General features: G+C 44.2%; 2 protein-coding genes across 3 annotated transcripts in view; both read left to right on the forward strand.

Annotated features, from left to right (window-relative positions):
• The first annotated feature begins 9,115 nt into the window (after positions 1–9,115).
• TRIM16 (tripartite motif containing 16) lies at positions 9,116–30,928 on the forward strand. Its single transcript, XM_012472099.3, has 6 exons — positions 9,116–9,971; positions 17,606–17,701; positions 22,758–22,991; positions 25,908–26,073; positions 26,929–27,024; positions 29,694–30,928. Exons 1-6 carry the CDS (start codon positions 9,450–9,452, stop codon positions 30,275–30,277), a joined length of 1,698 nt encoding a protein of 565 aa, XP_012327522.2. The 5' UTR covers positions 9,116–9,449; the 3' UTR covers positions 30,278–30,928.
• Positions 30,929–38,634: 7,706 nt separating this feature from the next.
• The window catches only part of FBXW10B (F-box and WD repeat domain containing 10B), a 35,554-nt gene continuing 2,959 nt past the window's right edge, over positions 38,635–71,229 (forward strand). Inside the window, exons 1-13 of one of the 2 annotated variants that reach the window (XM_021674771.2) lie at positions 38,635–39,331; positions 41,844–42,011; positions 43,304–43,504; positions 43,596–43,723; positions 44,508–44,630; positions 48,475–48,584; positions 51,098–51,298; positions 55,435–55,556; positions 57,089–57,237; positions 58,263–58,405; positions 66,279–66,437; positions 68,400–68,671; positions 70,542–70,598. In XM_021674771.2, coding sequence (XP_021530446.2) covers positions 38,827–39,331; positions 41,844–42,011; positions 43,304–43,504; positions 43,596–43,723; positions 44,508–44,630; positions 48,475–48,584; positions 51,098–51,298; positions 55,435–55,556; positions 57,089–57,237; positions 58,263–58,405; positions 66,279–66,437; positions 68,400–68,671; positions 70,542–70,598 — 2,338 coding nt within the window. In that variant the 5' untranslated portion in view covers positions 38,635–38,826. The remainder of the gene's footprint in view (positions 39,332–41,843; positions 42,012–43,303; positions 43,505–43,595; positions 43,724–44,507; positions 44,631–48,474; positions 48,585–51,097; positions 51,299–55,434; positions 55,557–57,088; positions 57,238–58,262; positions 58,406–66,278; positions 66,438–68,399; positions 68,672–70,541; positions 70,599–71,229) is intronic. The other variant, XM_021674772.2, reaches the window with a different exon arrangement.

A 71,229-nucleotide genomic window follows, 5' to 3' on the forward strand; every position in this document is an offset into this window, starting at 1 on the left:
AGGTTTCAAAGGCAGATCTGCTCTCAAGCTTGAGACAGACAACACGTGAAAGAAAATCACAACTTTGTGCTAGAAATGCTCTTGATTGGGAGTTGAGTCTGGGATGTTCTGAGGGTCCAACTACAGGAAAGATGAAATTTAAGGACTGAGAACCAAGAGATTCAAAATAGAATGTGTGCAATGTGTGTAAATAGTAGAAGAAACAAGGGTGAGTATCAACTAAGAAGTTTAAAGAAAGCCCAGTGGAGTCGTGGTAAGGAATCTGGGACTCATGAAAACTGGAGTGACTCAGGAGCAGCCACTTCCTATCCCAGGATCCACGGGAAGGTTCCCACACAGTACCTTTTTTAGCTTTGGAGTCACAAGTGTGCATTTAAATTCTGACTTCATCATTTGGAGTCAAATGGGAGTCCCATTTCTGATTCTTCATGGGGAAAGAGGCTGGTTTTCCAAATATCTCTTTTAAGAGCCAAGGAAACTCCAGCAATGTTCTTCTTATATACCTTCAGCTTAAATTTGCAAAGACTTCTTTATCCCTGAAGCAGTCACCACTGGCCAACAGGCTGCAGTAAGCAAGTCTGGTGCAGATAAACAGAGCCCATCCTGGAGCTGGAGCGCATGGATGTTGGAGGGTCGTGTTTTCCAAACTGTAGAAGTAAAAACAAAAAGCTATGTTTTTCCAGGAGGTATTTAGAATGGCGGCTGAATTTGGGAATCAGTTGCCTGGGTCTGTGTAGTGCACTTGTGGGGCATCCCACCAGGATTCTCCTAATAGAAAATGCATCCTGAGAGAAGGAGTTAATTATAAGCTTAGCTACACCTCAGAATTTCAGGGTCAGAGTGGGAAAGTGGTTCTAAGTAGGCCAGAATCTGTCACTAGGATCCCCTCTTCAGCCAGGTTCCATGGCGTCTTGGAGCTTAAGGGAGAAAAGGAGCTCTGAGTAAAGAGGATGAGCAGTTTCAGTTAATATTAGAGGGACATACTGTACTAAGCATCCTTGCTTTGGGCTTCATCTAACAAACAGAATATAATATGCTTCATTACCAGGCATCCTGGGCACCGTCTGGACTGCAGGGCATCAGAGGCAGCAATGGTAGGAGAAGAAGGTGCCCAGTGGATGCAACAGTGCCCCAGGGACTCCAAGAAACGCTGAGAGGAGCGGTTGGGCAGGTCCAGGACCCTTGCTTAGGGAAAGGAGCTGCGGAATATGAATGTTGCCTATAAATGTAACAGGCTTCTGGGGAAGTTGGGGTTTCTTACATTTTAGAGAGAGGAGGGTGATCTTTAGCCAGCTCCTTGTCTCACAGCTGAAGAGAACTCACTGGAAGGAGCCTTCAGCTCCTCAAATCCTGCTGTGTTTGTGCCCATAATATGATTGGCATACAAGTTCCTTTGCATTTCCATGATGTGTTCACTTTCATTTTCTCACAAACCACTTATAAGGTTGTTGGAGCAGATACTACATCCCCATTTGAGAGGAGGAAACTGAGATTCTGAGAGGTAAGTTACTTACCAAGGTCATACAGCTAAAAGGTGCTAGGATCAGGACTCTGACCACTTGACACTTCTAACTCCAGATTTTCTTTCTGACCATATCAGGAACCCTCCATAACGTATACCACGTATCAGGGTCTCCCGATTAATATGCTTGTTTCCTGCCTACTAAAATACTCTTGACAGGGCAGTGGTTATTTCGCTCTCAGGGAGGTGATAGCCCCTCAGTGTTCTTTTGAGCATTCTTGTTGCTTTATTTGCTTTCTGAGTCTATGCAACATGCTTGGAGGAGGGCTGCCTCTCATCCCGGGAAACCCATGTACAGATGTTAGGCTTCCTCCACCCAGACAGGCAGGGGTATAGAAATACAGAGTGTTTAACCATTTGGTTTTCAGCAATGAGGTGGAAATCAAAACCATTTGAGCAAACGGGTGTCCCAGGGGAAGTGGAACTAAGAATCGAGCTTCAGTGGCTGCTGAGACATAAGGCCTTCCTAGAAGACTTTGCTGAGACAGAGTATGTTGTTTATAGAGAAACTGGCTCATTGTCCTCTGGCCCTGGCCACAGCAATCAAGGGAGGGACGCATTTTTTGGCCCTTGAATGAACAATGTTTTTTCCTTCCTTCGTTGAGGGATCTAGGTCAGGGGTCCTTATTTATTGTTTAAAAAAAGAAAAAAAAAAGCTCTGAGTAAATATTAGGAAGGTGAAGGGTGGAGGGAATGGTTTTTGAGATTCCTTCTACCACTGAAGGGCTATATCTCACTAGTAAAAAAAAGAGGTCCCTCACCCTCACCCTGTAACTTGTTGCTACCTGGAGGCATCTGTCTGCACGCCCACCTGTGTGTTCCTGCCCAGCAAGCCGGGCCTGCCCTGCCTTGCCCTGGCCATTGGCCTTGCTGAGCTGCTGAGCTGCTTCTCTCAGCACCCTGGGGTGTTCACACCTGGCCTGAGATAAGTCTGCCCTTTCTGAAGGTGAGTATGGCTGCCTGGAATGTGTGGTATCCGAGCAAAAAAGCAAGATTAGAGGTGCCCATTTTGACTGGGAGCTGGACAGCTGCCCAAGTCACAGAAAACCAGCAGTGCTGAAACAGCAGTTGGCCCAGGGCCTCGGGGGAGCCGGCCAGGGAAACCATCTCCTTTCCCAGGGCAAGAGAACATTTGTTACAGATTTTAAAAGATTTACTTCATTTATTATGTGTCGGTTGTTTTGACATTTGAGGCATAACCTATAAAAGTAACGAGAGTTAGATTTGTCTGATTATTTGGGTTTTATACCAACGTTAGAGTTACTGTATTACAGAGGTTGACATGGAGATCCAACAAAGCATAGTTCAGATGTGCTATGTGCCACATAAAATGTCACGCCCTCGTGTCTGGAATTTACTGAGGGTCATTTGAGATGTGGTCAAATTCTTGAGCTCTCCATTTCCAGGGCATTGCGGACTCCCCCAAGTAGATGTCTAGGTGGTCCAGCTGCTAATTCTGGCCCCTTAAGCTTGGGTGGTCTGAGAAGTGGTGATCAAAGCGGTGCCTGTGCACCACACCACACCTCACTGGAAGACAAAAGAGAAGCCTAGAACAGCCCAGACTAGACCTTCGGAGACTTAGGGAGGAAATGACTGTGGTGCACCTCCTTAGCTGGCACATGTCTGTCACTAAAGGCGCAGTTGAAGCTGACTTCAGTGTTTTCTTCATCCAATAGTGGGGTCCTTCAGGCTGTGTGCCAGCTGCTGTGCTGGCAGTCTCGTCTTCTGCAGCAACAGGTGTGTCCTCCTGTCTTTGTGAAGCGAAGGCATGTGCAGTGCCCTGGGACAGCCCTTCCTTCCTGGGGAGAAGCCGTCATTCCAACGATCGATCGTGTTCTGAGACTAGGAGCAATGGCCCTTTGTGTCTGTAATCCTCTGTTCTCCTCCCCTTTATTTTGTTCCTTTGTTAGTGGTGATTAACTACCACAGTGATCCAAGAGGCCATCTTTTAATGTTAGGAGAAACGCAGGGCTGGAGACCAGTTTGCTGATAGTGATCCCAAGCCAGAAGGTTCACTGGGCCCGCAGCTCCAGGTAAGCCAGGAATATTCTGAGCTGGTTTCCAGAGGAGTGATGTGACTTTCAGCTCAGTGGTTCTCAGATTTTGAGATTTTGCCAGAAAAATTGCAAAGTGAATTTGGAGGACTGACTTAGCTGTCACTCTTCCAGACATTCCCAAAATACACTCATTACTATTATTTTATGAAAGATAAGACCTTTAATTCCAGAAAAGAGGGAAGGACACAATCTCAATAAAGTACAATCCTGTAATTCAATCAAATTCAGGGTTTATTATTTTTATTTTTCTCAGTTTGATGGACTGATTTTTCTTGAAGTCTGGTGGATAAATATTAGCTTATGTTTGTGAATCATAGCTCTGTGTGACTCAGCAGAGACACAAATGAAGAAAAAAATTCAGTGAGATTTTTTGAAGAGACAAATGGAAGGGTGTTTTTGTTTAGCAAAAAAGCTTGGATAGCTTCTTTAGCCAGAAACTGCTAGAGAGTGTTTGGGTTAAGAAAGCTCTTTTTACCTGAGTTAACCTCGATTCCTGAGAGTAATGATCTTAAACCCCGAAACCAGGAGGGGCCCTGTTGGCAGGCATTGCTTATGTCCTTTCAGAGGCCTTGACTTTCAGAGCTCGTCCATTGGTTGGATTATTTGTCACAGACTCAATGGGATGAAAGAAGAATAATTACCTACCTAGTACCGATTGCCTACCACATATCTTGGTAGCATTTGAGTCATCAAAATTCTAGGTGGGGATTCCTCCCTCAATTCTGGGAAGGAATCCCGAACCACACCTTGGCTTCACATTCCTGGTTGCAGGTTTGATTTAGAAAAAAAGAATATCTAGGTGAAATTACATTTGTTGTGCGAAGACAAGAAAGACCCTTCGTTTTATGCAAGAGATACTTCATTTTAGCCCCTGAATGCCTGGGGTTAGGAGGAAGCCAGTCGTGTCCATTCAACACCTGGTGAACCTGAGGCATTTTTTCCACGGGGCATTAAGCAAGCTGTAGGCATAGTCAGAGAGTAGGATTCTCAGTTTGGAGGTCGGGATTTCTGTTGAATGCAAACTCCAGGTATGAAGAAGGAAATTCAGACGCATGCTATGATATGAATGAACCTTGAGGACATTACGCCAAGTGAAATAAGCCAGTCACAGAAAGACAAACACTGTATTATTTCACTCCTGTAAAGTGCCTAGAGTAGTCAAATTTATAGAAACAGAAAGTAGAATGGTAACTTCCAGAGGCTGGAGGGAGACGGGAAATGAGGAGTTATTGGTTAATGGCTACAGTTTCAGTATTGCAAGATGAAAAGAGTTGTGGAGATAGATGGTGGTGATGATTGTATAACACCGTGAATGTACTTAAAGTCACTAAACTGTACACTTAAAAATGGTTATAATGAGCCAGGCTTAGTGGTGTGCACCTGTAATCCCAGATACTTGGGAGGCTGAGACAAGAGGATCACTTGAGCCCAGGAGTTCAAGGCTGCCATGAGCTATGATCGCACCACTGTGCTCTAGCCTGAGCAACAGAGGGAGACCCTGTCTCAAAAACAAACAACCCAGCCTGAGCAACATAACAAGATCCTGTCTTTTAATTAAAAAAAAAAGTTAAGATGGTAAATTTTATGTCCTTTATATTTTATGTTATATTTATCTGTATTTTATCACAATTAAAAATAAAAAGAAATCCAGGTGTGGGTGGTAACCATAGGGCAATAAGGATTCAGAGGCTAGATGCAGTGGCTCACACTTGTAATCCCAGCACTTTGGGAGGTTGTGGAGGGAGGATTGCTTGAGCCTGGGTGTTTGAGGCTGCTATGAGCCGTGATTGCACCACTACATTACAGCCTGGGAGACAGAGTTTTGAGACCCCATTTCAAAAATCAAAAACAAAACCAATCAAACAAAAACCAAAAAGCATTCAGAGGTAGTAAGTTGAGAATAACAGAGTTGGGGTAGAGGGGGAGGCTGTGAGCCAGAAGCTTAAATCTGTCACTAAGGGGAATGACCGGGAGGCTGTAGAAGACAGCCAGGAGGAGAGGAGGGGTGGTATTTTGGGGCACTTAAGGGGAGCAGGTTTTGCAAGGGGGCTGGGGAGGAGTGATGGTCTGGGTGCTGTGATGGGGGCTGAGGGGGGACTCCCATCCCACCTAGGAGATGAGAGAATGAGCTGCACCGGTTGAGAGGTGGCGGGAAAAATTGTCTTTAGGGGACATTCAAGTTTTGGTTAAGACAAGGGGCAAAGCAGAATCCAAGGAGAGACAGAATATCAAGATGCCCCAGGGCCCAGTGGGAACAAAGTAGGGTGGCAGCTGTAGAGGCTTTGAAGCAATAGGGAATTCGAGTTCAAAAGAATTGTGTGACTTTCTAGCCTCAATGTTTGGGTGCCGAGGGTTTGAGCCTGGACATTTGAGGCTTGATGAGATGTGCCACAGTCCCTGGAAGCAGGATTAGAACTTGGGCTTAGTGGTGTTCTGCTTCGAGGGTTGGCAGTAGAGGGGACTTAGAAGTTGTGGTGAATTCTGTGGTCCCAGAGGGTTGGAGACAAGCCTCCAGAGGGGCCACCACTCCCAATCCCGTGCCCCTGCCAGATACCACAACCTGAACATGATGCCATCTCCCAGTAAGTTCAGAAATGCACTTAGACCCTGCTGCAACATAATTCCTCAGTAGGCCAAACTAGAAATCGATTTACTGGCCCTGACTTAGGCTAGCATACTCATTTCATGGACAAGGAAAGTCAGTTTAAGAGAGGTCAAATGATTGGGCCAGGCCAGGCCAGAGCCCACATTCACTTTCCTGTTTTCCACACCACTGTGGAATGTTTGCTAGCTCAGGGCTTCAGTGCGGGCATTGATGAAGGGCTGAGCACACCCATGAACTGCTCTAAAAGGGTTAGCCATAGAGAAGGGGCAGGCATGAAACAATGCATGAGAGAAGAAAAGGTGGGAATGAGATAGGGAGGGAAGAAGTGAGCCACGTGGAAACTCAAGCAGGCTCTGTGCCTTCTAATTTCTACTGAAGCTGTAGAAAGGGCCAGACAGGGCAACCACCTTTTCTTCCCCCTTCTCAGATCAGAGGCCCTGTGGCATGTGGGTAGACCAGTTCAGCCTCCAGTACCAGGTCACTCTGAAAAAGGGATTAAAAGGAAAGCATACCTGTCCGTTAATACTGGAGAAAGCACTGAGAATGGTCTGGACTGGGAGAAGCCAGTCCTCCTGGCTGGAGACACGAAAACCATGAAATTAAATTCCAGAGCTCTCATAGAAGCCTGTATGGCTCTGTGTGGTCTGACAAGCTACATTTTTTTTTTTTCAATTTTTAAAAAGGACCCAAAATATAAGGACTTCAATGACGGGACAGCCATTCTTCCTTTCCTTCCCCATCCATAGAACTGGACCTGAGGCAGCTAGGAATAGGATGCATGTTTCTGACCCTAGCCAGGATCAGAAAGAAGGAAACCTCTCCTGAGGTTCTTCAGCAGTGGAAGAGGGCAGTCAGGACAGGGACACTGAGGAAGTGTTACATTGCTAAAAAAGGCTACTTATGCATATACTATGCATGGCTGAAAATAAACAGGACTGCGTCTGGGATGAATTTGTAAAGTCTTCTTTGTCTTCCAACTCTGAGTAGTCACTGGGTTTCTTGGATTTCTGAAAAGTCCTGCTCAGTGACAAGAAACATCCCTGTGTTTATCTAGTTTCATCCAAATCCTGTAGAGCTCACCCCAGGGTTGCAGAGCCATAGGGAGTGTAATATCTTAGAACCATCCTAATGCCTGATCCCTGGGGCTAGCTGGATCTGACCTCTCCCTCTACACCCGATCTCTCTCTGTTCCAGTCACCTTCCAAATCCTTTTGAGTTCACTTCAAATGTATCTGATTCAATAATCCTGGGAAAGCTGTAGAAGGCTCTAGGATACAGAATTTGGGGTCCAGATACCCTGGAATAATCCTGGATTCCTTTGTATCCATCTGCAAATGGGGTACAAATGCAAATGTGTACCCCCATCTAGGGGTCATGTCTAGCAGCTTCTTCTAAGGAACTAGAGGCTTCCAGTCTCATCCCCTAACCATGTGTGATGGGCTGAATTGTGTCTACTTCTTCTCCAAATGTCTGTGTTGGAATCCTTACCCTTAGTACCTCAGATGTGACTGTATTTGGAGATAGAGTCTTTAAATAGGCAGTAGAGAGTGGGCCCTAATCTAGGCTCACTGGTGTCCTTATAAGAAGAGGAGATTAGGACACAGATATGTACAGAGGGAAGAGCATGTGAAGACACAGGAGAAGCCACCTGTGAGCCAAGGAGAGAGGCCTCAGAAGAAAGCAGCCCTGCCAATAACTTGATCCAGCTTCTAGAAGTATGAGGAAATGAATTTCTGTTGTTGAAGCCAACCAGTGTATGGTTCTTTGCTATGGCAGCCCTAGCGAACTCCTACACTGTGTGGCTTAGTGTGTTTGTGTTGCTGTAAAGGAATACCTGAGGAGGTGGGGGTAACGTATAAAGAAAAGAGGTCTTTTGGCTCTTGGTTTTGCAAGCTGTATAAGAAGCATGGTGCTGGCCTCTATTTCTGGTGAGGGCCTCAGGCTGCTTCTATCCACAGTGGAAGGGGCAGGGGAGCCAGCATGGGCAGGGTTACATGAAGAGAGAGGAAGCAAGAGAGGGAGTGGTTCCAGGCTCTTTTTAACAATCAGATCTCATGGCAGCTAATGGTAATAGAACGAGAACTCACTCATCACCGTGGGGATGGCACCAAGCCATTCATGAGGGATCCACCCCCATTACCCAAACACCTCCCACCAGGCCCCTCCTCTAGTACTGGGGATCAAATCTCAACATGAGGTTTGTGGGAACAAATGTCTCAACTATAACACCATGTCTAGGAATGTTTTGTCAAGTGGGCAAAAGGACTGTTAACCTGAAGGGACTGAATGGAGCATTCTGTGGAAGGAGACAAAGTCTTCCCTGACCCTCCTGATCTCCACCAAGTACCCATGTGACGTTCATCTCCTAGAGTATGACAGATATTACTCGAATGTTCAGGAAGATGATATGGAAAGGTCAGTATCAGAAGCATGCATCCTGGCTGGGTGCAGTGGCTCATGCCTGTCATCCCAGCACTTTGAGAGGTCAAGGTGGGTGGATCACCTGAGGTCAGGAGCTCGAGACCAGCTTGGCCAACATGGTGAAACACTGTCTCTACTAGTAATACAAAAATGAGCCAGGCGTGGTAGCAGGCACCTGTAATCCCAGCTACTCAGGAGGCTGAGGCAGGAGAATCACTTTAACCCAGGAGGCAGAGGTTGCAGTGAGCCAATTAGCACCACTGCACTCCAGCCTGGGGGACAGAGCGAGACTCTGTCTCAAAAAAAAAAAAAAAAAAAAAAAGAGCAGGCATCCTATTCTAGCTGCCCATGTCCAGTTCTATGAGATAGGAGTGGATTAATGACTGTCCTGTTGTTGAAGTCCTTACATTTTACATCTCTTTAAAAAAAGAAAACAAAATTGTACTTTGTCAGATCACACAAAGCCACACAGGCTTATAACAGAGCTCAGGAATCTCCAGTCCTTTCCAGATCAGGCACAGAGACACGTGGTCTTCAGCAGAGCCTATGGGGTACAGATGATTCATATAAGAATAGAAGTCTCAGGGCTGGACCTGAGAGACAGCCTGAGCCTGAGCCGGCCACCCTAAGCCTGAGTAATCTAGCTGCCTTGTCGTCATCGCATCTGGCTGCCATCCAACCCCAGGACACAGTAATGAGAGACTGAGCTTCCTCTGGGAGGAAGGAAACAGTTAAAATCTTGTGGCAGCTGCAGTCATCTAGGCGTGGTCTTGTCTGACTTGGGACTGCACAGATCCTGGGCCAAGGGACGGAAGAAAGACAGCCTAGGAGCAGAGCCTCCCAGATGGCTGAGTTGGATTTGATGGCTCCAGGGCCACTGCCCAGGGCCACCACTCAGCCCCCAGGCCCTCTCAGCCCAGACTCTGGGTCACCCAGCCCAGATTCTGGGTCAGCCAGCCCAGCGGAAGAAGAGGACATGGGCTTCTCGGAGAAGCTTGTCAGGGAGCCAGAGGAACAGGACAGTGACTCTGCAGAGCAGGGGGATCCTGCTGGTGAGGGGAAGGAAGAGGTCCTGTGTGACTTCTGCCTTGATGACACCAGAAGAGTGAAGGCGGCGAAGTCCTGTCTGACCTGCATGGTGAATTACTGTGAAGAGCACTTGCAGCCGCATCAGGTGAACATCAAACTGCAAAGCCACCTGCTGACCGAGCCAGTGAAGGACCACAACTGGAGATACTGCCTTGCCCACCACAGCCCACTGTCTGCCTTCTGTTGCCCTGATCAGCAGTGCATCTGCCAGGACTGTTGCCAGGAGCACAGTGGCCATACCATACTCTCCCTGGATGCAGCCCGTAGGGACAAAGAGGTGAGTGCTTGGGGTCCATTCTTCCATTTGGGAGAGGGTGCTGGGGGATGGTGTGCCCTGCTGGCTGCAGCTACTGGGTCCACTGACGCCACTGCTATTCTCTGAGTGTACGTGAAAAGGACTTTAGCCTCAGTGTCTGCCTGCTGGGTCAGTGTAAATATACATTGCACTTGATTTTGGAAACTGTGTGGAGTAGGTTGCTCTGTCCCCATCTCTGTCTCACTGTCTCGGTGCGATCTCTGTCTGTGTCTGTCTCTCCTCCTGCTTGCTAGTTTCCTTCTGTGTCTTATACAGCTTTTGGTGATGTGTGTTTGGGTGGAAGGTGCGGAAGTTGTGGGGCTTAGGGCGGTGATATGTCCCTCTGGCTAGATCCACATGGTACAACCATTGTCAATTAATGAAACAAAACCTTGGCAGAAATTCAAGAGAAAAGAACAACTCTTTCTCTTAGTTTCTCCTTTTCTCTTTACCCCAAACAAGAGACCAGTAGAATGAGCCCCTCTGGAGATAACAGGAAATCTAAGAGCTTGAAAAGTGCTAAGATAGCAGAGAATTTGAAACTTAGGTTCAGGTAGAATGTCACAGGAGGCTTAGGGAAAACAGAAGTTCCTCACCAGATAGAGGTTTCAGGAGAGACCAAGAAACATCATGCTCATAGCCTGTTGTTTCATTTCCATCAGATAAAGAAACTGTTTCTAGAACAACTTGTTTTTCTTTGCCCTAAAGCTAGATCCTGGAGAAGTTCCTTGAAATGGATTTGGCACTTTTATGCTTTTTTTCTTCTACTCTGACTTTCGGTGAACACTTTTAGTTTTCCGTAGGGAAGTGTAGTTGACTTTCGTCCCATATTTCTTACATTCATAATCAAGGAAGTTCCCTGTTTACACTTCGTGCAGACGGCAGACCTATGGCCATTTCCTGGCAAATGTTCCCTGGCATCAAAGGAAAGGGGTTTCTGGGAAAGGGGGTCTACTTGCCAGGGCCCCTCCTCTCTGTCAATCCCTAGACATAGATTTTAGCTGGTGCTAGTGGGATTGTTCTGGAAACCTCTGTATTCCATATGCCAATGAGTCACCATTTCTGGCCCGGGAAGCCACTTGCCAAACTGTTTCCAGGGTAGGGAATGTCCCATCAGGAGGACAGGTAGATCAAGAAGTAGATCAAAGGAAAAAGCTCCTGAAAGTTGAGGAAAATAGCCTTCATTGAGTGTTGCCATGTGCTAAATGGTTTTTGTGGATTTTCTCACCCCGTCTTCAAATAATTGTGAAGTTATCTCTTATCCTCATTATCTCCACCACACTTGTCCAAGCTCAGAGTCAACTAAGTCACAGAGTGAGGAATGGAAGCCTCTGGAAAGCCGTCCTCTTTTTTTTGCACCAAATTGCACAATATTATCCCCCCTTTTTTTTTTTGCACCAAAACCTGCCACACATATACAAGAATTGTATTATTTGTAACTGGAAAAGTGATACATGAAGATGTTAAAAAATAATCTCCACCAGCTGGGTGCGGTGGCTCATGCCTGTAATCCCAGCCCTTTGGGAGGCTGAGGTGGGTAGATCACGAGGTCAGGAGATTGAGACCATCCTGGCTAACATGGTGAAACCCGGTCTCTCTTAAAAATACAAAAAATTAGCTGGACATGGTGGCACACACCTGTAGTCCCATCTACTCAGGAGACTGAGGCAGGAGAATCTCTTGAACCCGGGAAGCAGAGGTTGGAGTGAGCCCAGATCGCACCACTGCACTCCAGCCTGAGTGACCTAGAGTGAGATTCTGTCTCAATAATAATAATAATCATCATCATCATCATCTGCACCAAACAGTGCAACTGATTTTACTAGTAAAGGAGGGTCCCCAGCCCATCCCGGATCACCACACCTCCCTTTTCTCCTCAAAGGCTAATATGGTCTATACTTTCTTGTTTCCTTGCAGAAATGTTCTATGCCTGGTACTACCAATAGAGATACAATATAAATTGTACATATAGGGCACCTAATGTATTACAGAGACGTGGGGTAATTGCAATTTCAAGCAGGAGGAGTTGTGTAGAGCACATGCCAAACTCTGAATTCAAACATCCTAGGAGAGAAGTGTGTAAGGTAAATGAAGACAACTGGGGAATGGGCTCTAGGGAAGTTTGGGGCTGAAAAGCAACATGGCTTTAGGTACACTGCGAAAACCCCACTTCCCAGGCCCCTCTGCTTTCTGGTCTGCTTAAAAGAGCTCTTGTCCTTCCCGTCCTGTGTCCTTGTTTTCAGCTCGGAGAGCAAGTTTACTCTGTAAGTGTAGCCACCGTCTCGGTGGCTCCCCCAAATCTTAGAAGCCAAAAGGTTTCTTGCAAGGAGCCCAGGAGATCAGCCTAGAAGACACAGTACCTTGACAAGCCTGCAGCCTCCACCAAGATGATTTTGAAAGTCATCAGAGGGCCGGGCACAGTGGCTCACACCTGTAATCCCAGCACTTTGGGAGGCCGAGGCAGATGGATCACAAGGTCCAGAGATCGAGACCATCCTGGCCAACATGGTGAAACCCCGTCTCTACTAAAAATACAAAAAATTAGCTGGGCATGGTGGCGCGTGCCTGTAATCCCAGCTACTCGGGAGGCTGAGGCAGGAGAATTGCCTGAACCCAGGAGGCGGAGGTTGCGGTGAGCCGAGATCGCGCCATTGCACTCCAGCCTGGGTAACGAGAGTGAAACTCCGTCTCATAAAAAAAAAAAAAAAAAAAAAAAGTCATCAGATATAACTAAGGCTTCTAAAGCCCAGTACTCCCTGCTGGAGTTTCTCGCTGAAGGTCACTTTGGGGCGTGTGAAGGGCTAATTACTCAGGCAGGCATGCTGTGTATAGGAAACTGCAAATGTCAGGGTCAGCCATGAGGACACAAAGCGGTGAGATCCTACTTAGGGTCCACAGAACGACTCTTTTCTCCGTTAACCAAGTGAGCCCTTTCTGAAGCTCCTATGGTTTCTAGCCATGTTGGTGGGGAGACACTGGGTGCTTTGAGAGGCAGTGTTCCTTGACTATCTTTTCTCTCCTGCTGAGCTTTCAGAGCCTAGCTGTTTTTCATGGTGATCCCAGCACTTCCTTTTGCATCTCCAGGCCCTTTAGTTTTAAGAGCAGCTGGTCTTGCCTGCTGGCTGCGAAGTCTTCTCACCTTCTCTGAATCTCAGGTTTGCTATGTGGAAATGAGACTCTGTGTGTGTGTGTGTGTGTGTGTGTGTGTGTGTGTGTGTCTGTGTCTGTGTGTGTGTGTGTGTGTGTTTGTATGAAATTTGGACTCCTTCTATGACCTCCTTTCCTGTTTGTTCTGATCCATGGAGCAGGTATGGTTCATTCCTGTTGCTCAGGTGTATCAAATGTTACTGAGTGCTTCCTACAGGCTAAGTGCTGGGCTATACTCTCTAGCCTCCAGGAGCTTGGACTCTAATTAGGAAGCACATACCCTAACTCCATGGAGTGCCAAAAGACTGGCATAGTGCAACTACTGCACCTTTGGAGCCAACCCTGGGAGTGAGGGAGTGAGGCCCAGGCAGGTTCCTAGAGACAGCAAGACCTAACTGAGCCTTATCCTAGATCTTTGGAGAGCATTAATGGCAGGCCACGACATTGAATCTCAGCATGGTCCCAGAAAGTTCAGGACTGGATGCTGACTGCAGACACAGTCTCCACGGTGAGCAGGAGCCAAGTATCTAGAGCCAAAAGTATCCACGCTCATCTGGAGAGCAATTAACTGGCATCACTCACAGCCTGTTTGCTGGTAGCCCAAAGGTGGACAATATGTATATGTGGCTACTTGGGAAAAGAAATTCTTGGTCTGGGTGCAGTGGCTCACGCCTGTAATTCCAGCACTTTGGGAGGCTGAGGTGGGTGGATCACCTGAGGTCAGGAGTTCGAGACCAGCCTCACCAACATGGTGAAACCCCGTCTCTACTAAAAACATATGAAAATTAGCCAGGAGTGGTGGTAGGCACCTATAATCCCAGCTACTCGGGAGGCTGAGGCAGGAGAATCACTTAAACCTGGGTGGCAGAGGTTTCAGTGAGCTGAGATCACACCATTTCACTTCAGCCTGAGTGATAGAGCAAGACTGTCTCAAAAAATAATAATAATAATAATTTCTTTCAGCCATTTTGAGGAATGCCCTGGACTCAGTATTACATGCCTTGTTTTTTCTTATTCTCCCAGGCTGTAAGTATTTCGAGAGAGGGAGCGTGTGTCTTAAGTGACTGAGCTGGCACGTACTGTTGTGAATTTTGACCAGCTGACTGAGGAATGCAGTCAGCGTCCAGGTGACTCTAGTGCTGCCTTCTCTAGAAGGGCTAACCTTGTGTGCTTGGAATACAAAGGAACTGGCACAGTCTGGGAATTTTTTTCTCTCTTCCCAATCCCTCTGTTTGTTTTTTTCATCTCTGACATGACCTGGCCGCCACTCTCTGTGTGCCACCTTTGCCCTGTAGCAGAAGGAACCATTCTGTTAGCATATGTGTGTAGTCTTGCACCAGATGAGAAGCTAAGTGACTTGAATGACTGACAAAGTCCATATGGCCAGCAAGTGGCAGGCCCCAAAATATTTCGGACCCCTAATAGTGTGCCTTTGACACATTTGTTATTATCTTGCTCAAGCAGGCAGGACTCTCTGTGCCCTTCCCTCCAGGGCTCCCTGTGCTCATGGGCACCACAGTCCCACTTTGGTGCAGGGTCCACCTTGACCTGAAATGTGTGATGGCTGACTTCTTGGGAAACCCTCAGAGTCTGAGGCACCCCATCATTTTCTAGGAACAGGAATAACTGGAGAAACAAGTCTTTCAAAGTGACTCCACCTTTTGAGGTAATTGGGAGTGTTTTTTCTTGGGGTGACTCACTCAGGAAGTCCCCATTAGGTACTCAAGAGTCCTTTTCTCTCCTTTTATGGCAGTCTGCAAACAGCAGAGAGAAGCCCCTGACTCTGGATGCTCCCTGGGTGCCTCCCTTTGGCCCTGCTGCTGCCAACTGCTTTTAACACATTCTTCTGTCCCTGCTGTTTAGATGCCACCTTATAGGAGCCTGTTGCTAGGGTATGTTCTGTTGTGTCTTCCACGGCCTTTAAACAAGCAGCTCATGTTCCTTTTCTCTCTCCTAGAATGGGTCACTGTGTAAGCCTTTTTCGTAGGTCAATTCCAGGATTTCCCCTAAATAGGCCAGACTCACCCCCATTCCCCACTGCCAGGTATCAGGTCTCAGGTATCAAGGATGAGAGGTCACTGGAGCTCCCTCAGCTCCACTCTCAGTCACCTGGAGCCTAAGCAAACATTACCTGCCTTCTGCAGAGTGTCCTGGAGAGGCAAGTCCTCTGCCTGCAGTGGCTTCCCTCCCAGGGGACCTGGAATTCCCTCCGTCTTCAGTGGAGAATGGAAAGAGACAATTTATTTCCTCTGAGTTCTATTAGGGTGTAATGTCTCACAGCTTGAAATGCAGACAGAAGCTATTAAAAGCAGTGAAAGTTATTTATTCTTTTTTTTTTTTTCTTTTTCTGTATTGTCTTGTGGAAGAAGGAAAGTGACAGGGTCTTTGAAGTTTGCAAAGGCTTACGTGAGCCTTGGTACACCTCTTGGCGAAAGGTGTTTAGTGGATCCCTGGAGGCAAGGTTGAAGGTGGGGCCAAAGCAGGCAAACCCAAGGTTCTTGGTCAGGCACTTGCCTGGGCTGGGAGGGCTGGCTCTGGCTTTGAATACAGAACATGAATGGAAAGCAGCCAGCCATGGTAGCAGGAGTAATGATGATGATGATGACTTTGCTGGCAATCACTGACATTTATGGAGCTCATTAATAACGTCCCTGGTACTATACAAAGTTCTTATTGACATACATTATCTGATTAGTCCATTCTTTCTTAATCCCGTAAAGCAGACAGTTTATTGATCCCCATCTCAAAAGTGATGAAATGGAAGTTTAGAGATATTAAGTTGTGAAATAAGAAACTTAGGTTTGGTCTCTGCCCCCATTTCCTGGCACCCGACAGCTCTTAGAACCCTCAGACTCTCTGAAGTGACGTCTCTTTTTGAATGCCAATGAGATGACTGGGTGCCTGAGGGGGCTCCCGAGAGTCTGAGGATGGGGGCTAGTTGCCATGGGAGCCAACCCTATGATTAAGGTGTTTGACTTTCAGCCCCATCTCCCCAACCTCCTCCGGGGAGGGAAGTGAGGCTGAAGGTTGAAAGGATCACCAGTGGCCAATGATGTAATCAATCATGCCCACATGATGAAGCCTCCATATAAACCCAAAAGGCTGGGCTTCCAGGAGCTTCTGGATTGCTGAAGGGGTGCAAGTCCCTGGAGCGTGCCAACCCTGCACCTAGAGAGGGCGTGGAGCCACCACTTCCCTCCCACATCCCTTGCCCTGTGCATCTGTTCCATCTCCAAGCAGGGAGTGTCAGAATTGAGTTATGTTTTAGGACACCCTGCTGATGTTGGAGAATGGCTTCATGTGGGAAAAAACCCCACGTTTCAGTTATGAAAGTGTTCTGTGTTGTGTGAATATAAGACAAAGAAAGTTTGTTTTTCAAATACATAAGTAAATTTGCCCAAAGTCTCAACTGCTAAGTAAAAAAAATGTAGATTTCCCACCTGGCCATCTGGCTTCAAGCCTACACTCTCTGTTAGGCTCTTGTGGGGTCAGCCTAGGCTCAACTCCATCGATGAACTTGGAAGCATGGCTTGATTTTATCACCTGTATATTTGAAATAATAATCATTTTTACCTATGTTGACAAAAGGAGGAAAACTCTGTAAAATATTTGAAGATATTTATTCTGAGCCAAATATGAGTGACCAGTGGTCTGTGACACAGTTCTCGAGAGATCCTGAGAATGTGTGCCCAAGGTGGTTGGCGCACAGCCTACTATACATTTTAAGGAGATGTGAGACATCAATCAAATACATGTAAGATATATATTGATTTGGTCCAGAAAGGTGGGACAACTGAAAGCCAGGGCTTCCAGGTCATAGGTAGATACAAAGATTTTCTGATAGGCAGTTGGCTGAAATAGTCAAGTTATTGTCTAAAGACTTAGAAATGTCTGAGTTAAGATAAGAAGTGGTGGAAACCAAGGTTTTATCATGTGGGTAAAACTTCCAGGTAGGAGGTTTTGGAGAGAACAGACAGTAAATGTTTCTTATCAGACTTAAAGAGTGTGCTCTATCAGTAATTCCAAAAGGGAGGAGGGTGTAATGAGGCATGTCTGACCCCCACTTCTCATCATGGCCTGAACTAGTTTTTCAGGTTAACTTTGGAATGCCCTTTGCTGCGAGGAGGGGTCCATTCGGATGGTTGGTGGGCTTAGAATTTTACTTTTGGTTTACAGCTAATATAGGTATGGCAAGGATGGTGTGGGGTAATTTATAAAATGCTTGAAATGGTGAGCACCACAGAGTATGTGCTAACTGCGTTTTCACTGACTCATGCTGACTGCAGCTGCAGGAGGGCACGGGCTCACTGCCCATGCTTTGTGCCTCCTGGCTGACTTCTGAGATCAGTTGCAGAGGTTAGACTTCTTTCCAGGGAAGAAGGGTGGGGATGTCAGGGGTGGAGAGTGCCTGTGTCCTTCTGTGTGCATTGGGCTCCTTCCTCCTTAATTCTCTGCTTTCCGCTTTTTAGGCTGAACTCCAGTGCACTCAGTTAGACTTGGAGCGGAAACTCAAGTTGAATGAAAATGCCATCTCCAGGCTCCAGGCCAACCAAAAGTCCGTTCTGGTAAGGTCAGCCTGGGTCAGCCAGGCCCGTCTGGGGGTGTGGGACATGGTACTGCATGCCTAGCCTCCATGCCTATAGGTTCCTAGGGGTTTCTCTGCAAATGAGAATTGTAGATACAGTTGACTACGCCATAGGGTAGCCTCACCTTGATGTCAGGATTTGTTATGAAATTAGCTTAAGTGTTAAACCCGGCAAGTGATTTGCTTTTTAAGAATATAAATTAGGGCCAAGACTAATCCTTTAACAACAACATTCTTATTTCTACATTTGCATATGCTGTCTTGACAGGGTGTATATGTGTGTGGGGGGGCTGGGTATTTAGTCAGAGTTCCAGAAATCATACACAATCTTGGCTTCTTCCATTATATGAGGGTTTCTGCATGTGAATCTCACCAGTCCTATATGACCTGGCACCTGGAAAAAAGGAGTTAAAAAAGGAAACTCAGGATTAGTGATGGTATTTCAAAAGGCCACGGTGTGTCAGGCTAAGTAGGCAGTAAGTGGTCTCCAGGTAGACTCTGAGCAGTTCTACAAATGCCCCTCATCAGTGGCAAGCCAATACCCACCACTCAGAAGAGAATGCAAAACAGGCTGGGTGCAGTGGCTCACACCTGTAATCCCAACACTTTGAGAGGCCAAGGCGGGCGGATCACTGGAGGTCAGGAGTTCGAGACCAGTCTGGCCAACACAGTGAAACCTGATTTTACTAAAAAATACAAAAATTAGCCAGGCATGGTGGTGCTTACCTGTAGTCCAGCTACTTGAGAGGCTGAGGCAGGAGAACTGCTTGAACCCAGGAGGTGGAGGCTGCAGTGAGCTGAGTTTGCAGCACTGCACTCCAGCCCGGGTAACAAAGTGAGACTCTGTGTAAAAAAAAAGAATGCTAAACACTTACCCTATGGAAGTGAATCAGCATATATCCTGAGAATGAATGATTCCATCCATCATCCATCCATCCATTCATCTACCCTTAAAGCATGTATTCATTTCAACTTAATTTTCACCTCCTGGATGTTTACAACTAACTAGCTACTGAAGGATGAAACTTCTTTCTTACCCACAATATTTTATTAAATGAAGAAAGAGAATTATCCCTTTAAAGCCTTATAAACCTTCAGAGATAATTGATTTCCAGGCTCAAGATAATTTGGAGAACCTCTAGGAGGATCTTGTATTTTCCCAGCTCTTTAATTTTCAGACACATTGATCCCTCCTCAGTTCTCATAATTACATGATGACCAGGGGCAGTAGTTATTACAATAGCTAGCTACCATGCACAAGGGGCGTGAAGACATGGAGAGATGACAAGACTTGTCTAGAGCCCTCTAGAGTGATGGAATGGGAGAACCTGGGCTTGTTGCTCCCTTGACCTAAGAATGACTCAGAATATTGACAGGCATGTACAACCCCATCAAATCTTTAAACCGTTAGCTGCTGGCTCCTTGGATGTGTTTGAGACCTCTCCTCTCTAGTATTTCTGCTTGTCATCATTTGGGCACTAAATACCCTTTGCACATTACATTTACATGCAGGAAAGAAGTTATTTCTCAATGGGAAGGTTTAGGAATGAGAGGCCAGGTCATAGCAGAAGTCAATCCACCAATACCATCTGACGCCTCCCTTCCACCATCCTTCCTCAGATGGCCTCAGTGGGGCCGAGGGTGAGGATTTAGATCCTGAATTTGTCTTTAGTCTCATGCCTCTTAGCCTCATGGTATCGTGCTTCTAGGAGGAATCTATGGGTCATCACTGGAGACAGGATTCTGCTCCTTTCCCACAACACCCTCATGTTGGTTCCCATGCTGTGTCCTGCTCCTGCTTTCTGGAGGTGATTGGGAGTGGGCAGAGCAGGCAGGGAGCACCCTCAGGCTTCTGTGACTCCTGAAACCTGGACATCTGGAGCCTGAGTGGGCATGAAGGGTGAGTAAACCAGGGAACTAGGACATGTTAGCTAACATAGAGCCTGGATCAAACACCACCACCACCATTTGCCACACTCCCAAATGGTTATAAACAAAACTCTCCTGTCTTCTGAGGTAGATTTCTCCATCTTCACTTCTTTGCCATATGGAAATGTAATTTAACTTTTAGATTTAAATCCAGTCGTGATGAATATCTCAGAATTTATAGTATTTACAATGTCAAGGAGGCAACACTTGTAAACATTTGGTTCCGAAATTGCTGGAGAGGCTTGGGCTCTTTCCCTCTTGGTCACCTGCTCAGCAGTGGCCTGTGTATTTATGGGCATAGGATGTGCCCGTAACTGGTGCCCACAGTGAACAAGCTAAAACCTGTCTGTCTGGTCTTGGGAGGGCTTCTTAAATGTCCTTGGGCTGAACTTAAATGTCCTTCCCTGCACCCCCCACAGGACCACAGCCCATGGGCTGAAGCTCAGCTGAATTCCTCATATGCCTCCCTAGCTCATCCTAGTGAATGTGCCAGGGTCCAGAGGGAGAGGTCGGGCTGTGCCAGCTAAGTGCTATACTGCAGCCACATGGATCCCTAACCCTAGGCCCTACTTCGAGGCAATGTAGAATGGTGGTCAAAGGGATGGACTCCAGAGACAGTGTGGAGTGTGATGTTGGGCAAATCAGTCCATTTATCACTGTTTCAGTTTCCTTATCTAAGAAATGGAGACCCTAATAGTACCTACCTTTTAGGGTTGCTAGGAGACAGCACCTGTCACATGGTAAGAACTTACTACATGTTGGTGGTTTTTATGATTATTGTTATATAATTAGAAGAGTGACCAGACTGGCAGCAGAGGGTCCTCATTCCCAGGTGAGTGGGAAAAGGGAGAGAAGTGAAGTGTCAGAGGGCTGTAGAGCCTGTACCTGGCAGAGCCCCAGGTAGCAGGTTTGCCACTTGGGGACCCTGGGTGGGGCCCAGGTAGCTTTCCTGGTTCTCAGGTCTTCACTCTTCAGACAGTGCTCTGAGCCCCCCATCCACAGCCCAGAGCCTATTCTCTGCCTGCTTCCTTCTCCGCTATTGTCCCCACCCGATCTAACCTGAGATCTCTCTGAGCAGCTGATTCAGGTGCTGCTCTTCCTCCTCCCAAGGGTGAGGGCCAGCCCTGAACACCAGGGCTCCAGAGGGAGCCACAACACCAGGTAGCCTCAGGTTTCCCAAATTGCCTCTCCTGCTGCCCTGGCTTCTCAACACCACCACCTGTCTAAACGCTCTTCTTGGTGTAGGCTGGAAGAATTTGGAGAAAGTCTACCATCCCCCCTCTTCCTTAATCCTATTACCACAGCTTATTTGCTCCCAGCTCTGTCCAGCTGCCTAACCTCAAGGAAGCCAACAGGTGATGGAAAAGTTGGCATAAAAATGAGAATGTAGGCCGGGCATGGTGGGTTGTACCTGTAATCCCAGCACTTGGGGAGGTCGAGGCAGGCAGATTGCTTGAGGCCAGGAGTTTGATCCCATCCTGGGCAACATAGTGAGATCCTATCTCTACAAAAAATATAAAAATGAGCTGGGCATGATGACATACACCTGTAGTCTCAGCTACTTGGGAGGCTGAGGTGGGAAGATCACTTGAGCTTGGGAGGTCAAAGCTGCAGTGAACTGAGACCGTGCCCAAAAAAAAATAAAATAAAATAAAACAAAAGAAAGAAAGAAAAAAGAGAGAGAAAGAATGTAGGGAGAATCTCTCTGTCTTTGCACCATCCCCCTCCTGTAGAGATACCCCTTGCTTTCTTTCTGTTGCTTGTTCTTCCATTTGCCACCAGATTGAAGACTGATCAGAGATGAGTCATTCTCATGGATTGAATTCCTGAGCCCTGGCCTAAGCGGGCCTGAGTCAGGCAGAAGACCTCCTATCTGGTGTCATAATTTTTTCTTCCCATCTCCCTCCAAACCTGTAGGCTCCCACCTGGCCTGGGCCCACAGTCCCATCCTTTCTGAGTCCTCTCCTTACTGTGTGCCTCTTTTTGATCTGAGTCTTATTCTCCCGCCCTCTCTCCCGCTCTCCTTTCTTGCCGGGGGTGAGAGGTGCCCCTGAAGCCTCTGCCTAAGGATGTCTGCTATTCTGACTCATTTTGGAGCCCTGATGTTCAGAGCTGGTCCTTAACCTTGGGAGGAGAAAGAGAAAACAGCAGCTGGAGGGGTGCTCAGAAAGTCTCAGATGGGATAGGGCTGGGTGGGGACAACGAGGTAGACTGAGGCAAGCAGAGAATGGGCTTTGGGCTGTGAGATGGGGGAGTGAAGGGAGTCTGAGCAAGGGAAATTTTATGCAAGACTTCTATATAAAATATAGGTAATTAGTGTAGATGTTACGACAATACCAATTTGAGCTGTCTGCACCAATTCCTAAGAATACCAGAGAAATGGAAACCTTCAGAACTTGGAAGGATGTTGTAAACATGATACTGATGGAAGGCATTCATCGAGGATGCTGACCATGCAGAAGCGTCCACACGCGTATGCTCCATCATTCAAACCCTTAGTGTTTCTCACACGGGTTTTCTTTTGTATTTTATTTGAATGTCACATTCTGTTCTGCACATACATGCTTGTCCTGCAGTTGCTTGGTGCCGTGGACATCTACACACACCCTAAACATTTTATGGGGATTCTGTGTGTGGTAGAGACAGTATCGTCTTAGACATGCATTTGCCTCTGATGGACTCAGTGGTCGGTTTGACCAGGCATAATGAAATGCTAAGAAAGCTAATTCATGCTACTGATTGTATAAAAAAAGCCAAATTCTTTACCTCTTGAAATATAACTATCAAGTAGACCGAACACATGCATTGCTCTGGTAGGAAAATCAATTTCGGAAACTCGATTAACAGTCAGAGTGTCAGGGCTGTAAGGGAGCTCGGAGGTCATAGAGGAGTTCACTTTCTCATCAATTGGATGAGAAAGTTAATAAGTAAATCTTTGTTCCAGGAATCTGGAATTCACATGAGAATAAAGGATTCCTTTTACAATAGAAAACTACTCCCTAATATTTGGGTTTCTCAAGCTGAAATTTCTTTATGTTGAGCTTCTATAAAGTTCGACACCTCACTAACAGGTGCTTGGCTGCCTTCAACCCCTGTCCCCCAACCAGGTGTCGGTGTCAGAGGTCAAAGCAGTGGCTGAGATGCAGTTTGGGGAACTCCTTGCTGCTGTGAGGAAGGCCCAGGCCAATGTGATGCTCTTTTTGGAGGAGAAGGAGCACGCTGCTCTGAGCCAGGCCAATGGCATCAAGACCCACCTGGAGTACAGGAGTGCCGAGATGGAGAAAAGCAAGCAAGAGCTGGAGAGGATGGCAGCCATCAGCAACACTGTCCAGTTCCTGGAGGTATGGGGGGTGAGGGGACAGAGGCATCCCACAGCTGCATCTCAGAGTGCCCTTGCTGTGCTAGGCCCATGGCCATCTATGAATGGAACTGTCTTTTGATAAAATGGTGTGCACGGAAGCTGTGGAACAGACAGAAGCAGATTCTTCATTCAGTAGAGTATAGGAGGGGTAGGGAGGGAGGACTGCTCAGAGCAGGGAAGCTTGAAGCAGGTCCTGGAAGATCAGTCGGTTCAATGTGCACTAGTTCCAGGTAGAGGGAACAACATATGCAAAGGCAGAGAGGTTTGAGGAAGCACAGCTGACTTGGGGAGCCAAGGTACTTTAACAAAGGTGCAGCCTGGAATGCTGGGTGCAGAGTGATGAGGCTGGCGTGGCCAGGCAGGTGTCTGGCTGGGAAGGGGTTCAGATGGGAGAGTGATGAGAGTCAATGAGTATGTTTTATAAACCACTCCAGCAGTTTGCTGCATGGAGGTTTGCTTGGTAGGGATAAGACAGGAGCCCTGCTGCTTTTCAGAGAGGGCCAGGGCCTGGCTGGAGTACTTGAAGAAGGCTGGGAAGAGGAAATGCTTTTCATTACAATGTATCAATAAACATTAAACTGCAAGCCATTGGAGCCCAATCTGAAGAACATGTAACCTTTCAGGGAAGGAACACTAGGTTGGGGGTAAACACCATCCTCCTAAATCTGTCACTAAACAGCTCTGCTCTTAACCTCTCTGGGTCTCAAATTTCTCATTTATCTACAAGCCCACTGAAGTAAATAATTCAGAATGCTCCATCCAAGCTCCAGTATTCTGAAATATGATTTTTTTCTTGCTTGCATTTAAAAAAAATTCTCTGCTAGTTACAAAAAATAAATGTTTATTGTTAAAAAACTTGGAAAATACAAAAAAAGAGGGAAAAAAATTATCCATAATCCCAATACACAAATGCAACATAGTTAACTTCTGAATGAGTAAAAGAGAAGCTGAGAAAGACAAAAACACCAACAGTGTCTCTCTTTCTGTGCTTTTCAATATCAAGACAGAAAATATGAATAAGCATTTGGCTTCCTGCCTCACAAGTTTCCCTCCAGATCTCCTACCCAAAAAGTGTATAAATTGGCCGGGTGCAGTGGCTCATGCCTGTAATCCCAGCACTTTGGGAGGCTGAGGCGGGTGGATCACGAGGCCAGGAGTTGGAGACCATCCTGGCCAACATGGCAAAAACCTGTCTCTACTAAAAATACAAAAATTAGCGGGGCGTGTTGGCATATGCCTGTAGTCCCAGCTACTCCGGAGGCTGAGACAGGAGAATTGCTTGAACCCGGGAGGCGGAGGTTACAGTGAGCCAAGATCGTGCCACTGCACTCCAGCCTGATGCCTGGCAACAGAGCAAGACTCTGTCTCAAAAAAAAAAAAAAAAAAAAGTATATAAATTATTTTTCTTTGTTTTCTTTTCTCCTTTTGTAACTTTATTTTTAACATAAAAGATTTTAATACATATAAAATAAATTTTAGTGTAAGATAACTTATATATTTATTTTGGTGAAAGATAACATTTCCCCCCAAATTCTTGGTTAGGCATTCAAAACAACATTTATTGAATAACTCATCCTTTCTCCCACTGATTATAAATGCTACTCTTGTCATGTACAGAATATAGCATTAAAATATTGAATCACCCTTTATCAGTTCTCTGATTTTTATTTCCATGGCCCTATCTAATCATTTTCATACAACTGTTTTAATTGCTATGGTTTTGCTATGTGTTCTGCTATACCTGCTCTGCTCTTTAATGCTTCAGTTGCAGCTGAAGTCTGATACTGTGTTATATCTGAAAGCATCCTTCCTGATAACACATTGTTTTGAAACTTACATGAAACTATGATTATTTGTCTGAAAACACTTTGTAAATGCTAAAGCAAGGTACAGGCATTACAGAAATTTATGCATTGGGTGAAATTGACAAGGAAGAGGTAGCACCCCTGCCTGAGAGCTCCTCCATTTCCTACCATGGCTTGTGTTTAAAAATTGTCAAAAGACAAGTACTGACGGCATGAACAAAGCAAGAATGTTCTTTATTTTTTGGTCCTCAGTCTGGACTGTGTTTTGGAGCTGTTCATGGCCATCTAGTACATCTTGATTTTTAAAAACCCACTTTCACACTTGATTTTTTAAAATCCCACTTATTTTGAGAGCCTAACAGCGAGTGAAGAAGGGAAATAATAGCAATAATAGTAAAAACAAAACCTTATAATTTGTAGTTGCTATATAATAAATTTTGCTGTGTTGTATGCTGTTTAATATAAAACTTAACCCCCAGCTCTGCTTAAAATAAACTAACTCCCTGTAAAACTTACCTTATTTATTCTCCCCACATTCTCAGCAAAGTTTCCAGGCATCTCAAAACTCTTGTTTTTCTTGTTGACCAGTTGCAAGGTCACAGGGCAAGATAACATCCAAAGAATGTACAATGTGTTTCTCAAAATGCTACTTTTCAAATGTAACGTACATCACAACATGTTGCAAATTAATTAAGTGTTCTTTGGTCTGGCTTCTGGAAACCTGTTAGCCGCCACCTCATCTTGAATGTCTAAAAAATACCCCATTTTCTTTCTCCTTTGCTCAGTCTTGAGATGCTAATCTGCTGAGCCAGTGGCCACCTTAATAAAATCCTCCTGTTTCACCCATTGGTCTCTCCAGTCTCCTTATTCAGGAGACTAATTCTTCAACATTAGACTCCTAATTCTTCAACATTAGAAAAGTGCTTTATATTTTGTTAGACCCTGAGCTTGAAATTTTACATGTACTTTCTTTGTGAAGGACACAATACCGTCAGCCCATTTTACAGATGCGAAAAGTGACTTAATGAAGAGAGAAATCTGATTTTAGAATACAGAAACCACAGCAAGTTCTGCTGTTTTCTTTTCTGCAGGAATACTGCAAGTTTAAGAATACTGAAGACATCACCTTCCCTAGTGTTTACATAGGGCTGAAGGATAAACTCTCCGGCATCCGCAAAGTCATCACGGACTCCACTGGACACTTAATCCAGTTGTTGGAGAACTATAAGGAAAAGCTCCAGGAGTTTGCCAAGGAAGGTGAGATGCTTTCTGGGCCATGGGCTATGGCGGGTATGTCTCTAGCAGTAGATGATAGGAAGGTGAGAGACAGGGAAGGGAGGAGATGTTAGGGTATGTCTCTAACAGTAGATGATAGGAAGGTGAAATCAGGGTGAATATCTCATCTTCTTTTTTCTTTCTTTCTTTTTTAATTGAGACAGAGTCTCACTCTGTCGCCCAGGCTGGAGAGCAATGGCATGATTTTGGCTCACTGCAACCTCCACCTCCCAGGTTCGAGATTCTTCTGCCTCAGCCTCCCTAGTAGCTGGGATTACAGGCACCTGTCACCATGCCCGGCTGATTTTCGTATTTTTAGTAGAGACAGTAGAGATGGGGTTTCACCATGTTAGCCAGGCTGGTCTCAAACTCCTGACCTCAAATAATCTGTCCGCCTCAGCTTCCCAAAGTGCTGGGATTACAGGCATGAGCCACCCGCCCAGCCTAACGTCTCATTTTCAAAGCCATCCTTCCAACAGGCTGCGTTACTCATGGACTCTCTTCTTGATGATTTTATTCTACAGTTGAGACCCAGAGAAGGTCAGTTAGTCATGCTTATATTATGCCATTGGCTGGCATTTCTATGACTAGCTTCTCAGGTTGCTGATGCCTATACTTTTAAGTTAAATCCAAGACAGTCTGGATCACTTTTTCAGTGGTTTCTGCCTTACCTATGAAAGGATTGTAGTCTATTGAGCGTATTTCTATGAGACATTAACTAGGCTTCAGCCCCTTCTTTCCCCAGGAAGCCCAGGGAAGGGTGGCTAGGAAGTCCTGATTCACAGATTCTCCTGACCACCTGCACAGGTGTGCATTCACAACTCTCTGATTTTCTAGAGGAGTATGACATCAGAACTCAAGTGTCTGCTGTTGTTCAGCGCAAATACTGGACTTCAAAACCTGAGCCCAGCACCAGGGAACAGTTCCTCCAATGTAAGTTGTGAACGCATCCCCTCCTCTAGTTGTTGATATCACTGCAGCGCTTTGCTAAGTAAGAACTGCCGTCTCTCATATGGATTTCAGGTTCTTGCAACTTCATGTCTATCCGTAAATGATATACTTCTTAAAATTTAATAACAATTTTTTTAACTTTTCATTTTGAAATAATATGAAACTTACACAAATATTACAGAAATAGGACAAAGAATTCCCACATATCTTTCACTCAGTTTTTCCTAATGTTAACACTTTACATAACTACAATACTTTGATCAAAACTAGGGAATTAACATTGTTACAATGCTATCAACTAATCCACAGAATTTATTCAGCTTTCACCAACTGTTTCATCAGTGCCCTTTTTTCTGGCCCGAAGTCCAAACCAAGGTCACAGATGTTTCCAGGTCTCTTTAGTCCTCTTCAGTCTGGATCAGTCTTTCAATCTTTGTCTTTCATGACCATAGCACTTTGAAGATTCCTAGCTAGTTACCAAGTGGTTCATTTCTATGTATGGCTTGGCCAGAATTGCATAACTCATTAACCTGTCTCTAAGTGGTATTGACTTGGTCCATTAGCATTTTTAAAACACCGTACAGTTGACGCTTGAACAACATGGGGGTTGGGATACCAATCCCTCATATAGTTGAAAATCCATGTGTAGCTTTTGATTCCTCAAGAACTTAATTAGTGATAGCTTTCTGTTAATTGACATAAACAGTCACTTAAAACATGTTTTGTATGTTTACATATATAAACACGCAGACATATATATGTACGTATGTATATTTTTTGAGATAGGGTCTCCATCTGCTCCCCAGGTTTGAGTGCAGTGGCTCCAGCATGGCTCCCATGCTCAAGCAATCCTCCTCCCTCAGTCTCCTGAGTAGCTGGGACCACAAGCACATGCCACCACCTCTGGCCAATTAAAAAAAAAAATTTTTTTTTAACAATTGTAGAGATGGAGGCTTGCTATGTTGCCCAGGCTGGTCTCAAACTGTTGGCCTCAAGTGATTCTCTCCTCTCAGCTTCCCAAAGTGTTGGCATGAGCCTGTATCCAGTGAGAACTTTTTAAATTATGGGATTTTTTTTGTTGCCCAGGCTGGAGTGCAGTAGCGTGATCTCAGCTCACTGCAACCTCTGCCTCCCTGGTTCAAGTGATTCTCCTGCCTCAGCCTCCCAAGTAGCTGGGACTACAGGTGTGTGCCACTATGCTCAGCTAATTTTTTGTATTTTTAGCAGAGACAGAGTTTCACCATGTTGGCCAGGATGGTCTCAATCTCCTGACCTCGTGATCCACCTGCCTTGGCCTCCCAAAGTGCTGGGATTACAGGTGTGAGCCACCACACCCAGCCAATTATGGGATTTTTAAATAGTCTTTAATGTGCTAATTCATTTGGTAAATATATACTGAGCATCTTCTCTGAGCTAGAGAAGAATCTAATGCAAAATGTGAAGCTCATAGATTAGAGGGAGGACAAGCAGGAAACAAACACTCACACAAATATATTATTATAAATGGGGAGGGGTGCCAAGTTTAAAAAGCCATGGTGCTCTGAGAGAAAGTGATTTAGAGTTACCGAGGGCCTCTTCAAGGACATGAACTCTTCAGTTGCAGCCTGAACAGATCAGTAGGAATCACCAGACTCAGAGTAGGGCATGATCATGTCTCAGAGGGAACAGGCTGTGCCAAAAGTCCAAAGGGGGTGTTGAGTGCTGAGTAGGTCTGAGGTCAGCATGGTGGGAATGTAGTAATCAACGGAGAGTGTCAGAGACACAGGAAAGGACTGGGGACGTGGTGCCTGGTAGGCCAGGGCAAGGGGTCGCTGCTTTATCGTAAGAGCAGAGGGCACCATGAAAGGATTTTAAGCTAGAACAACATGACTGGCCTTAGCCTACAGCTTGAAACAAGCAGCATGGCTCTGTTGTGGAGAAAGTCTTCAAGGAGGCGAGAGAGAGCAATGAATGACCAGTCAGGAACCCATTGCACTAGTCCAAGTGAGATGAGTGGTGGCTTAGGTGGGGGTAAAGCAGGGGTCTGGAGAGAAGTGGTAGAATCTATAGGAGTTGCTGTTGCCTGTGTGTGTGGTGAGGATGAGGGATGAGGATGAGGGCAAAATAAATGTCAAAATGACACAGAGCTTGACTTGAGCAATGGGGTGCATGAGATATTTTTATTCTTTGGGATTGGGAGGGGAATATGAGGGCATGTTTGAGAGTTCATCATGCTCCGTTTGATTCATTGGTTCGCTTTTAAGATATTGGTCAAATATTTTTAAAAATCAATGAATGGATCAAATGTGGGTATAGGAGTACCTGCTTCCTCAAATACTTTAAATACATGTTTGTTGACTGGATGAATGAATGAGTAAATTAATCTGTTTCTTGATTCAGTTCATCAAATGATATCATCAATGTCAAGCAATTTGAGCTTCATAAGGGGAATCTTCATAAGACTTTCTTAAGTATTATCCTTGTTGATAAATATATTGATGAGATTAGGACCACTCAGCTCTTTTCCTAGGGAAATAGCAGTCTGGGTAAATAGAGAACAGAGAAATGGATGCTTTCTTATATGTGCTTTGGAGCCCAGCTGGGTTTAAAGTGTTCTGTCTGAATCAGCTGTCAGTTCCTGAACCATTCTTCTGCCTTCTGTGTCTCCGCAGATGCGCACGACATCACGTTCGACCCTGACACTGCACACAGGTATCTCCGGCTGCAGGAGGACAACCGCAAAGTCACCAACACCACACCCTGGGAGCACCCCTACCCGGACCTCCCCAGCAGGTTCGTGCACTGGCGGCAGGTGCTGTCCCAGCAGAGTCTGTACCTGCACAGGTACTATTTTGAGGTGGAGATCTTCGGGGCAGGCACCTATGTTGGCCTGACCTGCAAAGGCATCGACCGAAAAGGGGAGGAGCGCAACAGTTGCATTTCCGGGAACAACTTCTCCTGGAGCCTCCAATGGAACGGGAAGGAGTTCACGGCCTGGCACAGTGACATGGAGACCCCGCTCAAATCCGGCCCTTTCCGGAGGCTCGGGGTCTATGTCGACTTCCCAGGAGGGATCCTTTCCTTCTATGGCGTAGAGTATGATGCCATGACTCTGGTTCACAAGTTCACCTGCAAGTTTTCAGAGCCAGTCTACGCTGCCTTCTGGCTTTCCAAGAAGGAAAACACCATCCGGATTGTGGATCTGGGAGAGGAACCCGAGAAGCCAGCACCGTCCTTGGTGGAGACTGCTTCCTAGCCTACAGGAACCATATGCCAGGCCTTTGCTAGCCATAGTGATGGGATTTGCATTTTAGGGTGATTTGTGGGCAGAAATAACTGCCAATGGTAGCAGGCTTTTGAAATCCTATGCGTCTCTGAACGAGAAGATTCTCTAGCTGCTCTCTTTTGCTCCATATGGTGCTGTTCTTTATGTCTTTGTAGTAATTCTTTTTTTTTCTTTTTATTGAAAGAGTCTCGCCCTGTCGCCTGGGCTGGAGTGCAGTGGCATGATCTCGGCTCACTGCAACCTCCACCTCCCAAGTTCAAGTGATTCCTCTGTCTCAGCCTCCTGAGTAGCTGGGATTACAGGCGCCTGCCACCATGCCCAGCTAATTTTTTGTATTTTTAGTAGAGACAGGGTTTCACCATGTTGGCCAGGCTGGTCTTGAACTCCTGACCTCGTGATTCACCCTCCTCAGCCTCCCAAAGTGCTGGGATTACAGGTGTGAGCCACGCCTGGTCTATTTGTAGTAATCTTAGGCACCAAGTCTCCCTCATCTCCTAGTACCATTCTCCTGTCTACTCAGGTAAATGTCACATTGTGCCCAGATGGATGACCAGGAATCTTCAGAGTGGCTGAGAAGATTGTAGAGTTATCATAATAAATTGCGAACTTGTGTATTTCCTATGTGCCAGACACTGTTCCTTGTGCTTCCTGCACATGAACTCACTTAATCATCACAGAAGATTCATGGGGTAGATGCTTATATCATCCTGTGGAGAAACCGTGATCCAGGGCAATTAGCTAACTTGTTCATGGTCACTCTGGACACATGGTCAGTGAGTAGCAGAGCTGATTCAAGTCTGGGTAGAATGACACTGGACTTTTAACCACCACATCATATTGACTTCCCTATTAGATCATGGACATTGTATATAAGGGAGTAATGTGCATAGCAGAGAAATAGAGCTTCTGAAACCCACGTCTTTGAGTTTGCAAATCCACATACAACACCTGACTCGGCCCATGCTGCCATGCACTGCCTCACTCCCTCACTGCCCCACTGCCTCCCACAGCAGCGCTTTCCATTTTGGGACAGCAAGGATTAGAAGAAATGTCTTAATAGAGTCTTAGTCCCTGTAACCTCTGGGAAGGGGCCCTACTCCTCTTCTCTAAAGTAACCTGGAGTATGTGGACTTGTTTGATTTCTCATTCAAAGACTGGTTCTTCAAGAACTCACGTAACCCCAACACCCCGGTGTTATTGTTTTCATATTAAATTTCTCACCTTCCTTTATGGTTCTCAGTCCTTTGCCCCTGATTATTTCATCTTCTTTTGACAGATAAGCCTCCTAAGATTAATCACAAGCATTCATCAAGCCTTTAAGCAAATGGCAGACTGTCTTTAAATGGGTTTCCGAGGCTATAACCTGAAGTCTCTGGTGGGATTCACCAGATATATAACTTTTGAGTCAGTTCCTGTGACCTCTGTCAAGGCAAATCTCTTTTTCTTCAATCAGTCTGATTGGCCTGTCTCAAGAGTATATTACTTCAGAATAACATGACTTGTATCTATATTTGTATCTAAGGATATATACAGTGTGAGATTTAAAAGGATTTTACTTTAATTTCATTACATGATTGCTTCATGCTGAGATACTTTCAATTCATGATTCCTCATCCAGTATATTCCCTCTCCTTCCTAGCTTAGTGTCACCTGCACAATTGGTATCCCTTTCTTCTTCTTCTTTTTTTTTTTTTTTTTTTGAGATGGAGTCTTGCTCTGTCACCAGGCTGGAGTGCAGTGGCATAATCTTGGCTCACTGCAACCTCCACCCCCGGGTTCAATCAATCTTTGATATGCTATGTCAGATATACCTCCTGAGTAGCTGGGATTACAGGTGTGTGCCACCATGCCTGGCTAATATTTGTATTCTTAGTAGATACAGGGTTTCACCATGTTGGCCAGGATGGTCTCGATCCCTGACCTCGTGATCTGCATGCCTTGGCCTCCCAAAGTGCTGGGATTATAGGCGTGAGCCACCGCATCCGACCAGTGCTTTTTTCTTAAGTCTTATCCTTGTTGATAAATATATTAATGAGTTTAGGATCAAATCTAGAATCTTGTGACACTCAGTCAATAGCTTCTAGGTTTAGTTATATACAAATTATGTATGAGTGGGCTGGGCGCGGTGGCTCACACCTGTAATCCCAGAACTTTGGGAGGCCGAGGTGGACGGATCACGAGGTCAGGAGATTGAGACCATCCTGGCCAGCATGGTGAAACCCCAGTTCTACTAAAAATACAAAAAAATTAGCTGGGTGTGGTGGTGCACGCCTGCAGTCCCAGCTACTCAGGAGGCTGAGGTGGGAGAATTGCTTGAACCCAGGAGGCAGAGATTGTAGTGAGCCAAGATTGCACCATTGCATTACAGCCTGGGCGACAGTGTGAGACTCAATCTCAAAAAAAAAAAAAAAAATGCATGGGTGTAACTGCAGTAATGTTAGCCCCCACCCTTTTCACCTTTATCCACTGATCATGATGAAAGACATTTTCAGTGGCAGAAATCAAGTTTTGGTCTGAAAACTGAAAATCGCCTAAAACAAATAAAAAATAAAGAAAGAAAACATAGAACAAGGGCTTGTTTTAGGCAGGGCATGGTGGCTTATGCCTATAATCCCCACACTTTCGGAGGCCAAGGCAGGCAGATCACCTGAGGTCAGGAGTTCGAGACTGGCCTGGCCAACATGGTGAAACTCTTGACTCTACTAGAAATACAAGAATTAGCCAGGCATGGTGGTGCGTGCCTATAATCCCAGCTACCTGGAAGGCTAAGGCAGGAGAATTACTTGAACCCAGAAGGTAGAGGTTTAAGTGAGCCAAGATTGTGCCACTGCACTCCAGCCTGAGTGACAGAGCAAAATTTCATCTCAAAAAATAAATAAATAAAAAAGATATGCTATGTCTGAATTTCTTTGATCTACCTGTCTAATAATGATCTCAAAAGACAAATTGAGATCAGCTTCGATGCTTCATTTTATTGAACCCCTGCTGGTTGTTGTTGCTTGGTCATTTTCTTTTCTAAATGCTCACAAAATATTTGATAAACCACTTTAGAATTCTGTTGTGGGTTAATATCATGTTTACAAGTCTGTTTTTCCAGAATCTATCTTATTTTTCTTTTTAAAAATCAAGATAATTTTGCCTGTCTTCATTTGATGCAGTTTGCTTATTTGTCCCCTCCAAATCTTATGTAGAAATTTGATCTCCCAGGGCTAAGTGCAGTGGCTCACGCCTGTAATCCCAGCCTTTGGGAGGCCAAGCCAGGCAGATCACAAGGTCAGGAGTTTGAGACCAGCCTGGCCAATGTGGTGAAACCCATTTGTACTAAAAATACAAAAATTAGCTGGATGTGGTGGCGCACACCTGTAGTCCCAGCTACTTGGGAGACTGAGGCAGAAGAATCACTGGAACAATCAGAGGTTGCAACGAGCTGAGATTGCTACTGCACTCCAGCCTGGGGGACAGAGCGAGACTCTGCCTCAAAAAAAACAGAAATTTGAAAATTTGATCTCATATGTTGGAGGTGAAGCCAGGTGGGAGGTGTTTGGATGATGGGGGTGGATCCATCATGAATGGCCATGACAACACCATGCTTCTTGTACAGCCTGCATAACCATAAGACAAATCAACTTATTTTCTTTATAAATTACCCGGCCTCAGGTATTCCTTCATAGCAACACAAAGGGACTAGCCCACTACCCTCTATCATTCTCCCTAGTTTCTCAGAGATTCCCACCTGATTTGCAGTCAACGTCATTAAATTGTGTCAGAGTCCTGAAATGTAATTTATTTAGGCCAGAATACTTGAGCTCATATAAAAGGAACCATTTAGATGTCTCCTTACTTGTCTTGGACTTCATTTTCCTGTTAACTCTTTTTGTCTATTAGTTTTCAAGTTCAAGAACTTTCTTCTTAATATAAAAGATAAAAGCAGGCTGGGCGCGGTGGCTCACGTCTGTAATCCCAGCACTTTGGGAGGCCGAGGTGGGTGGATCACGAGGTCAAGAGATCGAGACCACCCCGGTCAACATGCTGAAACCCATCTCTACTAAAAATACAAAAAATTAGCTGGGCATGGTGGCGCGTGCCTGTAATCCCAGCTACTCAGGAGGCTGAGGCAGGAGAATTGCCTGAACCCAGAAGGCGGAGGTTGCGGTGAGCCGAGATCGGGCCATTGCACTCCAGCCTGGGTAACAAGAGCGAAACTCCGTCTCAAAAAAATAAATAAATAAATAAGGAAAGAAGAAATAGAACAAGGGCTTGTTTTATATTCTCTGGCATTTTCCTTAGCTGTGTGTGTGCCACTCTTTTGTATTTACCCATCCTAATCTCCTCTTTCATTAGGTAGACTTATTAAAAATAAATAAATAAACCAAACAAAAATCTGAATTCACCAAGAGCTTACTTTGGTGCCATACGGTTCTGCTACGTTACCATATCATTTGTGATTGCGGAGTCAGAATGTAATTTTAACCACCACGTCCATAATTCATTCTTATCTCAACTCTTTGAAATCTGCATGCATACAGCATTCATTTCTGAGTATCTTATGAATTATGAATAAATCCCCACTTTCTCCCAAGATGCATGATAAAGTGATAACATAATGGTATTGGCCCAATCACGGAACTTTTATCTCCTCGATCTGGCTCAGCATGTTTTTGGAATGATATCCCTAAATTAAGTAGATTCAATATACATGACATTTATAACGTGCAAGCTTCTGTGCTAGGCGCTAAGAAAGAGTAACCCAGAAACCAACTAGCTATGTCATTTGATCACAAGAAGGGGATTTAAATTGAAGTAAAAGTGCTCATATGTGAAGAGCTAAATAAATTTGCTCTTCAAGACAATAATAGACAAGGTGATATACGAAACGGGTTTCTCACGCTGTGTCCTGGCGTGCTGCTTCATTTTCTCAGGCCATCTTCAGGGACTGGCTTCTGTCTTGTGTCCTTGAGTGACCTACTCCCTGGTTGCTCTCTATCTCTGCACCGACTGGCTCCATTCCAGGGGCCACCACTCCAGCCGCAGATGGGAGATGGAAGGAAAGGTAGTGCATGTATTTCCTGCTTCTCTTGGCTTCCTCAGATTTCAGCACCGACTCCCTCCCTCTGCACTTGCGATTAGACATCTTGGTGGCTGGGGAGGAGGCCCTTGCAGGGCAGTCTGCTGTTCATATGCCCCCAATATGTCCATGCAGGGCACAGACTGCACATGGCTCAGGTAGAGTGTTGGCCATGCCTGCTTTGCTGAAATATGCCTGGTTTTATCTCTATTTCTGGCTTGTTGGGAAAATCCCACTATCTCCCAGAAGGAAGGAGGTCAAGTACTGGAAAAGAAGAGAGAGAACAGATCATTTCACAAGGACCAAGGGCCAATATAGCAGTGGTCAGACATTTTAGGTGAAAATGCTTCCTCTCACATTAATAACTTAAGTAGTGACCCTTAATTACCTGAAAGAAGGTGTGTATATATGTGCATGCTCTGGTTTCTCATGAACAAAAGCTTTTTAAAATTTAACTTTGCCAACAAGTGTAATACCACATGATGGGAAGGGGACAGATGAGACATCACACTTTTCCCAGATTCCCTAATGATACTAATAATACTTGTTAGCTCTCTACATGGTGTAAAAGTCTACTCATTTGACCCTGACAGCCACCTATGAGCTAGGCGGGACTGTGGTCTCTACTTTATGGAAGAGGAGCAAGCTGAGAGTGGCAAGTGAATTATCCAGGGGTATGAAGCTGCTCCGTGGCAGAGCCCAGTTCATTCCTTGCCCTCCTACTCTGAAACCTGCGTGCTTTCCCGAATCCCTGCTGGCTGGCCAGGGCAGGTGGCAGTTGGGGAAGGCAGAGGGGCTGGGCTGCAGCCAGCAGAGGCTCAGGTCCTCTGGTGAAGTGTCAGGTGCGACAGCAGAGCTAGATGGGTGTGACACATTGTCCCCTACCCAGCCCAGCAGTGGCTGTACCTTCCAAGCTTCTCCGTACCATGTGGGAAGGCAGGAAAAGCAAGTGGAGATTTAGGGTTGTGTGCTGAGGGGTTTCATCAGGATCATGAATAAAACAGGGCAGAAAGGAAAGGTAGGGGACGGCATGAAGCCTCCAGACTACTCATAGCCTGAATACTTGAGAGGTCTCAGATGCCCTTCTCATCCTAAAGCATTCCTCTGAGAAGTGCTCTTCCCCACTGGACTCCTGTGAGTCACTCTGATGAGGCCTGTTTGCCCACCTGCCTCTCTAAGTACCACTGGTGCCATGTCCCCACATTGGTCTGTCCCCCCAGCCCATCTGTCCTGCCCTGTGCCGAGGCCACATTTTTAACTCTAAAATCGGTGTATGGCCTAACCTCTAAAAGGTACAGGCCAGCAGGTGGCAGGGAGGAAGGCAGTGAGGCGCTGCCCTCTCGCACTCTCTTGCTCTGGAGCACCCCTTGTCCCTCTGTTCTCAGGAGGTGGCCCCTTGTCATATTCTCCAAGAAGCTGTTTAGAAAAGGAGGTGCAGAGTGTGGCAACAACCTACTATGGTCCACAGGTGTTTAAGGAGAACCATGTGTGTGCAGTGTTGAGGGAGAGGGGATGGAAACGAACCACGACCGATGTATGAAACTTAGTCTCTCAATCTGAGTCTCAAGTTCGTGGCCCTGAAATGTGGAATAAAGACTGAGTTGGGTGGTTGAAACTACTTGCTTGAGGAATGTCAGCCTCATAGATTAAAACCCAAATTTATTTAAACCTTTAAAAACAAGCTATTTATAATGTGTCGTTATAAATAAACAAGTTAATTAAGGAAAAAAAAGAGCTACTTTTAGTTTGCAGCACTTCTGAGCATAATGGACCCGTCTTACAGATTCAGAGTCTGCTTCGGGCCTCCCTTCTCTTTGCCACCATCTTTGTCTGGCCTTCCCGATTAATTATATATTAATCTACTCTCTCCTTTTCTCCAGATTGCTCTTTAGACAGAAGAGGTTGAGTTGTGAGAACTGATCTCATTCCTAACCTGATTCCTATCTCGCATTCTGACCCTAATCTGTGACTGCCATCACCAACCAAACCCCAGCGATGGACTCCATTACCTTTCTCTGGTTGTGCCTAGTCTCCTGACATGGGCATTAGAAAGGCACACAATATTGCAAACCTTTTGGTTTTATCTAGGGTAGTAATACTTTAGTAACAGTAACAATAGTATCAACAACTGATCTCATATTTAATGCAATCCTAGAAGGTAGTTATTGTAAGGCCGGTTGCCTCGCCGGGAGCTTGGACGCACATCCCCCTGCCACTTTTTCCCCTAAAGCTCGGACATGCTCGGGCATGTTCCCTTCCCTTCTCGCACAGCCTGGCCTTCCCTTAAAGAACCCAGTATGCAAGCAGGGTCTTGTGATTCTAGCCAATAGCAGCCAAGTCTTTCTAGCCAATAGCAGCCGAGTCTTTCTAGCCAATAGCAGCCGAGTAATTCTAACCAATAGCAGCCGAGTCCTGTATGCAAACAAAGGCTTGTAACCTTACCCAATAGTAGTCCTGCTCTCCCACAACCAATCGAGCTCCTTCACTCCCTATAAAACCTACGTCTGAGAGGAGTCTGTGCAACTTCTCTGGCCCCTCGTGTTGGACTGCAGAACCTCGCCCGGGAGCCTGAATAAATTCTTTCATATTGGATCTTCTTGTATTGGCCTCAGTTTCTTCTTTTTAAACTTGGCCAGAACCCAAGAACAAACCTTACAGTTATCATTTTTCTTATCCATCTTTATCTTCCCCATCCTCATAACTATGATGGAGACACTGAGGCTCAGAGAGGACATGTTGCTTGCTCAAGACCATATAGCTCCTAAGTACCAGAGTCCATGTTTAAACCTAGTCCTGCCTGAAGTAGGAGAATTATCTCGGCATGACTTTGAAACTCTTTCTGTGAACTGCCCAATATTTTTTGCCTGGGAACTTTGACTGCAGTGAGATTTCTGGTTAGTATTCTGAAGCAGTTAAATAAATTATATTAAACATTTCTGGTTTTACTTTGATGATGACTTAAGAAAATGAATATAAACATATTTAGCATCATTGGGATAGCCACCTTGTAACTGAACAGATATAAGAAGTTTGCATCTTGTTTTATATTCATGAATATTCAGAAGCCATTGATAATAATTAAAGCACAACATCATTAATCGTCCATATATTATTTAAATTTGACTAACGGTATTCTTGTTTTTCTAGAAATGAGATGACCAGCTCTTTCAGAATATACAGCAACTGCCTCCACATAAAGCAGTGCCAGGTTTAGGAGATTTACGGTAAACCCATGTTTCCATGGAGGTCTGTACAGAAAGCCAGACTTCTACTGGCAGTTTCTGGGAGAGAGACGCTTTCCATCCATGGCGGCCGTTTACTTTTGATCTGGGAGACGTTTATAATAGAAAAGGCACAAGTGGGGTATTTATTTGTTTCCCTCTGTTCCTCTATTGTTTGGTGGCGTTGCCGTTGCAAGTAGGCAGGGCTGAAATGAACTGGTTATCTCAGGATCATGGAAAACCTAGAATCAAGGCTCAAGAATGCCCCCTATTTTCGTTGTGAGAAGGGAAACGATTCCATCTCTATATGCCAGAAGTGTGAGACGTGTGTCTTAGCCTGGAAGATCTTCTCTACCAAAGAGTGGTTCTGCAGGATCAATGACATATCTCAGAGGAGGTTTCTAGTTAGCATTCTGAAGCAGTTAAATAGCTTATATTTGTTACACTATTTCCAAAATATCCTTCAGACCACACAGGGAAAGGACTTCATCTATAACAGGTCCCGGATCGATCTCAGCAAGAAGGAGGGGAAAGTTGCTAAGTCCTCCTTGAACCAAATGTTAGCTAAAACAGCAGAACAGAAGATGAAGGAGCTCTTGTATTGGTTTGGGAACAGCACCAACTGGACCAAGGCGAATTATACTCTCTTACTGCTGCACATGTGCAACCCCAAATTACTACTCACTGCTGCCAACGTGATCAGAGTCCTGTTTCTGAGAGAACAGAACAATATCTCAGGTAAACAAGGTCACAGGCAAGACCAGAGGGCCCCCAAAGACCAGAAAGCCAGACTTCAGAAATTCTGTAAGGAACTGCAGTTGTAGACAGCTTAGGTAGGTGGAGTGCACAGAATGCAGCATAGGTTCTTTGAATTGACACCTTGTCCTGACACCCGATCCTGTTTACCAAAAGAGAAATGACTGAATGTAACTTCCTTCTTGAAAATGATAAATGCAGGAGGAAGGGCAGAGCTTTTAACTGTCAAGCATTTATAATGGATTTCTGCATCTCATCGGCCCAGAAATGGCTGGTCCCTGCCTCTGACTCCTTAATGCTGGTGTCGTTCCTGCTTTAGGGATTGGACTGGGCTCGAGAGGATTGTAAAGGGGAAGCTGATAAATTATTTTGTTATTCAGCTGCCCGGCACAAAAACCAGGGCAAGAAGTCAAAACTCAGAGCTTTTTTTCCATTCACTCTACTAATGTTCCTTGCTTATCCATGACATCAAACCTTGAAGTAGAGTTTCTCCAAGGCTGGAGATAGCTTAAGGGCCAAATAAGCCTAGGGTGGTAGTTTTGCAACTGTGGCTTGTATCAGGGGACCTGTTAAAACAAGCTTCTCCCCCAGAACTTCGGACTCAGCAGGTCTGACGTGGGCCCGGGATTCTGTATTTCTAACTAACGGGTTTCCAGCTAATGATGATGTTGCTGGTCTGGGGAGCTCTCTTTGAGAATCACAAGCTTAGGGTGTTAGAGAATCCTGGAAGTGTTCGGCCAGCTAGTTCAGGGAAGCAAAGGAAACCATAAGGTTGGTGTCCATTTTGCTTTGCTACAAAGGAATACCTGAGGCTGAGTAATTTATAAGGAAAAGAGGTTTATTTGGCTTGTAGTTCTGCAGACTGTACCAGAAGCATGGCACCAGCATCTCTTTCTGGTGAGGGCTTCAGGAAGCTTGCAGTCACGGTGGAATGCAAGGGGAATCATGTATCATGCGGTAAGAGAACCAGCAAGAGAGGCGGAGGGGTGGCAGGCTCTTTTAAACAGCCCGCTCTTGCTTGAACTATATTAATGGAGTGAGAACTCACTGTGGGAAGCGCACTAAGCCATTCATGAAGACTCTGCCCCCATGGCCTCACCTCCAACATTGGGGGGTCATATTTCAACATGAGATTTGGAGGGGACAAATATCCACACTGTATTAGGAGACAAGAGACTTGAACTTTGGAGGGGTCCAGGAGTGGAAGGTCCAGTGTGGGGAAACTTGGATTTAGGCAGGAGTGGGACAAAGCTGGGAGGGGGTGGTCACATGGAGGAGTTTTGGAATTTTAGCTCTTGAAGGTGTGTAATTCCTGTCACCAATGAGACCTGAGAGGTGGTCATATTTGTAGACTAATGGAATCCAAAGGAATTTTAAAGCTGGATGACCTAGGATGCAATTAGATCACAATGTATGTCACGTGATTTATTTGGTGTGTCAGGGGTATAAAAGAATGATAATATAAAATGAAGACACGGTGAATCCCAGGGTATCAAAAACAGTGTAAGTTAGATTAGAGATCAACCAGTCTGATTCCTTAATTTTTACAGAAGAAGACCAAAGTCCAGGGCATCTGAATGACTTTGCTTAGGTCACCCACCACATAGGATGTAAAGGAGTATCCCCTCCTGAGCCCCTTCCACTCTGGAGTGCTGCCAGCAGTGGAGGGCCTAGCTTGTAGGCACAGATGCAGTGCTCCACGGTGCTCTTTTAAGAGCTTCATCACGCACCGTAGGAATGGGCTATTTATACTGAATTTTTATAAGACCTGCTACAGGTGTGGCAACCATCTCTTTTCTTAGAGCAGATTCTCTCTTAAAAAGTTAAGTGTTCTGGCCAGGTGCGGTGGCTTATGCCTGTAATCTCAGCACTTTGGAAGGCCAAGGCAGGCAGATCACCTGAGGTCAGGAGTTCAAGACCAGCCCGACCAACATGGTGAAACCCCATCTCTACTAAAAATACAAAAATAGGCCGGGCGTGGTGGTATGCACCTGTAGTCGCAGCTACTTGGGAGGCTGAGGCAGGAGAGTCACTTGCACCAGGGAGGCAGAGGTTGCAGTGGGCCGAGATCACACCACTGCACTCCAGCTTGGGCAATAAGAGCAAAACTTGGTCTCAAAAAAAAAAAAAGTTAAATGTTCTAATTTGACTTGAGGGTGGTTATTTCTATCATTGAAGAAAATTCAGCATGAGCTTCCAAAGAGCATTCCCTGTTGCAATTCCTGACCTCAACTCACTCACTCTTTCTCTCTCTCTTCTTGTAAATACAGCTCAATAAATTTTACATTGGAGGTGGACTGAAAAGCTAACAGGAAGCTTTCTGAGATTTTTGCATAGAAGTTTGGAGGCCCCAAATAAAAACAGACATAACAGCCCTGGTCTGTACAGTGCATTTTTAAAAGAAGGAAGAAAAAATGTAACCGTTTCTCTCCACCTCATTTTCCTCAACACACCTGCTTCAAGAGCAAGCTTGCCTTGGTGTTTTGTTTTTCAGGGCTCAATCAAGACATCACAGATGTGTGTTTTTGCCCCGAGAAAGACCACAGCTCCGAGTCTGCGACCTCACAAGTCTGTTATTGGACAGCCAAAACTCAGCACACGTCCTTTCCTTTGTCCAAAGCCCTAGAAAATGAACACTTGCTTGGGGCAGCATCTAACCCGGGTAAGTCCATTTTTAGCAAGAAAGTCAATATGAAACCATTATGAGAATGGGAAGTCCCAGTGGAACTGAAGGGGCTGGCAGGATGATAGCATCTGGGGATGGCAGATTTGAGGAACTCACATTCATTTAGCACCTACAATGTGTTGGGCTCTTTACTTCCCTATCTAATTCTCACAGCTGATAGGGGGAGGAGCAAGGATTAAAATTGATCAGTATGGCCCCAAACTGGTATTTTCACCTTTCTACTGCAGTGCCTGCAAGAGACATCTGACAATAGAGATCAGAAAGGAAACTTAGGAAAACTTTGGAGTCTTTCTCTGCTCTGGGCCACAATCCATCATCTAGCCTCTGGGCTCAGGCGTGGTGGGCAGCTCTAGAATCAAACCCATCAGTGGCTATTTTTGCAGTGTTGGATTCAATCTTGAGGAGGGGAAAAAATGAATGGGGAATTTGGTTCCCAGCCTCATGGTACTCCTAAGTTGGGTTTTGCAGCAACACATATACATAAAATATCATAGGAGACACAATATTATAGGAAATACAAGGCATAGATTCTAAAACATTCTTTATATGGAAAATTTCAAATTTCCTAAGTATGTAGAACAGTATAATAACTACCCACATAGCACTGGTTTAAACAGTTATCAACATTTTACCAATTTTATTCCATTCCATTCATCCCCGCTTTCTTTCTTTCTTTTTTTTTTTTGAGATGGAGTTTCACTCTTGTTGCCTAGGCTGGAGTGCAATGGCACAATCTCGGCTCACTGCAACCTCTGCCTCCCGGGTTCAAGTGATTCCCCTGCCTCAGCCTCCTGAGTAGCTGGGACTACAGGCATGTGCCACCACACCTGACTAATTTTATATTTTTAGTAAGAGACAGCGTTTCTCCATGTTGGTCAGGTTGGTCTCAAACTCCTGACCTCAGGTTATCCACCTGCCTTGGCCTCCCAAAGTGCTGGGACTACAGGCATGAGCCACCATGCCCAGCCTCCCCCTTTCTTAAACTGATTTAAATTTTTTCTTGTTGGAGTATTTTTAAGAAAATTCCAGACACGATGTCATTTCAGACTCTGATACTATAGACTTCTCTTTGTGCTGAAAAGTACACGTATATTTGGATCAAAAGGTTCTAGTCTTATGTGGCAGAAGAGATGACAAAAATCTAGTGGCCTAAGGGTAGACTCTGAGGAGGTTAATTTTGTGGGAGAGATTTTGGTGAGGACTTGTACTCGGCCTGGAGTTTCTACAGAGCCAACTCAACCACATACCTTTCTCTGGCTTTACTCTAGAGGGACCGTGGAGGAGTTCACTCCAGTGTATTTCTGAGATGAATAGGCTGTTTTCTGAAAAAGGAGACTTAACCAAGCCAGGGTTCGATCCCTGCAATCTGTTGGTTGACCTGGATGACATCAGAGACCTGTCTTCTGGGTTCAGCAAATACCGAGACTTTATCCGTTACCTGCCCATCCACCTCTCCAAGTACATTCTAAGTATGCGGGGCCGTATGAGGGGATTTCTCAGACACCTCCCATCTTGGCCCGGTTCTGGGGTTTCTGGATCCAACTTTTTTCTTTTTTCCAGGAATGCTGGATAGACACACCCTGAACCAATGTGCCTCTGTGAGCCAGCACTGGGCCGCACTGGCCCAACAGGTCAAGGTGGAATTGTCAGCGCACGGCTTCATTCAGAACCAGATTGCCTTCTTGCAGGTACTTCCTGCAAATCTGAGAGGGGAATATCTGAGACCAGCTTCATTTTTGTGTTGAGATTGACTGCGAACCTTTCAGTGAACCCTTAGCTGGCCTCCTGCTCTACATCTGTGGCCTTTTAGGCTTCATGGGTCCCTTCCTTTTGGTCCAAACTCCTGTCAATAACTTAGTACTCTCATTGTCAGCGCGTCTCACAAGGACAACAGGAATAGAGACTGCTCAGGAGCAGAGAGGCAGAGCCTTTCCAAAACCTCACAAAGCAGAGAACCCCAGCCCCCAGGGAGTTATATCACAGCTTACCCAGCAAGAAAGCCATAATTATGTTTCTGCATCAGCCTCATATGGAACACAGATGTTTATAAGGCTGCAAAGTATTTTTTAAGTTAAAATGCAATTTTCCCAAATGGCAATCTACTCCAGCATTTTTACTTCTCAGTTTCTTACCAGAAGCCTCACCCTAAACCATGGATTCTGGTAGCTTAGATTTTTTTTTTTTCCCCCAGCAGAGAGAGACGACAGAGGATGAGAAACAGCAGATATGGTGAGGCCGGCGATAGTCTGACCATCTTTGCTGGTCTCCCTGTGGCATTTGATGCTTATTTTCTCCTCCATTCGGTCTACACACAGTGCCGGGGAACCGGCCAGAACTGGGCCTGCCTGCCACAGCCAGGGCTTACCTATCCTTCAGATTTTGCCAAGAACTAGTTTCCCCTTCCTCCTGCAGAATCGGAACTAACAGTAGCCATTTTCTGTGTTTATTTTTGTTTTTTTGGTCATTTTCCAGGGGTCCTACACAAGAGGAATTGATCCTAATTACGCCAGTGAAGTTTCTATCCCAGTTCCTAAAATGGTAGATGACGGGAGGCGCGTGTGTGTGAAACATCAGCAGTGGAAGCTGAGAACGAAGGTGGGTTCCAACGACATCTGGGGCAAGTAGCTGTGTCTCATTGGAATTGGCCATTGAAGGCTGAGGTCCAGACTCAGCCCTGGAGTAAGGACAGAGGATCACGGCAGATAACACTCCCTAAGGAAGACCAGAGTTCTGGGTTGCTACTGACTTGCAAGTCCCTTCCTCTTCTTAAGCCTTGCTTTCCTCTTCTGTTGGATGGGTAGATTGATTTGATTGTCCTCTCAGGGTTCTTCCTTACTTCAAAGCCCATGGCCATGTTCTGCGTCCACGGTACCAGGTCATTTAGTGGCAAGTTCAGAGGCCAGGAGCAACCCCATCAGCTTCCCATGCCTCTGGAGTCTCCAGCATCTGCTGATCGGGAATTTGAGGAGGACCTGAGGGGAGGGCCAGGGCTGGTTCCGAATGCCTAGGGCTTAGATGAATTTGGCTCCCTCATCCCTCACTTCCAGGTTCATTCTGGCTCTAGGTTGGAAGGGGAGAGTTAATTAAATGCAGCCCTCTCTACTAGTTCTTAGGCAATAATGAAGGGTGAACAGAAGACCCTTCGAGCTCTATGCTTTGCCTATCAAGGCATGGTTGGTATTCCTAAAACCATTAGATTTCTGCCCCCTCTTCTCTGCTTGAAGTCTATTTTGAAGTCTATTCAGTTGGCCCAAAAAGGTTCGTTAATGAGGGATGATTTGACTGTCACTTTCCTTAAGGAAGCGGTGTTAAATTAGAATATGAGAAACAGAAGCATCCAGAGAGAGCATCTAGTTCATGACCTGTAGGGGCCAGGCAGGTGACACAAAGGAGGAGGCAGGTGGTGTGGGCAGCAGAGGATGGTGTGGCTGTGATGGAATGTATTGACAAGAGCAGGGGATCCATCATCTCGGGCAAACACCACCACTGGAAGTTCCAGGTCCCTTGCTAACCTCATGCAATCACCTCTCTTCTAACTACAAGCAGCCAGAAAGAGCAGACAGTAAAATACAGATAAGACAGCTTGTGTGCAGAGGGAGGTGGGGGGAAAGTCTCTTGGGTTACTGCCAAACTTCACCCTCATACACTGGGCCCCAGTAAAAGAGTGGGCCTTAATAAGCACGTTCCTTTCTCTTCAGATGCACTAAGATAGGGAAGCTGAAAGCAGACTTGGGGGTATGCCTGCAGCTGCAGAAAGATATATGGGGACAGACACACAACTCTTCCTCCCAGATAAGCACAACAAAGAGACACAGGAACAGTCCAAGCCTGTGATAAACTCTCCCACCCTGAGTCCTTAAAAACTCTTAGTCTGTAAGAGAGTGCAGCTTCTGAACTAACTGGGTTAGAAGTCCCTCTCAGGTTTGAAATAAACCTGTTGACTGTCGAGTCACCCTTTGTATTTCTCTTCTCTTTAATTCTCACATGTATAATTTAAGAGACGGGACCAGGTACGGTGACTCACACCTGAGGTCAGGAGTTCAAGACCAGCCTGGCCAACATGGCAAAACTCTGTCTCTGCTAAAAAAAACAGAAAATTAGCCAGGCATGGCTGTGCATGCCTGTAATCCCAGCTACTCAGGGGGCTAAGGAAAGAGAATCACTTGAACTGGGGAGATGGAGGTTGCAGTGAGCTGAGATTACACCACTGCACTCCAGCTTTGGCAACAGAGTGAGACTCTGTCTCAAATTTAAAAAAAAATGGAGAGAGAGAGAAGAGGGAGAGAAACGGGTGATGCAGTATGGAGAACACATGAAATAGCAAGACTAGGCAGTTATGGAGTCTCCTAGGAAAAGGTGGAGTTGAGTGCTTCTCAGGGTGGTGTGTAATAGCATGAGTGTAAACTGTATGCCAGGCACAATGCCCATAGCTCTGCATACAACATTTACTTGATTTCACCAGAGATCAAGGAGATGTCATTGCTCCTAGTTTATGGATGGGGAAATGAAGGATGTGGTATGAGAGAGTGTGCCCAAGGTCTCATAGCTGAGCAGTGGCAGAGCTAGAATTTAAATTCAGGTCTTTTCCCTCCCTATGACTCCACCATGTGGTTTCTGGGGCTCACAAAATTTAGGAGATGAGCAAGGACCAAGGAATTCCCACCTGGGTTGGGAGAATCCAGGGCAGCCTCATTTAATTCAGGCTGGGATATGGAAAGCTGCCTGGACACTGGAGAGGAGGCAGGTTGGCAGATTCTTCTGGGCAGAGACTTTTTTTGGCGGGCATTGATACATGGTTAAAGATTAAGAAGGAGGGCGAGCAGAGGAAAGAGGCATCTGAGGAAGAGTCTAAACGCATGGAGCAGAAGACTAAGGTTTGGAATGAGACTTCGGAGATGTCCCCAGGAGGACTTTCAGGTGCAAACATGACGCTATGTTCTTCTTTGCCTTCAAAATATATTCTGCTTTTTTTTTTTTTTCCTGCTAGTTTAATGGGACTGTTATTCCCTGCTATTTGAGGATAGAGTATGGCAGGGAAGATAAATGGAACTGAGAGTCTAGTTCAGTCATCTGTGCCAGAATTTAGCGTGTCTGGCATGCCATACCTGCTCAGAAGGTGTGTGATAGAGGAAGGAAGGGAGAGAGCAAAGGAGGGAGGAAGAATGAAGGCAGGCAGGCAGGTAGGAAGGAAATAAAGATTGGGAAGCAAATGAAAGCACCCCTGTCAAGACTTGATATTATTGATTTCCTCTCCCTGAGTCCCAGATACCTTCTCTGTAAAATAATGGGAACATTTTGTGGGGCAAGTGACCTACCTTGTAAGGCAGCTGCAAGAACAAATGAAGGTTGCAGATGTATGAAAACTTTGAAATGCAAATACAGGCTGGGTGCAGTGGCTCATGCCTGTAATCCCAGCACTTTTGGAGGCCACCTGAGGTCAGGAGTTCGAGACCAGCTTGGCCAATGTGGTGAAATCGCATCTCTACTAAAAATACAAAAATTAGCCAGGCTTGGTGGTGTGTGTCTGTAATCCCACCTACTTGGGAGTCTGAGGCAGGAGAATTGCTTGAACCCAGGAGGCGGAGGTTGCAGTGAGCTGAGATCGCGCCGTTGCATTCCAGACTGGGTGACAAGAGTGAAACTCCATCTTAAAAAAAAATGCAGGGCCAGGTGCGGTGGCTCACGCCTGTAATCCCAGCACTTTGGAAGGCCGAGGCGGGTGGATCACAAGGTCAAGAGATCGAGACCATCCTGGTCAACATGGTGAAACCCCGTCTCTACTAAAAATACAAAAAAAAAATTAGCTGGGCATAGTGGCGCGTGCCTGTAATCCCAGCTACTCAGGAGGCTGAGGCAGAAGAATTGCCTGAACCCAGGAGGCGGAGGTTGCAGTGAGCCGAGATCGCGCCATTGCACTCCAGCCTGGGTAACAAGAGCAAAACTCCGTCTCAAAAAAAAAAAAAATGCAAATGCATAGCGTGTGTAGCAGTAATTTCACATATGGCTTAAACTCCCTTGAGTGTGCTTTGTACTATCAGGTAGATGTAACATACTTATGACCTTCTGACTTCTGTAAAATGGTCAGTCAAAGGGCACCTGTGGCTTTATGTTGTGAGGATACCCCTTGTGAGCTCATTTTTGAAAAAGTTGTGTTATTGGTAACATTTGGAATTCAACATTGAAAGTTCATGGAATCGGGGAACATGGTAAACACAAAGAGGCAAGAGAAGAATTAGGACCCTTAACCCAACACTTTATAACTCATGATTTCCTTTGGTGCTTGTTCACTGGCCAGTCCCTTCTCTGCAGAGCAGCAACCTCAGCCTTCACAGGAAGAATCCGTGAGCCCTGTGCCCTTGCCAGGGAGACCCTAGGGGCTCTGGGACTGTGGGTATTTAAAGTCGCCTCTGAGCTTTAACTTCAAGTATTCCCTTGTTAGAATGACTACAACCTGTGGACTGCATACCAGAACCAGGAAACGCAGCAGGTCCTGATGGAGGAGAGAAATGTTTTCTGTGGGACCTACAATGTCCGAATTCTCTCTGACACGTAGGTACTGGGGTCAGAATCTAGGTCTCTAGGGATGCTTGAGCTATCCGCGCTGGCACTTGGGATTTCCCTGATTCTTGTGTATGTAGAAAGGCAGGCTGTCCTCACTTCAAGCTCTAGCCCCAAACTTGCACATGATCCCACATACACAATGGGTGCTTCATTTTGCACTGTTCTTGGCAGTGGGAACAGGACGCTTTCCCTTTGTAACTTTTGGGTATGCTAACCAACAATGTTTTGCATAAGTCACACATAAAATCTTTATTTTTTGAAATACCTTTGTTTTGTTATATTAATTTTAGAAATAATATATGCTTATTGAAAAAAAAAATCTTTCAAATGCCAGAAAGTGTATAGAGAAAGGCAAACTTTTGCCTTTTTATAATCACCTGGTGATAACCACCATTAATAGTGATGTCTGTCCTTCTAGAATTCTTTTATTTGCATACATATAGCACATATTTTAAGTAGAATTGAGGTTATGTTACACATTTTTTTTTTGAGACGGAGTCTTGCTCTGTCACCCAGGCTAGAGTGCAGTGGCGTGATCTCAGCTCACTGCAACCTCCACCTCCCAGGTTCAAGCAGTTCTCCTGCCTCAGCCTCCTGAGTAGCTGGGATTATAGGCATGTGCCACTATGCCCAGCAAATTTTTTGTATTTTTAGTAGAGACAGGGTTTTGCTATGTTGGCCAGGCTGGTCTTGAACTCCTGACCTCATGATCCGCCCACCTTGGCCTCCCAAAGTGCTAGGATTACAGGCATGAGCCACTGCACCTGGCCTATTACGTCTGTTTCTGTAACCCAGTCCAGCAAGGTACTATATAGATATCTTCCCATGGTAAATATGACAATCATATTTATAACAATTGGATACTCTCACATTATTGCAATATGCCGAGAGAAGGTTCTTTAAAAATCAACTTTCTGTCATATTTTAGGCCTAGGATTCTTTACTTTATATTCACAAGGTTTTGCAAAATCCACCTCTACTTTATTTTTGGCCATTAATATTATTAACAAATTGCATCTTGACAATAGAACAGTCAGTATGGGGAAGACAGAACAAGTAAGATAGGGGAAAGGCAAATCTGAGTTTTTATGGATAGTATGGTGATAACTGCTCTTTAGAAGAGATGGTGACTAGTTGGCCTCTAGGTATGACAAATGGAATGAGGGCAAAAATATCAAGAATTGCTCCATATATGTGTGTGTACATATATACAGATATAAGCACACATACACATATGTACATGTATATACATAAAAATATATGTATATATACATATATATATTTATTTTTTTAAAGAACAGTTATCACCATACTATCCGTATTTCTTTTTTCAGAGTGAACCTCATTCTGTTGTCCAGGCTGGGGTGCAGTGGCGCAATCTTGGCTCATTGTAACCTCCATCTCCTAGGCTCAAGCGATCCTGTTGCCTCAGCCTCCCAAGTAGCTGGGACTATAGGCACATGACACTGTGCCTGGCTAATTTCTGAATTTTTTTTGCAGAGATGATTTTGCTCTCCTGGCCAGGCTGGTCTCCGAGCTCCTCATATTTAGAGTGATGATATATCCCTGTTTATTGGAACAATCCCTCCCGACTCTGCAGTCCTAGTGTCATTAATAATAGTATCCCCAGGTCGGATGCCGTGGCTCATGCCTGTGCTCCTAGAACTTTGGGAGAGAGGCTTAGGCAGGGGGATCGCTTGAAGCCAAGAGTTGGAAGTTACAGGGAATGCAGAGCAAGACCAAAAATAAAAGGAAGGGCACAGTGGCTCACTTGCAGAGCAAGACCAAAAATAAACAAATACTGTCCCCTTCCTTTTTTTTGAGATGGGAGTTTCACTCTTGTTTCTCAGGCTGGAGTGCAGTGGTGCCATCTCAGCTCACTGCAACCTCCACCTCCCAGGTTCAAGCGATTCTCCTACCTCAGCCTCCTAAGTAGCTAGGATTACAGGCATAGACCACCCAGCTAATTAATTCAACTCACCTAGTTTTATGGGACAATAAGCTCATTGTAAGTAAGGTCCTTATCTGATAATTCTTTGTAGTTCCTGTGGTATCTACTAGCATAGGACTTTGAACCTAATATATGCTCACTGAATATTAAGGGAAAAAAAAAGAAAAGAAATACAGTTTGCACAGGGCTTCCCAACTGTCTTCCTCTAATGTTTTCCAAGAAAAAAGATTTCCATGATCAATTACATTTGGGCAATGCCACAGACTCCATTCTTTCTCTTGGGGATTTAGCATACATTTACAGAATTTTAAAAAATTGCCTTGTGTCTATAGGTTTTAAATTGAACAGAAATGGATTTTTGTCATCATATGAGAGTGGGGATCCCTCAGGGCCTGTTAATTCTCGGCCTGGCCTTCTGCTGTCTCCCTTGCTGAAAGGCCCTGAATTTTCATTTATACCATTGCTGCAGGCAAACGTCATGGGGCTAAGTCAGTCCTAGGATGGACACTGACTCTTCTTTCATGGATAATCCTTTTCCCCTGGCACTCAGGTGGGATCAAAACAGAGTCATCCACTATTCCGGGGGAGATCTGATAGCTGTGTCATCTAATCGAAAGATCCATCTTCTGGACATCATACGAGTAAAAGCGATACCCATTGAGTTCCGAGGCCATGCTGGGAGTGTCTGCGCCCTCTTCCTGTGTGATGAGGAAAACTTTCTCCTAAGCGGGAGCTATGACCTAAGTATCAGGTGAGGAGTCCAAAGGCATCATGATCCCCATCCCACCTAGGGCCTAGAGGGCCCACAGCTCATTTTCTTTTTATATTTAACAGTTATCCTAGAAGATACTGACTTCTAGAATACCTTCAGCTTTTTTTTTTTTTTTGGCAAGGAAAAAGTCAGGAACATATATATTGCTTAAAATTTGAATAAGATAGATTTATAACCGTTATCAGATGTATTTTCTAATTGATGACTGAATCAGAAAAATTTTCTTTATTAGCATTCTTAGATGAAGAAATAACTTACATTTGTTCTTACAGATTCTTTCAGGGGAACATGGCTTCTTATGAGTATGAGACAGAGTATAGATGCAAAATAGTGTTTTAAAAATGCATATGTATGTATATTTTTAAACAATATAAAAAACACTCATGCATCCATCACTCAGGCCAGGAAATAAGATATCACCATTCCCCAATCCTCCCAACGTGCCCTTCTCTTCTTGCTTCTTCCTGCCAACCAGAGGTAATGTTATCCTAATTTTATACTCATTATTCTCTTGCATTTCATTATCATTTTTGCTTCCTTCTTATATATCTCCAAGAGTATTCGTTACTTTTGCCTGTTTTTGAACTTAACATAAAACAAATCGTATTTTAAAAATTTGCCAGTACTTCATTCTTACATAGAACTATGTTTTTGAGATTCACCTATATGATGTAGATGGCAGTAATTAACTTATTTTGACTGAGATACAGTATTAAATTGGATAAATGTATTGTCACTCATTTATTTATTTTTCTGTTGGTGGGCATTTGCATTGTTTCTAGTTTTTAATTATTTCAAAGGATGCTGCCAGAGACGGGTCTCGGATATGTTCCCTCATGCCCATGTGCAGGAGGTTTTTAAAGGGATAGTCTTAGTACGGGAATTTCTTTTTTTTTTTTTTTTCATTGAGACGGAGTTTTGCTCTTGTTGCCCAGGCTGGAGTGCAATGGCATGATCTCGGTTCACTGTAACCTCCGCCTCCCAGGTTCAAGTGATTCCCCTGACTCAGCCTCCCGAGTAGCTGGGATTACAGGCATGCGCCACTAGGCCTGGCTAATTTTGTATTTTTAGTAGAGACAGGGTTTCTCCATGTTGGTCAGGCTGATTTTGAACTCCCAACTTCAGGTGATCTGCCTGCCTCGGCCTCCCAAAGTGCTGGGATTACAGGCATGTGCCACTGCGCCCGGCTGTATGGGAATTTCTAGGAAGGAGTACTAAACCGTTTTCCAATGTGGTTGTATTAATTTACATTCCCATTGGCAGTGTATGAGAATATCTCTTCTTATATATTCTCACCAACACTTAATATTGTCAGTCTAACAGTTTTGTCAATCTGATGGGTGTTAAATCCAACCCACTGTGTTTTATTGGGGTTTAAATTTTCACTTTCCTGATTACTAATGAAGTTGAACACCTTTTCACATGTCTATTAGTCAGGGTCTCCAGAGAAACAGAACCAACAGAATGTGTATATACATAGGAGATTTATTATATAGTATTGACTTGTGATCAAGGAGGCCAGCAAGTCCAAAATCTGCAGCACGGGCTGTCAGGCTGGAGACCCAGGAGGGCCAGCAGAGCAGATGCTCGCTTAACATGTCCAAAGGCCATCTGCCGGAGAATTCCCTCTTGCCAGGACTATCCATTAACTTTGTTCATAGCGTCTACCTGAATTTTGTTGAACAAAAATTCTCAATATAAGTGTAATAAAGCATCAGTTTATCAGGGTTTTTTCCCCCCTCATTTCTGTGATTCTTCCCCCTTCCAAGTCATGGAGATAGTTTCTGACATTTTCTTCTATCAACATTACAGTTTTATCTTTTGAATTCAGTTTTCTAATCTATTTCCAATTCAACCTTGTATGTGGTGTTAGGTAGGGTTTCCGTTTCATTTATTTATACTTAAATAAAGTGAGCAGTTTCTCCCCCACAGCAACTACCATATAACCTGCCAGTTCCTCCACTGATCTGTGGTGCCATCTTTATCACATGGAAATTTCCCATATGTGCATGCGAATGTCCCTGAGCGCTCTGGTCTAGTCCATTGTCTGTTTTTCTGTTTTTAATCAAAATCCCCCTCCTTGAAAAGTTTTTTTTTTTAATTTTTTTTAATTTTTTTTTTTTTAGCTATGCATTTGGAGAATGTTTTAAAATGTGATGGGGAGAGAAATTCTCCTTTTCACTTTTCTTTTTTAATGTAACAGCTATGTTACATACATTTTGAGTTTTTGGAGTAAGTTTATCAACTTTCAATAAAACCTAACTAGAATTTTTATTGGGGCTGCATTGAATTTATAGATTCATTTGGTAAACACATTCAATTAGATCATCTTTGTTCTTTCTTAGAGACTTAAAGTTTTCTTTATAAAAGTCTTGTGTATTTTTACTTAATGCCTGTAAACGTTATAATTTTATTACTATTGTGAATGGTATCTTACTTTGCTTATATTTTCAAATTAGTTTTTGCTGGCATAGAGAAATGCAATTGATTTTTGTAAATTGATCTTGTGTCTGGCATCCTTGCCAAACTCTCTTATTAGTTCTAAGAGCATGTTATGTTGAATTGGTTTTTCCATGTAGATGATCTCTTCAACTGCAAATAATGACAATATATTATCTTCTTTTCTAATGCCTATACCATTTTTTTTCCCTTTTCTTCTAACTTTGCCTAGGCCTTCCAGTGCCGTAGCAGGCTGTAGCAGTGAGAGTGGGCATCTTCATCTTGTTTCCCTTCTGGAAGGGAATACATCTACAGTTTCTCCACTGAGCATATTACTTACTGTTATGACTTTGGCTTATACCTTTTACTAAGTCTGGAAAGTTCCTTGTATCCCTATTTTTCTAAAAGTATTTATCAAATACCTTTTTTTGTATAAATTTTAAAAACCAACCTGAAGACGTATACCACCATATTGCTAGAAACAGAAATTCAAAACATGCTTTTATTCAGAGCAAAGGGACATCATTCAATGCACTGTGGCTGTACTGTAGGCTCTGAGAAGCTGGTGAGGCATTGGTAAGGCTATAAGACCATTGGGAATATTAGAAAAAAAAAAGCTTAACATATCCAAAAAAAACCCCAAAGACATATTTATTAATCATTTTTATGTGCCAAGCCACACTATAATTCTACGAAGTAAGTAAAATTATTATCCCCAGTTTACAGATGAAGAAACTGAGGTACGTGGTGGTTCAGTAACTTGCCTAGGATCACATAGCCAGAAAGTGATGGGCCTGGGAATGGACTTCAGGCAGCCTGCTCCAGAGCCCACTCTCTCAGCATTCTGCTTTGTCCTGTCTCAAAAGCAGCCTAGCTGAATCGGAAGTATCAACGGTAGTTGAGAGACCTTGGACAAGCTTTCTTATTAAAAAACAGGATAATTTATCTTTGCTTCCATCTATCTCTTAGATATGCTTTGTATGTACATAAATATTTTGGATCTAAGTGATTGATAAAGGATTCTGTTGCTCTTATTTGAAGATTAGCCGTACCATTGAATCAGTGCCATGGATTCTAAGCCTGGTTGTCATTCGACACGCTTTTACCTAAAAACCACCTGACATTGATCAACCATTTTGTACATGTTAGTCACTATTCCATCGTTGCCTCCACGGGGGCAGGGTTTCTTAACCTTGGCACTATTGCCATCTGGGGCTGGGAATTTCTTTACTGTGGGGCCTGCCCTGTGCAATGTAGGATGTTTAGCAGCATCCCTGGATTCTATGCACTAGATGCCAGTGGCACCACCTTCTCTGCTTGTGACCAAAAATATCTACAGACATTTCCAAACGGTCCCTGGAGGTAGAAGTTACCCATGATTGACAATCACTGTATTCGTCCATTTAATTCTTCACAACAACCCTACAATGTGACTACTCTTATTATTATTTCCATTTTATCAATGAGGAAAGGAAACTTACACAGAAATTAACTTCCTCAGAGTTACACCAAATAGGTGCTGCAGCTGGGATTCAAATCCAGGCCCCTGACTCTAAGCTGAACCATGAGACTCTGCTGCCTCCCAACTGCCTACTTATCTACAGGGGTTCTACGCAATATGATCCTCTGGGCCCTCAGGAACTCTCACAAACGTTCTTTTGGCCTGATTCCTGCAGATACTGGGATCTGAGAAGTGGGGCTTGCACACGAATCTTCAATGGTCACCAGGGGACTATCACTTGCATGGATTTATGTAAGAACAGGCTTGTATCTGGAGCAAGAGATTGCCAGGTAAAAGGTGAGAAAGAAATGCCTTAAATTTTCTAAGACGTTTCCCCCAACCCCAAATGCTTTGTTTTGCTCATTTATATAGGCAGTCATTTATTCTTTATCATCCATCCATCCATCCATCCTTTTTTCCTTCCACCTATCTGTTAATCCATCCATTCAACAACTATTTGTAGAATGCCTACAATAAGCTACACACTGAGCTCGGTGCTGAGGAGAAATAAAGAATAGGATATGGCCCTTTAGATACAACTTTTTATTTCTTCAAAGGGCTCATAGTCTCCTAATGGAAGCAGATACATAAATATATAGTGGGGAATATAATAAATACATGAACAACAATAGCTGCCACTTACTGAGTACCAATATGTGACAGATGCTTAACATATATCATTTAATCCTCATGAGAGCCCCATTGGTAATTTTATAAGTGGGCCAAGATATATACATAAAATATAAGTGAAAGAAAGCATACATACTTACATAGCTAGGGTTAACCTAGCATAATGGTTAAGCACATGGCCTCTGGATCCAGACTCCCTAGGTTCAAAACCCGGCTCTGCCACTCACCACTTGCATGACTCAAGCAGGCAATCTAACTTCTCTATGCCTCAGTTTCCTCATCTGTGTAGTGGGGAATAGTAATAGTACTTGTCTTGTGAAGATGAGCTAATGCATGTCATGTACCTTGAGTGGTCGCTGGCTTACTGTTAGTGCTATGTAAGTGTCAACTCTGGTTGTTACTATATTTTGTCTCAGGCCACTTGTTCTGTTGCCTGAGGAAGAAGGTGCTTTAGGGGAGCACCTTTGAAGGAGACTTTAAAGTTTTCATTCCTGAATTCGTAGAGCTCACTTTCGACTTCTTCTTTTTAGCCCTGTTCTCCCACACACCTACCCACTCTTTTCCCCACTCAGCACCTAGAAGATGCCAGGCAGTTGTTTTAACACAATCTGTGTTGAAGCAGCAGTAGACCCACCCCTAGCCATGACCATTTCTCCATAAAACCCAAAAGTCAGATTCAGAAGTATTTAAAAATGTGAGACTGGATGACTTTCTTTTCTTTTGAGGACAGAAGGTGTGGGTCAGGAAGACAGCATCTGGAAAACATGACAACACTAAACATATGCCATGATTTTCTTTTTTTTTTTTAAATTACTTTACCTGCTCCTACTCAAACTGTATGCCACGATTTTATGAAATCTACTCGATAGCAAGCATGTTTCAGGCTTGAGGCATCAGCTGATTGGAGATGAGCTGTCTAGCACTTGGGCCTCAAGGCTAAGTTCCAGGGCCATAGCCAAGGTCTTCTGTACTGTGGGCTCCCCAGCCACCTGTAGTCAGGGTGCTTTGTGCTGTGAGTACATGAGCTGTTGGTGAACATGCCCTGTGGAAGTGCTAGGCCAGGGGAAAGACTTCTAGGGTCTGACTTGATGGGCTTGGTGAGTCTTCGGTTCTGTGATGGGAAGCGGTACTCCACTGTAACCTTTCCTTTTTTCCCTTTTCCCCCCTCCCATTTCTTCTTCTTTCTCCCTCCTGTTCAGTATGGGATGTAGATACAGGGAAGTGCCTGAAGACGTTTAGACACAAAGACCCTATCTTGGCCACCAGGATCAACGACACCTACATTGTGAGCGCGTGTGAGCGAGGGGTGGTAAAAGTGTGGCACATTGCCATGGGCCAGTTGGTAAAGGTGAGGGGGCAGTGGGCTGCCTTGGGGGAAAGGGCACAGGGGAGGAGGTGGGTGGGCTCCCCCTACCTAGCTCCCCAGGTCATCCTAGAGCAGCTGAGTACAGCCATTAAGTAGGACAGTCCTGAAGCTCTAAAGGGGAGGGCCCCAAAGTGCAGCATTCAGAGTCCGTGGAGGGTAGGGGCTCCATCACCCACATCATAACCCACAGTATCAGGGGGTTGGTGGAGGAAGGCTGCATTCTAACTCAGCATGAGATATGGGCTCAGGGCCTTCTAACAGCAGTGCAGGTGAAATGCTTTTTTCTCCTCAAGAGTATTGCATTCTGATTCTGGCGTGGGGTGAGGGGATGAACAAAACATTTTTTTTTTCCCTAAGAAGAAAACACTGGGGGATGAACAGAGAATTTTTTTTCTCCTTGCTCTCTGATGAAGAGAGAACACGGATGGTCTTGAAAGTGACTGGATGGTCACAAAACATATTCTTGCTGGATCTGAACCTCTGGCCTTAGTGGGTGGCATTGATATATGTTTTGTACCAGGAACACAGGATCATAGTGAAAAGTGGCTGGCTTCGCCTGTGGAATTTTCCCACCAATCTTATCACTATGGCCAATCCAGCAATTGCCGGCACAGGGATGGCTCATGTGCACTCTGGGTTCTGGCAAGGAGCTGGGATGGCACACCTTACCTTCATCCTTCTGACAGCAAAGGACAGTGATTTCTGCCCCTCTCTGGTGCTCCAAGAAGGTAGAGTCTGCCCCAAACTCAGACCCACCAGGAGCAAGTCCCCTCCCTGATCCTATTCCTCCTTAACCAGAGAGAGAGAGAGCTCTAAAGAGAGGAAGGCATGGAATGGATTCCATTGGCCTTCTTAGAGCAAAAGCAAGATTAGCTCAGGTACCTACTGGGTGAATGGCAGTCACGGATTGGTGGGGTGTGGCTTTGGGATTCATCTGAAGAAGCCTCAGCTTTGGTTCTTGGAGGAGTCACAGTCTGAGTTGAAGACGGTGGCATCTTTTCTTGCAGACTCTCAGTGGCCATGAGGGAGCTGTGAAGTGCCTGTTCTTCGACCAGTGGCATCTCCTCTCGGGAAGTGCTGATGGCCTGGTCATGGCCTGGAGCATGGTGGGGAAGTACGAGCACTGCCTGATGGCCTTCAAGCATCCCAGGTAGGTGCCTGTGAAGCCCGGAGCAATAAACCTGGTGTCCTTCCCTTCCCCGTCACAGCCTAGATTGCAATTATTGGCAGACCTTCTGCTCCCTGTGGACGTCGTGTTCTCTGTACCTCACCCCCTCTGCTTCCCCTGTCTTCCACCTGGGACCCATTTTTCCCCACCATCTTCTCTGTCTGACTATTAACCTCTTCCACGCTATCTCATTTCTCTTGAGCAGTAACTATAGGAGCTGGGGGTTTTGAGAAGTTATTGAAATTGTATACTTATGACATGATAAATTCATGATGAATTCATACCAGATACCTATCAGACATATGAATACTGGCAGAACCATTCCAAATAATGCCAATTCTAGTAAACTTAAAATTCTAGGAATTGGTCTTTATCTCAGGATGCTTGTGCTCACAAAAGCTGAAAAATGATCCAAAGACTTAAAAAGAGCTGAGAGCTTAAAAAGGGGAGCTTATAACTACAAGTCTGTGGGCTAGATCCTGTCCCAGGATAGCAAATGGATTTTCGTTTACACGCCAATTCAAATATAGTGGTGTGGCTGCTTGGAGCCAATTGATAAGCATTCTGAGACCGCATCCAGGCTTGTTTGGAAAGAGTATTGTGGTCAATTAGTGATTCTGCCATGGTCATGAGTTTTATATGCTGCTATGCTACTCTTATACTACATGAATACAGCTTCTTCCCCTGAATGCATTATAAAAATTTCCAGGAAACTAAATGCTGCCTTAATTGATTAAACAATTAAGTGGGGAAACTTATTTTTAGTAAATTGATCTTTTTCTTTTTTTTTTTTTTTTTGAGATGAAGTCTCGCTCTGTCACCCAGGTTGGAAGTACAGTGGTCAATCTCGGATCACAGCAACCTCTGCCTCCCAAGTTCAAGTGATTCTTGTGCCAGAGCCTTCCAAGTAGCTGGAATTACAGGCACACACCACCATGCCCAGCTAATTCTTGTATTTTTAGTAGAGGTGGGCTTTTGCCATATTGGCCAGGATGGTCTCGAACTCCTGAGCTCAAAGCAATCTGCCTGCCTCTACCTCCCAAAGTGCTGGGATTATAGGCGTGAGCCACCGTGCCCAGCTTATTATTTTTAGTATAGTCCTAGATTTTCTTATATCCTTACAGGAAACTTTGAGGTGGGCACATTAGTTTTGTGGGATGTGTAAGGGGGTGTGGGTGTATCTGTGTGGTCTCAGTCTATGGTATATGACTGCATTATTGATAGGTAGGTGCCAGGAAGGCCTTGTGTTCAGTGACTTAGCTTACCCTTAGATATTAAGAGTCAGAATGAACCATGATTGCTTCCTGATTGCTAAGTTTTGTGAAAAGCCCTCTTAGTCCCCACCACAAGATTTTAACTCCATCCAACCAGCTTAGTAAACCTTCTGGATTATCAAGCCTTGATCTCAGGGAGGAAGTCAAACTTTATGAAATCACCTGATAATGTCAACCATATGTTTTAAAACTTTCTAAGCAGGATTTAGTAGGATTAGTTAGTTAGCAGAAAATAATTTGTTCCATCAAGCCCAGCAATTTGGTCACTGTTCCATCATATCATTAGCCTCTCCCTCCGCCTCTGCTATGAGACCTTCTCAGACAACCCTCACTGCTATTGAATGACAATCCCTAACATAACATTCATATTAGCTCTTGCTATCCTACATAGTAACAGAAAAACCATAGACATCTGGAAGACATGGTCAACACTCTCATTTGTAGGTCTTCTCCCCAGTTGTCTTACTTGTCTGTAGGAGCGCTGTGCTCAATAAATATATCTAACTGATTGGTAACAAGGAATCATTTGACAGCTTGCCTTTCTGGAAAGTTCTAATGATTGGACTGATAACTCATATTTTGAATGTGTCATAGGTGAGAAAGCAGATATAGTTGCTGTCTGTCCTTTGATGGAAGAGGGGTTGGAGAAAGTGGTCTCCTTTCCAATCCTGGTCTAATATTTTTTCAACTGAAATTAAGATTTTTGCATATAGCATGGGACAGAATGGATAGGAGGGAGGAAATCTGAGGATGCAAAGTAGGACTGACAGGAATGATGATCTTTGGAAAAGCTCCCGTACTATGTAGTGTCTTTTATTTTTTTTCTTGAAACAGTCTTGCTCTGTTGCCCAGGCTGGAGGGCAGTGTCATGATTTTGGCTCACTGTAAACCTGTGACTCTTGAGTTCCAGCAAGTTTCCTGCCCCAGCCTCCTGAGTAGCTGGGACTACAGGCATGTGCTACCACACCTGGCTAATTTTCGTATTTTTAGTAGAGATGGGATTTCACCATGTTGGGCAGGCTGGTCTCAAACTCCTGACCTCAAGTTATCCACCTGTCTTGACCTCTCAAAGTTCTGGGATTACAGGCATGAGCCACTGCTCCTGGCCTGTAAAGTGTCTTTTTTTTTTTTTTAAATTTAAGCCTGACCAACATGGCAAAACCCTGTCTCTACAAAAATTAGCCTGGCATGGTGGCACATATCTGTAGTCCCAGCTAATTTGGAGGCTGAAGTGGGAAGATCACCCGAGACTGGGGAGGTTGAGGCTGCAGCAAGTTGGGATTGTGCCACTGCACTGGGTGACAAAGTGAGACCTTGTTTCATAAAAACAAAACAAAACACTTTATTCCTTAATGTATTTTCCATAGCTCACATTGTAATTTGGTTTTCTTTGCAATTTTTAATTAGGATATGATTCACATGACATGAAATTCACCACTTTAGTGTACAATTCAATTTTTAAAGTATATTCATAATGTGCATCCATTGCCACTATCTAGTTACAGAATATTTTCATCAGTTAGTAGAAATGTCCCCTGCTTCATTCTTTGTATTAGTAATTTGAGTCTTCTCTCTTAGTTTCTTGGTCAAAGATTTGTTTGTTGACTTTTTAAAAAGAGAACCAGCTGGGCATGGTGGCTCACGCCTGTAATCCCAGCACTTTGGGAAGCTGAGGCGGGTGGATCACCTGAGGTCAGGAATTTGAGACCAGCCTGGCCAACATGGCAAAACCCCATCTCTACTGAAAATACAAAAATTAGCTTGGCGTGGTGTCGGGCACCTTTAATCCTAGCTACTCGGGAGGCTGAGGCCAGAGAATAGTTTGAACCTGGAAGGTGGAAGTTGCGGTGAGCTGCGCGCCATTGCACTCCAGCCTGGGCGACAAGAGCAGAACTCTGTCTCAAAATAAATAAATGAATAAATTTTAAAAAAACAACTTTTGGTTTAATTTGATTTTCTGTATTTTTAAATTGTCTATTTTTAATTTCTGCTGAAATCTTTATGATTTCCTTTCTGCCTCTTGATTTGAGTTTTGTTTGATCTTTTTCTAGTTTCTTAAGGTGAAAGGTATTGATTGGAGAAAGATTGCCATCTACTGCTATAAATTTCCCTCTGAGAACTGCTTAGCTTCATTCCATGTTTTGATATGTTGTGTTTTCATTTTCAGTCATCTCGAATTATTTTCTTGTTTCCTTTCTGATTTATTCTTTGACTCAGTGGTTATTTAAGAGAAGGTTGCTTAATTTCCTCATAATTGTGAATTTTCTAAATGTCCTTCATTTTTCATTTCTAATTTAATTTCATTGTAGTTGGAGAGCATACTTTGTATGATTTCAGTCTTTCAAAATATATTAAGATTTGTTTTGTAGCCTAACATATGGTCTATCCTGGAGAATGTTCCATGTGCTCTTGAGATAAATGTGCACTCTGCTGTTATTTGGTGGAGTGTTCTGTATATGTATGTTAGCTCTAGATAGTTTATGACATTGTTCATGTCTTCTATTTCCTTGTGGATCTTCTAACTAGTTGTCCTTTTCAGTCCCACCCTCTCAGGAGGAGGCTGAGGTGGGAAGATCACTTGAACCCAGGAATTCGTGGCTGTGGTAAGCTATGATCTCACCACTGCACTCCAGCCTGGGTGATGGAGTGAGACCCTGACTCTAAAGAAAAAAAAAAAGAAGACTTACTTCTGTCATTATGCTATTTGTTTTTTATAGTCTTAAGTACTTTTTGTTCCTGAATTCTTCCATTGCTGCCTGCTTTTGCATTAATTGGATATTTTTAGTGTGTCATTTTAATTTTCTTGTCATTTTTCTTTTCTATAATTTGAATGTGTCCCCCAAGAAGTATGTGTTAGAAACGTAATCCCTAATGCAACAGTGTTCGGAGGTGGAGCCTAATGGGAGGTATTTAGGTCATGAGGGGTCTTCTTTCAGGAATGGACTAATGCTATAGTTGGAATAGGTTCATTATTGTGGGAATAGGTTCCTTATAAAAGGATCATTTCAGTTCTCTCTTGCTCTCTATTTTGCCCTCTTTTTGCCTTTCTGCCATGGAATGGCACAGGAAGAAGGTTCACACAAGATGCCAGCCCTTTGGTTTTGGACTTCCCAGCCTCTAAACCCACGAGTCAATAAGCTTCTGTTGATTATTAATTACCCATTGTATGGCATTTTGTTATAACAGCACACAATAGACTAAGACACTTTTCTAAAGATAAATCATCAATTAATCTTACTTGAGGATCCTTTTTACATGAGGATCTGCTTTTCTCGTGCTGTTTTCATTATTCTTTTCACCCTCGGTTTTTGAAAATTTGATTATGATACATCTAAGTGTGGAGCTCTTGTAGTTTATCCCAGTTAGAGTTTGTCGAGCTTCTTGGACCTGTAAGTTAATGTTTTTCATCATATTTGGGAAGTTTTCAGCAATCATTTGTTCAAATATTCTTTCTGCCCCTTTCCCTACTTTCCTCCTGGATTTCCTATTATGCATATATTGATTTGTTTGATGATGCCATACAGATTTCTGGGGCTCTATTGATTTCCTTTATTCTTTATTTTCTTTCTGTTCCACACACTGCATAACTTCAGTTGACCTTATTTGAAGTACTTCTCTTCTTCTGCTTGCTTAAATATGCCGTTGAGCCCCCTCTTGTGAGCTTTCTTTTCTTTCTTCAGTTGTTGTAGTTGTCAGAATGAGGTCCATTCTGTTCCCTCCACTACCAGAAATGGAGGCTGTTACTTTCATGGCTACCACTGGGCTGGCAGGTGGGAAGTGGCACAATCTCGGCTCACTGTAACCTCCACCTCCCGGGTTCAAGTGATTCTCCTGCCTCAGCCTCCTGAGTAGCTGGGATAACAGGTGTGTGTATTTTTAGTAGAGACAAGGTTTCACTATGTTGGTCAGGCTGGTCTTGAACTCTTGACCTTGAAGTCTCATTATTCTTATTGACACTATGCCATTTTACTTGTCTAAGTTCTCCCTGGGTTGCTGCAAACCATTGATTATTTTCCAGAGTTCTGGATAAATTGATTTTGGAAGTTTTTGCTAGGGTCTCTTTGCTTTTATGGAAGGGCAGAATTTTGGAATTTCTTATACCACCATTTTCATTAACATCAGTCTACAGTGACTTTGATGAAGAAGGAGCAAAAAAAGGAGACAAATAATTTATAGGGCAGAGGTAAAACCTGAAAGGAGACTGGGCTATTATTGTAAGATCATAGTAACCACTATTGTGTCAGGTATTGACCTAAGTTTTTAAAATGCCTTAATTAACTTAGTGCTAACAGCAATCCTCTGAGGCAGAAATTACTATCTCTATCTCATAGAAAAGAAAACTGAAGACTGAGATATTAAATTACTTCCTGAAAGTTATACAGCCCATAGGTGGTAGAGTCAGGTTTTGATCCCAGGTTTTCTGATCCCAACTGTGCTTTTAATTACTGGGCTACGACGTTGTAGACTGAACTACCGAATATCACGGGGATCTCTGGGAAGAGAAGTATTGGCTCAGCTCAGCAAGATCAAAAGAAATACACAAAGAGGCCAACTTTTCTATCACATGGCATCTCTCCCAGCGCTGGATTACATGATTGGCAGACTGATGTGCTTAGGACACCAAAAAAGTTATATTTCCACCTTGAAAAAAATCTCAAAATTTGTTGGACTTTTTCTTTCTTTCTGTTTTTTTTTTTTTTTTTGAGACAGGGTCTCACCCTCTTGCCCAGGCTGGAGTGCAGTGATGCAGTCATGACTCACTATAACCTCATAATTTCAAATTCTTACACTCAGGTTAACCTATCACCTCAGTTTCACAAGTAGCTGGGACTTGTGAAGTACACCACCATGCCTGGCTAATTTTTAAATGTTTCTTGGAGCCAAGGTCTCGAACTCTTGGCCTCAAACAATCCTCACACCTTAGTCTCCCAAAGTGCTGGGATTTTAGGCATAAGCTGCTATGCCTGGTCTTGTTAGACTTGTTAATACTTATTTTATAGATTAGTTTTATCTCTCGCTCTCTATCTTTATCTATCACATAATCAGGGGTTCAAGTCATATTTGCCTCCTTGCTGTTCTTTGGGTATGCTGATCATACTCCTGCCTTTTGAGGTCTTTGCTATTTATGTTTGGTTAATGGTTGGGGCCTTGACAAGTCTTCATCTGATCCTGGGATCTGACCAAGTCTGAGGCCAAATGGCATAGAGTGGATATCATTCTTTTAACACATTGTAGCAATGACCATACTCTGAAAACATGAGCAGATAGTCACTTTTTCAACAAATATAAATTAAGGACCTACTATGGGCTGAGTGCTATGGTAGGTGATAAGCATGCAATGATATGAGTTGTGCCCAAGAGAATCTGAAAGTATACTTGAAGTTTGTATACATGTGTGATGGGGGCAGAAGTGGGAAGAAATTAAGGTAAGAAATGGCTTTTTGGAGAAGGTAGCACATGAACTAGGCCATGAATGGACTTGGATGGGTAGAGCTGGTGGGGATTTATAGACTTGCTTTGCATATAGAATCTAAAAATTGGTGGTATCAAATTCAACTTTTCTGTGTCATTAACAGGAATGGGGTACTTTTACTTCTTAGAGTTGAGTACTTCACATATCTGGGATCTAATCTGAACCCAGAAAGTTTCTAGAAAGGATTTTGTTGGAAGAATCTGTCTAGATCTTCTCCTGGTCCCTCCTCCCTTTTCCTACTGGCCGTCAAAAAGGGACACTCCTGAGGCTGGGCGCAGTGGCTCACACCTGTAATCCCAGCACTTTTGGAGGCCAAGGCAGGTGGATCATGAGGTCAGGAGATCAAGACCATCCTGGTCAACATGGTGAAACCTCATCTCTAATAAAAATACAAAAAATTAGCCAGGTGTGGTGGTGTGCCTGTAGTGCCAGCTACTTGGGTGGCTGAGGCAGGGGAATCCCTTGAACCCAGGAGGTGGAGGTTGCAGTGAGCTAAGATCGTGCCACTGCACTCCAGCCTAGTGACAGTGTGAGACTCTGTCTCAATAAAAAAAAAAAAAAAAAAAAAGGACACTCCTAAATCTCATCTCATCCCTGGATATAATTTTCCTTAAGGATATTTCACTGAAAGAATAAAAGCCACCAATTTAAGATAAAAAAGAAACTGCTCAAATATAAAGTATTTGCTTTATATAAAGATAATCATTTTCCTTACTGTTTTCTTTTTAATATGATATTATTTTAAAAGGAATTAAAACATTAAATAATTCTCAGCACGACTATGTATAACTAAAAGCTAGGAATCAAATTGCAAGAGACAAACATGATCATCTATATGTCAGATAAAAAAAGATTGTGACATTAGCCCCTTTGTTTTGTCATCTGTGGCCCTGTGACCTAATTGCAGGGAAAGTAGCTCCAGAATGGGAAGAGGTATGTCTTGAGAGTGGTTCGTGATTTACTTCCACAATTATGAAATGACAGTAAACACCATTTCGAGGCCAGTTACGGCCACTCCCTCCCAATCACACAAAATACCCCAAACTCCAAACAAACCCAGGCACTTTATGAGAGGATGGGTACTGCCTGCTGCTCTGTTCCCTTCCAGGGAGGTGCTCCACGTGTCCCTTCTCTTCCTCCGGGTCATCAGCGCCTGTGCAGATGGCAAGATCCGAATTTACAATTTCCTCAACGGGAACTGTATGAAGGTGATAAAAGCCAATGGCAGAGGCGATCCTGTGCTGTCCTTCTTTATTCGGGGCAACAGGTGGGTGGTAGGTGTGGAGGTCAGAACTGTGAGTGATTCTGTTTGATTTTTTTCCTCCCCTGGGATACCAGCCCTGGATTTGCTGTCAGCAGGAGAGAGTGGGCAGTGCCTCTCTACAATTTTGGCTGGGCGGAGTGATAGTCTTGTGCTGGGGACTAATAGGGCTTTGCACGAAACTTAGTAATCAGGAAGCAATCATGGTTCATTTTGACTCTTAATTCATCCTGGGTGTTTGTGGGAATTGCAGTGGGTGCAACGTAAAGCTTCTGTAAGGACCACAGTTCTATCAACGTGCAGCCCCTGCTTGCTTTTTGATCATGCCTTTGGCTGCCTGAGAGTTCTATCAGCTATCTCTGATGCCTCACTTCTAATGCAAAGGGACAAATAAGAGGGTGGGGGGTGGCAGCAGCAGGGGGTACAGTGAAGGAGAGCTGAGCTGATGAGCTTACAAAACTAGTACCTTGACTATCTGCATCGTATACAGTACTGAGCTTTTTATATGCATAGATTCAGGTGCTATTATATGAAAATAACCAAATAGAACTAACCTATAAATTCTACTTCAAGCTCACTTGAGGCATCACTAATCTCCCTGAACCATATTGCCTTCCTTTTAGTGAAACTTCATTAGTACTATTTACCATCTTAAAGAGGGCAGCCTGGTAATAAGGCTCAATTAATGAACACTTTTCAGTCATGCTGCTAAAAAAAAAAAAAAAAAAAAAAAAAAAGACAATATTTTATTCACAGCATCCAAAGAAAGGTGATTTCCTTTTGGCTTGAGTAAAAATAAGTCTAAAAGAGATTTCTTACTGGAATGACTCCTCCCATTCCATTCCAGCAGTTCCAGCCAAAACAAGTTACTTTTCTAGAGAGTTTATGCTGTTGGTTAAGGTCTTAATGTTGCACCTTTTGGAGCAGAAAGGAGCCTGCGCAGTGTATTTTCATTTCTTGCTTATAGTTAATGGAAGAGCACAGACAGGAGAAATCCACTTGCTTGTGAAACTGGGGGTTCGGGGAGGCAGTGCTGAGGGGGACAGGAAGGGGATAGGGAGGGCAAGTTCTGGAGCTCTTTGTGTATGGAGCATAAAAGTGGGGATTAGAGAAGTTAGAAATCACCTCGCTTTATAAAGTACAGATGCTCTGTCTACATCTAGGGTATGTGCAGAGATCCTGGAGTGACAGCCTGGAGTGTGTGGTGTCTGTGCAGAGGATCTGAGAAGGAGACGAGGCCTCCCCACTGGAGAGCTTCCCTCATTCCCAGCAGCAATAGTAATATTGGGTTTGGAAGCTGTGCAAAACAAAACAGCGAAAAAATCCAGTGAATTTCAAGTCATCTGTGAGCAGAGGCACTCACTCCAGGAACAGAAATTCATTTAAAAGCATTTTAACTTGAGGCTAGGCATGGTGGCTCATAATCCCAGCACTTTGGAGGTCGAGGCAGGTGGGTCGTTGAGTTCTGGAGTTCAAGACCAGCCTGGGCAATATGGGGAAACCCTGTCTCTACTAAAAACACCAAATGACCTGGGCATGGTGGCACGCGCCTGTAGTCCCTGCTACTCAGGAGGCTGAGCCATGAGAATCGCTTGAACCCGGGAGGTGGAGGCTGCAGTGAGCTGAGATAATGCCGCTGCACTCCAGCCTGGGTGACAGAATGAGACTCTGTCTCAAAATAAATTTTTTAAAAAAGGCATTTTAACTTGAGAAGTGAAATAATCAGAACATATGTGCCCCGATCATGTTTGTTTTTTAAAGAAAAGTGACAAAGCTAACGAATCCTGCTACATGGCCTGATACCTTTCACCACTCTCCACCCTCCAGCCCCCTACACCACTAGTCTGTTGGGTCGTTACCTGGACACTGACTGTTCCCTTGGTCTAAAGATCAGGTGGGACAGTAACTGCAGTGCATCTCTCAGTGGCCTCCACGCTCCATTTATGGGCAACCCTGTTTTGGTTCCAGGATGGTGGTCAACACAGAGAGCAATGTTCTCATGTTCCAGTTTGAGCACATAAAGTGGCAGTATGCCATGGAAGAAATGAAACAAAAGAAGAATAAGGAGAAAGAGGAGGAAAAAGAAGAAAATATCCTCATGGAAATTCTCTCCAAGTCTAATACTCAGGTTCACAGCCCGAAAGAGTCTGTATCCAGTAAACAAACTATGATCCAGGAGCTCCTACCAAAGAAACCTCCCAAGTCCCAAGTACTCCTGAAGCCGGCCAAGTTATCTTCAGGTAAAAAAACTGAAATACCAGCAAATTCAGTGATAAGCCACAGCGTAGGTCGGGGTTTGGTAGGGGTGGTGGGAACAGGGCAGGACTGGTTTCTTTGTGGAATATTTTGGCCAACGGTTTCCTGAGAATATAAATCCCAACCCTCCAGGAAGGTAGGAGCCATTCTCTATGATCCACTAAACAATTTATCAGCTGGCTAAAGGGAACCTTGTGATTTGCAAGAGCTAGATTTTCAAACTTGTAAGAATCTTTGCGCAGTAGATAAGACTAGCCTTAATACTTGCCACGGAAACAAAAAGCAAGCAACCAATACCCCATCCCCCAAATTCAAAATGTATGTTATAAAACTGTTTCGGGCCGGGCGCAGTGGCTCAAGCCTGTAATCCCAGCACTTTGGGAGGCCAAGGCAGGCGGATCATGAGGTCAGGAGTTCATGACAAGCCTGACCAACATGGTGAAACCCCATCTCTACTAAAAAAATACAAAAATTAGCCGGACGTGGTGCCACACGCCTGTAATCCCAGCTACTGGGGAGGCTGAGGCAGGGAATCGCTTGAACCCAGGAGGCAGAGGTTGCGGTGAGCCGAGAGCACACCATTGCACTCCAGCCTGGGCGACAGAGTGAGACTCTGTCTCAAAATAAATAAATAAATAAATAAAAATGTTTCTTCAAAACAGAGACAAAAGTTGCTGTAAACAGAAAAATGATCTATACAGAATGTATTGTTTTTAGACCTGAGAGATCATGTTTGTAGCCGGAAAATCTTACGTATAAAGCAGGTGTGTGTGTGTTTGTGTGTGTGTGTGGATGTCGGTGGGGGTGTAGGCATGGCCAATGCCATTTATAAGACATCCAAAGAATAATCATGTGTGGGTTAGAGTGGCAAGACTCCTTCCTTTTACCAGCCCTATATAGGGGGAGTCAGGATGAGATCTAGACCTTAGACTTATCAACCTAAAATAATCGAAAAATTCAGGATCTAGCTAAAAGAGTTTACCAAAGTGCAAAGTTTGAGGGCAGCATCCAGGAGCACAGGGACACCAAAAGACGTGTGACCAGTGCTCCTGGGGTGGGGAAAAGTGAAGATCCTTTACACAGACAGAAATAGAGGTGCTGAACAGAATTCAGTTTTCCATACAATGGCTAACATACAGATGTAAGACTAGATTGGTTACTATTGATTACACTCTAATGGGTTGCTTAACATTCTGCTGTAAAGAGGTGACAATCACAAGGGTGTCTGTCTCCACGTCATAGTCTCCGTTTCAATGAAGACTAAGGAGTCTGGTTAATGGAAAAGACCTCAACACAAAGGTCAGGAAGCAATGATCACGCACCAGAGCAGGAAAACAGCTGTGCTATGTGACTCAGTTTCCAGGGCTTCACTTTTCCCTGGCACACAGTCAATTTAGAAGGTTGTTACACTCCCTTTACTTTTCACAGACTGCAGGTAACTATTTGGTTTCCTATGACAACAAACAAATACGATGTTTGGTAGAAAAATACAGTTAGATGGAAGGAATAAGTTCCAGTGTTTGGTTGCACAGTAAGGTGATTAACCTTGTTGTTAACAATAAGGTATTGTGTGTTTCAAAATAGCTAGAGGAGAACATTTGGAATGTTCCTAACACAGAGATGATAGATGTTTAAAATGATGGATATTCTAATTATCTTGATCTAATCATTACACATTGCATGCATGTATCAAAATATCACATGTACTCCATAATTATGTATCTATAAAAAACAAGATAGTGATATTTTGTATAAAAATCAGTCCAATTATCAGCCCCCATTATTACTGATTGTATTATTTTATGCCCTAATTGAAGTATATAATGACTGTTTTCTTTCTCAATCCCAATTTAGCAATGTTAACAGAGGAACCTCAAAGTCAAGAAAAGTCAAAATTACCCCGGAGAGATGGTAAGAGGAGAGTTTATTCAGTTCATAAGGGAACAAATGGCATGGATGGTGGGCAGGAGCATTTGGAAGCAAAATCCATGGCAGGAGATAAGACAAACAGTGACTTAATTCTGAATTAGTGGCAAGATCCAAACTCTCTCTCTGTCTCTCTCTAGTTTTGTATTGTTTTCCAGGTTGCAGTGAGCCAAGATTGCGCCATTGCACTCAGAAGGAAAAAAAAAAAAAAAAAAAAAAGATCCACAATACATTATCATTTGAAAAAAGATAAATTAATAAAGAATGAACAAACAAGCAGCCAACCAATATTTCATTTAAACCTATGAAAAAAAAAAAAAAAAAAAGAATGAGCTCATCACAATCCCTTTTTTTATAAAAGGAGAAAAATTCTCTTTTTGAGTTTGGAAGGAGAATAGGGAAGATTTTGACATCTTGATTTCACTCAGTTTTTTGTTTTTTGTGTTTTTTTTGAGATGGAGTCTTACTCTGTTGCCCAGGCTGGAGTGCAGTGTCGCAATCTTGGCTCACAGCAACCTTCGCCTCCTGGGTTCAGGCGATTCTCCTGCCTCAGCCTCCCAGTAGCTGGGACTACAGGTGCCCACCACCATGCTCAGCTAATTTTTGTATTTTTAGT

This window comes from Aotus nancymaae, unplaced genomic scaffold, assembly GCF_030222135.1.
Source record: "Aotus nancymaae isolate 86718 unplaced genomic scaffold, 86718_ANA_hifiasm-v0.15.2.pri h1tg000018l, whole genome shotgun sequence".
Classification (NCBI taxonomy): Eukaryota; Metazoa; Chordata; class Mammalia; order Primates; family Aotidae; genus Aotus; species Aotus nancymaae.

Coding starts and splice junctions, on each gene's coding strand:
- TRIM16 (XM_012472099.3), top strand. CDS start 9,450: ATGGCTGAGTTGGATTTGATGGCTCCAGGGCCACTGCCCAGGGCCACC. Junction 9,972..17,605: donor CAGCCCGTAGGGACAAAGAG/GTGAGTGCTTGG, acceptor TCCGCTTTTTAG/GCTGAACTCCAGTGCACTCA. Junction 26,074..26,928: donor CCAGGAGTTTGCCAAGGAAG/GTGAGATGCTTT, acceptor CTGATTTTCTAG/AGGAGTATGACATCAGAACT.